This window comes from Lepidochelys kempii, chromosome 1, assembly GCF_965140285.1.
Source record: "Lepidochelys kempii isolate rLepKem1 chromosome 1, rLepKem1.hap1, whole genome shotgun sequence".
Classification (NCBI taxonomy): domain Eukaryota; kingdom Metazoa; phylum Chordata; order Testudines; family Cheloniidae; genus Lepidochelys; species Lepidochelys kempii.
Genome location: NC_136380.1, coordinates 7,065,037 through 7,125,984, shown reverse-complemented (window position 1 = coordinate 7,125,984; position 60,948 = coordinate 7,065,037). Strand labels below are relative to the sequence as shown.

The 60,948-nt window shown below is 46.0% G+C and overlaps 3 protein-coding genes across 3 annotated transcripts; all 3 read left to right on the top strand.

Annotated features, from left to right (window-relative positions):
• Positions 1-6,900: 6,900 nt before the first annotated feature.
• On the top strand, positions 6,901-7,836 carry LOC140896505 (olfactory receptor 51G2). Its single transcript, XM_073308463.1, has one exon. The coding sequence runs from the start codon at positions 6,901-6,903 to the stop codon at positions 7,834-7,836; it is 936 nt and encodes a 311-aa protein (XP_073164564.1).
• Positions 7,837-28,603: 20,767 nt separating this feature from the next.
• LOC140896448 (olfactory receptor 51G2-like) lies at positions 28,604-29,539 on the top strand. Its single transcript, XM_073308345.2, has one exon. The coding sequence runs from the start codon at positions 28,604-28,606 to the stop codon at positions 29,537-29,539; it is 936 nt and encodes a 311-aa protein (XP_073164446.2).
• A 13,400-nt stretch (positions 29,540-42,939) lies between these two features.
• LOC140896405 (olfactory receptor 51G2-like) lies at positions 42,940-43,878 on the top strand. Its single transcript, XM_073308208.2, has one exon. It carries the CDS (start codon positions 42,940-42,942, stop codon positions 43,876-43,878), a length of 939 nt encoding a protein of 312 aa, XP_073164309.2.
• Positions 43,879-60,948: the final 17,070 nt, after the last annotated feature.

Sequence of the window (60,948 nt, the reverse complement as noted above, 5' to 3'; positions counted from 1 at the left end):
TGTGCCCCTCCAGCTACCCCAGCCCTGTGCGTGGACTCTGTCAATGGACTCTCACACAACAGGGATGCAGATTTTGGGGACGAGGAAGATGATGAGGAGGTTGAAGCACAGCAAGCAGGCGGAGAAACCATTTTCCCCGACAGCCAGGAACTGTTTCTCACCCTGGATCTAGTACTCCGCCAACCCAGCGAAGGCGGGCTCCCGGACCTAGAAGGCAGAGAAGGGACCTCTGGTGAGTGTACATTTGTAAATATAATACATGGTTTAAAAGCAAGCAGGTTTAATGATTAATTTGCCCTGAAGACTTGAGATGCATTCGCGGCCAGTACAGCTACAGGAAAAGTCTGTTAACGGGCATGGGAATGAAGCGGAAATCCTCCAGGGACATCTCAGTGAAGTTCTCCTGGATGTACTCCCAAAGCCTTTGCAAAAGGTTTCTGGGGAGGGCAGCCTTATTCCATCCTCCATGGTAGGACACTTTACCATTGCAGGCCAGCAGTATGTAGTCTGGAATCATTGCATAACAAAGCATGGCAGCGAATGGTCCCAGTGTTTGTTGGCATTCAAGCAACATCCGTTCTTTATCTCTCTGTGTTATCCTCAGGAGAATGATATCGTTCATGGTCACCTGGTTGAAATAGGGGAATTTTATTAAGGGGCCATTCAGAGGTGGCCGTTCCTGTTGGGCTGTTTGCCTGTGGCTGAACAGAAATCATCCCTGCAATGCAGGGAGGGATGAAGCGATCATCCCAGAGAATTGTGTGTGTGTGGGGGCCGGAAGGGTGGGGGTTAGTTGGGTTTGTAATGCACATTAACCAGAAAACCGCAGCCCCTCCTTTTAAAGGGCCAGCCCAACAGGTGCTTGGTATGGGAAATCAGGGCAGTGCTGTTTGAAACCATTCCCACATGTTAGGAAGGCTAAAGAAGCCAAAAGACTGTGGCTTTCCATGGCTGCCTGCAAGCCGAATTTTGTTGTCCACCAGCCCTGTGTGTGATCTCTTACAGCAAACCGGCAGGCCCTCAATATAAGAGGCAAAATGTGACCTTGTAAAGAAAGCACACGTGCAATGTAATGTTAACAGCTTGGTTCACCATGAAAGAGTCAACCCATTGTTTTCCCAAATGTCTCTTTTTAAAGACTAATCCCGTTTTCTCCCTCCCACAGCTGAAAATGTTTCATTGCTCCACGTATCATCTTCATCCCAGAGGCTATCAAAGATTAGAAGCTGAAAAAAACTGCACTTGTGATGAAATGTTCTCTGAGCTCATGCAGGCCTCCCACGCTGGAAGAGCCCAGCACAACGCATTGAGGGAGACAATGTCAGAGTCCAGGAAAGCACAAATCAATGCGAGGACAGGAGGGATGAGCGAGAGGACAGGAGGGATGAGCGAGATGAGAGATGGCATCAGCGTGATGAGAGGAGACAGGATGCAATGCTGAGGCTACTGGAGGATCAAACTGCTATGCTCCGGCATATGGTTGAGGTGCAAGAAAGGCAGCAGGAGCACAGACCACCGCTGCAGCCCCTGTGTAACCAACTGCCCTGCTCCCCAAATTCCATAGCCTCCTCACCCAGACGCTCAAGAACGTGGTGGGGGGACACCCGGGCACACAACCACTCCACCCCAGAGGACTGCCCAAGTGAAGGAAAGCTGGCATTCAATAAGTTTTGAAGAGCAGTGTGGCCTTGTCCTTCCATCCTCCCCTAGCGACAGATTTGGCCTCCTGCCGTTTGCCATTGCCATGACGGGAGTTAAAGCTGGTGTACAGTAAGTCAAGCAGCTGAGGCTCCCTGTTGGCGAAGAGGCCCCCAAGGGAATGTGCCGGCAGGCTTAATAAAGGGAGCTGCCTCCCGATCTGAACAGATACTGCCTGCAGCCTGTGCAGCCTTGCCGATGACTCCTTGTCGTTTAGGGTGAAGACCTCTAGTGTCAGCGGCTCCTCTTCTAGCAGGAACTGGGTACGCTGGCAGGTTTTACTCTGTTTAAAATGCGAAGTGAAGGGGAAAGGCTGGAAGCTGTTTCCATTGGCAGGTGTTCTGTGCAGCGGCAGAGGACTCAGTGGGGCTGTCGGGGTCACTCAGTGATGGGGCTGGAGGACAGGCAATGCTAGGTAGCTTGGGAAGCCCTTCCCTAATCTGCGCATGCTGGGTGGTGGGTTGTCTAAGCTACACAGAAATCTGACATTCAAAGTGAGCTCGGACTGTTAAAATCCTGATGCTCCAAGTCCGGATTTTCCAAGGGGTCATGTTTCTAGAGGTGCCATGTGCTCTGGGCTATAACGGGGTTCAAAAAAGTACTCGATAAGTTCATGGAGGACAGGTCCATCAATGGCTATTAGCAGGTTGGGCAGGGATGGTGTCCCTGGTCTCTGTTTGCCAGAAGCTGGGAATGAGTGACAGAGGATGGATCACTTGGTGATTCCCTGTTCTGGTCATTCCCTCTGCGGCACCTGGCATTGGCCACTGTCAGAAGACGGGACACTGGGCTAGATGGACCTGTGGTCTGACCCAGTATGGCCGTTCTTGTTTTTATTTTCTTATGGGCCCAATCCTGCCGGTGGCTGAGCGAGATGAGACCCCATGGAATATCAGTGACTAGTTCACAAATCGCCTCAGGTATATTTGCTGCTGGAAATTTATTCAGCAAAAGCATTTTCAAAGGTTTTATTCTCTGGCTCGATTATGAACGCAGGAATTGAGAGCTGCGTTGTTCTATAGTAAGAGGTCTGATAGGGCATATTTCTTTTTCCTGACTGGCTCTGGGCTCCAACGTTTCTGCCCTGTAGATACCCCTCAGAGCTGCAGGGATACTGGCATCTCCACCCCCTCTCTGGCCTCTGAGTGCCAGACATCAGACCTTGTAGTTTTCCCTCTCCTGGGCTGGAATCCCACGATCCTCCCACTCTCAGGCTGGGCTCTGGGCTACCACACTCTGCGGGTCCACTGGGCTGGCCCTGCAGGTCTGAGTGTGTTCGGCACCTGTGGCTCTTCCCTCTAGGAGTCTATGATGAGTGCTGAGAGGAGTGACCAGCCAGCCTTCTTGCCCTCAAATACTGTTTGATCTGAAGAGAAGGAAGAAAGTGTAACATGGGAGAATAAGAGGTTTTTTTCAAACGACAGTCTGTACATGTCTCTGAGTCCAAGCCCTCCCACTCTGTTGGGGACCCAGGCAGGCTGAGAGCCTTTAGACTTCCCCAGCCGTGTCTGTGCCTGTCAGCTTGAAGAGCTTCTGAGCAACAGCTGTCCCACCTCTGGACAGACTCCCAGTGCTGGGAAAACAAGCTGTGTAACGTGGCTGGAGCCTGGAAATAGGCTCTTCCCAGCTTGTAGCTCCCATGTTGTCTCTCAACCTTCCTGAAGTGCTCACTGAGTGATGGCTTTTCTTGAGCTGTTGCTTCTCTTCCTGCTTCTTTTTTAGCAGCCTGCTGCTAAACTAAGATGAGCCAGACGAGTTTCTCCTAATATAGGTGGAGCACAAACATCCCAATACTTAACCCAATACAGCTCTACAGCAAACATCCCGAGAACTGGGTTTAACCCACACATTCATTATGGCAGCACAGTGCCGTTCCCAGTGCTCCACATTTTATGAATACAGGACACTTGTACTTAACCCAATAAAGCTCTACAGCAAACATCCCCAGAACTGGGTTTAACCCACACATTCATTATGGCAGCTCAGCTCCATAGATGTCACAGTGCCGTTCCCAGTACTCTGCATTTTATGAATACAGGACACAGGCAGCCAGTGAGCAATAGGCTACTTTTCTGTGGGAAATGAGGTTCCATTTCCCTGAATACTCATGCAATTGACTTTGAAATCCATGTCCGGCAAGCTCTCATCATGGCTGAATCACAGGTGCTGGGGTTACCTTGTACTAGTAAGTGAGAGCTCAAGGAATGAATATTTTCTATAGCAATCCCAATGCTTGTTCCCACTCCGGAGACAGGCTACAGACTGACAGAACAGAAGCTGAGGAGACCCAGTCAGCTATTAACCCAGGGACAGAGGAGAGACTAGACTTTTGTTTGCTGACAAGGGACTGAATGAGGGCTGAGATGCTGTCATCTTTTCAGGTTCTGAAGAAATCCAGATGACATAAACTAGGTTTCTAAGTCCCACTCTAACCTGAGAAAACATCTCTGAAAGCAGATCAGAGGGGAAAGAATGAGTTGGAATGAGTGTACTAAAGTACAGATATGCAAATGGCATGACAAAACTTTTCATCATAATACAAATATTACAAACCAAAGTTTCATAACATGCATGTCTAGCCAAAGTTAGCAGTAGAGTTGTTGGAATTGCAATAAGAAGGAGCACAGGTAACAGTTGTGGAAGAAATTATCTGATAAGGTTTTGTGATGCCCCTATTGCAGGATAATTGTATGTGCTAAGGATGGGAAAGGGTCATCTTAGTGGGTGGCCAAGAGACAGTATGGCATTTGGACTATGATTTACCCTCAACACTTGCTTAAACTGGAAAAATTACTTATCACTGCAATATGTATGATTTTGTCCTTACAAGGCATTGTTGGAAGGGTCTGTGGAAAAGTACCCATGCAGAAGTGTATTGTTTGAAAATGCCACCGAAAATCCTGGATAACTCTGTTAAAGTGTATGGAAAACAGAGCAGCTTCCCACCCTGTGTGGGGCTATGCTGACTCTCCTGCTGTGTGGGGCTATGCTGACTCTCTAAAATAAAAAAAAGTCTCAGGCAATTCTGATTCCTAAAACAAAGAGTGGTTAATTTTCAATGACACAGTTAATGGCCTTTTTTTAGAAACTATTTCAGAAGTACTCCACATCCTGGTTGCAATGGGTTTGTGCTATTAATTGTTTTGTTCAGTGAACCATTCTATGATACTATCTCCTGGTAACTCACAGGAAGCTGTTTCTAACACATACATTAAGGGTTCTGCATTCATTCACTCTGCAAGACTTGTGCAAGACTTTCCAAACAGCCCTAAGAGAACAGAACCACTGGCCTGTGTTTCTGCAAAAAGCAGAGCCGCGGTGCAGCAAAGGGGAGTGCAATAGAGGTTGTCTATAATTTACGCCCATCAGCTGTTACGCACTCATGGCTGAAGTAACTTGCACAGTCAGCTGGATATTAGTGCACAACTAGTGTTTGCATTATTCACCCATTTGTGAAGCCAACCCTTCCCCCCAGCTGAAGTAACTGTCAGTCTTATCTTGTAACTTGCCTGAAATCCACAGATCCTTGCACGGGGAGATGATGCAGTTCCTGTGAGGATGAAGAGAAGCTTGTTGGATGATTGTTTTCTCTGGTCAATGCTGACCAGGCAAAGCACTTCAATTTCTCTTGGAGGGATTCTTGAGAGTCAGGGTGTATCACCAAGAGCATTTGGTAAGGGAGAGTTAACACAGTTCGGTTCTGATCATATTTACACATTTATATGTGGAGTGCTGCAGTTGAAGTCACAGTTACTGAATTCAGAACCTGGCCCTGCGAATTGATCCCATGTGCTACAAAGAGGCAGTGGCAGAATTTTGACTCTGAGGAGTTCTCATAAACATACAGTTGAAGGTAGCCTAGAATTCCTCCTTACCTGTAAGGGGTTAAGAAGCTCAAATAACCTGGTTGGCACCTGAGCAAAAGGACCAATGGGGAAAGAGATATTTTCAAATTGGGGTTGGGGGCAGGGGGGTGGAAGAAGGCTTTGTTTGTCTCAGTATTGCAAAAAGAGTAAGTAAATAAGGCAAGGTGTGTTAGATTATCTTTTGTTTTTAGCTTGTGAATTTTCCCTTTGCTTAGAGGGAGATTTATCCCTGTTTTTCGTAATTTTAAAGTTTACCTAGAGGGGAATCCTCTGTGTTTTGAATCTGATTACCCTGTAAAGTTACCTTCCATCCTGATTTTATAGAGGTGTTTCTTTTACTTCTTTATAATAAAGTTCTGTTTTTGAAGAATCTGGTTTACCTATTTGGTTGGTAGATTATTCTCAAGGCTCCCCAGGAAAGGGGGTGACGGGACTTGGGGGGATATTTTAAGGAAACAGGAACTCCAAGTGGTCATTTTCCTGAATCTTTCTCTAACTCTCTTGGTGGTGGCAGGAGTACCCATCCAAGGACAAGGAAGGATTTGTGCCTTGGTGAAGTGTTTAACATAAGCTGGTAGAAATAAACTTCGGGGGTCCTTCATACGGGTCCCCACATCTGTACCCTATAGTTCACAGTAGGGAGGGAACCTTGAGAGAAGTGGAGAAAGTGAAAAAAATGTATATAATGAGGCAATGAAACACATTTACAAATAGCTTCAATGGAGGACAGATAATACAATGACTACTTTCACCATGCACTTGCTATGTGTTCATGCACGAGTCATGATACAATGGGCCACACTCAGAAGTGAAGGGCCAGAAAGGGTGTCTATGTGAAAGTTACAACTGTAAAATCACAGTTATCAAATAGGATGCGGAACTCCCAGCCACAAGATATCACTGGGGATGAGACTATAGCAGGATTCAAAGAGGGACTGGATGGTTATAGGGGTAACTGGAAAGAGCTGTAGACCCTCCTGATTTACACCACAAAATATGTCTAACTAGTGGTTGTCAAGGGGAAACTTTCCCTGGGCGCTGGTTATCTCATTGCTCCCTATTGCAGGGTTTCTTCCACCTGCCTCTGAAGCTTCTGGAACTGGCTACTGGATAGTGCACTAGATGGACTGCAGGTCTGATCCAATCTGCCAGTGCCTTTCATCCTATTAATGGTGTAAATCCAAGAGTGTGTTTTTGCTGATCTTTCTTGAGCTCCTGGGAGTCTCTAGACTTGCACTCAGAGCAGAAAGATGTCTAGTTAAATATCAGCTAGTCTCCTGTTCGTTTTTCTTTCAGGAAGGAACACTGAAAACTCCTTGAACCTGCCCAGTCCATTATGTCAGCTGTCAATGAAACCAAATTCCAATTTACAATTTTCCTTCTCACCGGGATACCTGGAAAGGAAGATGTCTATCTCTGGATCTCTGTCCCTTTCTGCTTAATATATGTTCTTTCAATAGTAGGAAATTCAGTCATTCTGTTCATTATAAAAACAGATCCAAGCCTCCATGAGCCCATGTACATTTTCCTTTCCATGTTGTCCATCACGGACCTTGGCTTATCAATATCTACCATACCGACGATACTGGGCATGTTCTTGTTCAACTCTAGGGAGATCAGCCTTGATGCCTGTTTTGCCCAGCTGTTCTTCATCCACTTGCTTCAATGTATGGAATCCTCCTTCCTCTTGTTGATGGCCTTTGACCGCTTCATTGCAATCTGTAACCCACTGAGATATGCCTCCATCTTAACTCCATGGAGGTTATCCAAAATGGGACTGCTGTGTGTGCTAAGAGGGGTGGTCTTAGTATTACCATTCCCTTTTCTGCTGAAACGGTTCCAATACTGTCGAACTAATATTCTCTCCCATTCCTACTGTGTACATCAGGAGGTCATGAACCTGGCTTGTTCGGATATCACAGTCAACAATGTCTATGGCTTGTCTACTCTAGTCTTAACCATTGGGTTGGACTCGTTGCTCATCTTCCTCTCTTATGTGATGATCTTCAAAACAGTGCTGAATGTCGTGTCCCATGCAGAGTGTCTCAGGGTCTTGAACACCTGCGTTTCCCACCTCTGTGCCGTCCTGCTCTTCTACCTACCAGAGATCGGCTTGTCTGTGATACACAGATTTGGGAATAGCTCTTCTCACTTGCTTCAGTTTGTCCTGGGCTACTTCTATCTGCTGGTCCCACCCCTAATGAACCCCATTGTGTACAGTGTGAAAAGCAAACAACTTCGTGCAAGGATAATCAGGATGTTCATCAACTGAAGGGTGAGTTCCTCACGCTGCTCCCATACTAGTGTGGAAGTATAACATTGTATAAGTATAACGTTGTATAAGGGGACATGCTGGATACATTGTATATGAGAGGGTATGCCAAAACGTATTACAAAGTATCTGAGGGAGTACACGTAGGGACAGTTAGCTTTTGAATGGAGAAGCAATTAAGATAGAGCCAGCACATCTAAGAAGCAGGCATCAGAATGGAAGGTGTGAAGGGCAATTAGTTAAGTTAACTGGAAGCTGTTAAAGGAGATTGTTAAGGGTGGCAGGTAATTGAAGATACGTGACTGGTCTCAGGGATCTCGGAGGGTGGTGACTAAAATCTTTTTCTTCTTTTTTCTGTAATTTCTTTGTAACTTGTTCTCCAGCAAGCTGTATAAATTAAGAGACACAAGGCCCACTTGGGGGGCTCACTTCTAAATATATTAGCAGAGCAGCTTTGCTAATAAAACAGAGTGGTCTGATAAATTGTGAGTCTGAGTCAAACTTTGACACTAGTGACCTGGGAGTCAAAAAACACAGGCCACAGCCATCTATTCCATCCTGGAACCTTAAATCTGAGACAAATGGACACAAATCTGACATCAGGAAGCATAACATTCCAAAACCAGTGAAACATTTCAGGGTGGGAATTTTGCAACAGAAAAGCTTGAAAAACAGACTCCAACAAGAAACTGCTGAGCTTGAATTAATGTGCAAACTAGATACCATGAAATTGAATTTGAATAGAAACTGGGAGTGGCTGGGTCATTACACACATTGAATCAATTTCCTTAACTTAAGTATCCTCACACCTTCTTATCAACTGTTGAAATGGGCCATCTTGATTATCACTGACACTGTTCATTGGGAGCCAGGGGAGCAATGGGATGTTGGCGCAAAAAGAGCCGTATCGGTGGCTACCCCAAACTCAGAATTCCTGTTGATACAGTCAGTAAAGAGAAGGGATGTGGATGTTGTTTCCCGTTACACCTGGCCTGTCTCTGTCCTTTCTCTGCCTAAACATCCAGGGGCCATGACAAAAGCTGCAGAGCTCTTCTCTTGTTGCAGTCCTGGCCCTTCCTGAACGCTCTGGTTGCTGCATGATTCATGGGGCTGCACCAACTGTGGACAGGGATTACTACTTGGGCAGAGACACCCATCCTTCCCCGACGCCTTCAGCCAGATTCTTGTGTCTGAGTGGTGTCAGAGACCTGATTAACACAGGAGCCCCAGGAGAAGCCATTCATGCATCCCCTCCCCTACTGATGTCTCTGCACACTGCACACCCGCTGAGCCCTCTTCCCACAGAGGCAGAGCAGAACTATTTGTGTGAGTGAGGATCTGACACACACGAGTCCTGCCAAGAGACTCAGGCCCAGATTCCCTCCCCTTCCCCCGATTTGTGCTGCCCCAGCTGATTGGAAAGTGGTGGAAATGCACCTCAACTCCCCAAGAGAGGCACGGCTAGCTCCTATCGCAGCCTAGCTCATGCCGTTTAGGGTGACCACCTAGTCAAAAGGTAAAAGCAAGACACATGAAGGAGTCCTGCCACCCTGTGACCCTGCCCCTACCCTTCTTCTCCTCCCTGAGGTTCCACCCACTCCTCCTCCTCTTCCTCTAAGGTCTTTGCTCCATCTCTCCCCCCAGAAGGCTTCATGCTCTGCTCCTCCTCTTCTCCTTGAGGGCCTGCCTCCTGGTCTTCCTGAAAGCGAGAGCTAAGCTGTGTTCAGAGCCTCCCAGGGATCCTGGCCCACTGTGGGGAACCACGGATCCGCTATCTGCCCTTGGCATTGGGGGGCAAGAGGAGGAGCAGGAGCAGGGGCCCAAAAACAGCCCCCATCCCATGACCCTGTCTCCCCACAGGTAGCAAAATGGAGTTTAGTGTCATGTGGTCTGATCACATTCCTTTGCATTCCCTGCTGAGTCATAGCTTCCATTATCCATAGGCTGTCTGGAGAAGTCTCAGGAAGGCTTTTCTCAGGTAGGGGATAAGCTTTTCCTGGGGTCTGTTATTTCCCCAATGCACCAACAACCAGAATAGGCCCTTCATAACCAGCTGTCTAGACTGTAAGTATTTTGCCGAGTGTGTGTCAGCCTGGTGTAGCTACACAGATAAATAGTCAATATTCATAACTTCAGATGCAAAAATAAAAAATGCGTAGACGTGGGATCATCATATTCTGCCAATCAGAACTTTTCCATAGACACCTCACAGGACCTATTTTGTACAGGATGCGTTATAACTATGTCATAATCACATCACAATGATGACGATGGGGAAAGTGTCACAGAAGCCTCCTCAGCTGCCCTGGAAGCTTCATGGCACATGTAAAAAGGTCAAGTTCTTCAAGAAGAGACAACGTGGTAGCAGATGGGGCGGGGGAGGGTACTGGGTTGCAGTCACAGGGGCGAGGGAGGCTCAGTCTTGTCCAGGAGTGGGGGCTCTTGGAAGCAATTACCACCCAGAGGAGGTCAGCCCAGCCCTCAGGCTGCTTTAAACTCCACTGAGGCAGGGGGAGAATAGGCCAGCGAATCAAACCTCTCTAACTGGCTCCGTGCCATCCCTGCTCTCTGCAGCCCAGGGGGAGCTCTGCTGGCGCAGCAGACAATCCAGCCGGGCCTGTCACCATTCAGGAGTCTGGAAGGCTGGTCCTGTGGTCTGGGCATGGCTCTGCAACGCAATGCAAGAGAACGGGGTTTGATCCCCTTACTGTGGGCAAGCTGTTGGCTGTCTGAGCCTCTGCTCAGGTGTATACTAGCCCTGCCCTGTCTCACAGCGGTGGCAGGAGGATAAATACATTTAAGGTGCTCAGGTACTCTGAGACCCAAAGATCAGGGTACTGTCAGGGTTTCACAGAGCAACACCTCAGACATTTGTGTATAAAAGGCCTCTTACCACAGCCTCCTGTGACAGCTGGCTTCTGGGAAGCCCCGTAACTCCAGACCCTTGGTGTCTGTGGCAGATGTGGGGATGCTTGTGGCTGACAGTGAAGGGTAGGTATTGGATCTCTGAGGGGAGCGATGGAGTGTCACAGGGATGCTGGGAGTTCCAGCACAGTCACGGGAACAGTGTTTGCAAGCCATTGAGGCTGAATCGGTCTAACAGCCAAGCAATGGAGCAAGTGCCACAGGGGCCTCATCTTAGATATTTTGCTGAGAGAAAACAGTCTCAGGGCAAAGGTCAGCTCACCTCTTGGCCCTGAAACATGGACATGGCTGAGCACTATGGTGCCTGGGCCCAAGGTCACACAGGTTGCACCAAGGGTTGCTTTCACAAGAATGGAGTAAACAGATGGGAAGATGCTCTCAGAGACACAGGGAAAGTAGGATGTGTCCCAAGAGCTCCTTGGTTTCCCTAAGAATGTAAATGGGCCAGTTCTGTTCCTCTGTCTCCAGAGCAAAATCTGTCTAACTCAGCTTGTAGTGAGATGCGAGATAGATGAGTGTAGACGTGTGAGAGCTGCCTGCTATTTTATAACCATTTTCTCCAATGCTTTGTGCTGTTTGCTAATCAACCTACTAGTTTTAAGGAGGGTGGGGGTGACTCTATAGCTCTGGTCACAAGCATCCCAAATGGAAGAGACTGAGGTGTCCAATCAGATCTGCTTGGTGATAAGCATTTCGCAGAGATGGGGTATTGTTCCAAGCTCAAAAAGTGGGACAATTATAAGACTCCCCTCAAGACAAGAAAGGACCTGGTTTAGAGGGTACAGAGATGATATATCCTGGCTTTATTGTGGCAGTCCAGATTTTTCTTGGCCAGCATCTATATTTGTTGAGTACCTGTCAGCATTCAGAGGAGCAGCTTGTTCAAGTTGCAGTCAAGGTACGATCCACTCAAGACAATGATTCATAGCCCTGGTCTACACTATGAATTTAGGTCGGATTTAGCAATATTAAATCAATTTAGCCCTGCACCTGTCCACACTACAAAGCCATTTTTTCCAAATTTAAGGGCTCTTAAAGCCGGTTTCTGTACTCCTCCCCGACGAGTGGATTAGCACTGGAATCGACCTTGCTGGGTCACATTTGGGGTAGTGTGGATGCAATTTGACAGCATTGGCTTCCGGGATCTATCCCAGAGTGCTCCATTGTGACCAATCTGGACAGCACTCTCAACTCAGATGCACTGGCCAAGTAGACAGGAAAAGCCCCGCAAACTTTTAAATTTCATTTCCTGTTTGGCCAGTGTGGCGAGTTGATCAGCACAGGTGACCATGCAGAGCTCATCAGCACAGGTGACCATGGAGTCCCAGAATCGCAAAAGAGCTCCAGAATGGACCGAACGGGAGGTACTGGATCTGATCGCTGTATGGGGAGATGAATCCGTGCTATCAGAACTCCATTCTAAAAGACAAAATATTTGAAAAATTCTCCAAGGGCATGAAGGACCGCGGCCAGAACAGGGACCCGCAGCACTGCCTCATGAAACTTAAGGAGCTCAGGCAAGCCTACCAAAGAACCAGAAAGGCAAAGGGCTGCTCCGGGTCATAGCCCCAGACATGTTGTTTCTATGATGAGCTGCATGCCATTCTAGGGAGTGCCCCTCCAGCTACCCCAGCCCCGTGCGTGGTCTCTGTCAATGGACTCTCACACAGCAGGGATGCGGATTTCAGAGACAAGGAAGATGATGAGGAGGAGGAGGTTGAAGCACAGCAAGCAAGCGGAGAAACCATTTTCCCCGACAGCCAGGAACTGTTTCTCATCCTGGATCTAGTACCCCCCCCATCCCACCAAAGGCGGGCTCCCGGACCTAGAAGGCAGAGAAGGGACCTCTGGTGAGTGTACCTTTGTAAATATAATACATGGTTTAAAAACAAGCATGTTTAATGATTAATTTGGGGGGAGGGATAGCTCAGTGGTTTGAGCATTGGCCTGCTAAACCCAGGGTTGTGAGTTCAATCCTTGAGGGGGCCATTTGGGATCTGGGGCAAAAATTGGGGATTGGTCCTGCTTTGAGCAGCGGGTTGGACTAGATGACCTCCTGAGGTCCCTTCCAACCCTGATATTCTATGATTCTACGATAATTTGCCCTGAAGACTTGAGATGCATTCGCGGCCAGTACAGCTACAGGAAAAGTCTGTTAACGTGCATGGGGATGGAGCGGAAATCCTCCAGGGACATCTCAGTGAAGCTCTCCTGGATGTACTCCCAAATCTTTTGCAAAAGGTTTCTGGGGAGGGTAGCCTTATTCCGTCCTCCATAGCAGGACACTTTACCACGGCAGGCCAGCAGTACGTAGTGTGGAATCATTGCATAACAAAGCATGGCAGCGTATGGTCCCAATTTTTGTTGGCATTCAAGCAACATCCGTTCTTTATCTCTCTGTGTTATCCTCAGGAGAGTGATATCATTCATGGTCACCTGGCTGAAATAAGGGAATTTTATTAAGGGGCCATTCAGAGGTGGCCGTTCCTGCTGGGCTGTTTGCCTGTGGCTGAACAGAAATCATCCCTGCAATTCGGGCAGAGATGAAGTGATCATCCCAGAGCATTGTGTTTGTGTGTGTGGGGGGTGGGGGGCTAGTTGGGTTTGTGCTGCACATTAACCAGAAAACTGCAGCCCCTCCTTTTAAAGGGCCAGCCCAATGGGTGCTTGGTATGGGAAATGAGGGCACTGGAGTTTGAAACCATTCCCACATGTTAGGAAGGCTAAAGAACCCAAAAGACTGTGTCTTACCATTGTGCCTCCAAGCCAAATTCTGTTGTCCACCAGCCCTCTGTGTGTAATCTCTCAAACCAAACTGGCAGGCCCTCGATATAACAGGCAAAATGCAACCTTGTAAAGAAATTACACCTGCTATGTAATGTTAACAACTCGGTTAACCATGAAAGAGTCAACCCATTGTTCTCTAAAATGTCTCTTTTTAAAGACTAATCTCCCTTTTCTCCCTCCTGCAGCTGAAAATGTTTCATTGCTCCACGAATCATCTGCATCCCAGAGGCTATCAAAGATGAGAAGCTGAAAAAAAACAAACCGCACTCGTGATGAAATGTTCTCTGAGCTCATGCAGTCCTCCCACGCTGAAAGAGCCCAGCACAATGCGTTGAGTGAGACAATGTCAGAGTCCAGGAAAGCACAAAATCAATGTGAGGACAGGAGGGATGAGCGAGAGGAGAGATGGCATCAGTGTGATGAGAGGAGGCAGGATGCAATGCTGAGGCTACTGGAGGATCAAACTGCTATGCTCTGGCATATGGTTGGGGTGCAAAAAAGGCAGCAGGAGCACAGAAAACCACTGCAGCCCCTGTGTAACCAACCACCTTCCTCCCCAAGTTCCATAGCCTCCTCACCCAGACGCCCAAGAACGTGGTGGGGGGACCACCGGGCACCCAATCACTCCACCCCAGAGGACTGCCCAAGCAACAGAAAGCTGGCATTCAATAAGTTTTGAAGTGCAATGTGGCTTTGTCCTTCTGTCCTCCCCTCCTCCACCACCCCACTCGGTGCTTCCCTCCTCCCCCATCCCTCCTGGGTTACCTTGGCAGTTATCCCCCCATTTGTGTGACAAATTCGTAAAGAATGCATGAATTTGAAACAACAATATTTCCAAATAGCCCTTAACCTGTTCTTTCACCACCAAGAGCTGCTCACCTCCTCCCCAGACTGTGTTGCCCAGTGCAGCTGGATGGGAGCTGACCTTGTCTCTGAAGACTGAGGCAAAAAGAAGCATTGAGTACTTTTTTCACATCATCTGTCACTAGGTTGCTTCCTCCATTCACTAAGGGTCCCACACTTTCCCTGACCTTATTCTTGTTCCTAACATACCTGTAGAAACCCTTCTTGTTACCCTTCACATCCCTTGCTAGCTGCAACTCCAAATGTGCTTTGGCCTTCCTGATTACACCCCTGCATGTTCGAAGAATATTTTTTTACTCCTCCCTAGTCATCTGTTCAAATTTCCACTTCTTGTAAACTTCCTTTTTGTGCTTAAGCTTACTGAAGTTTTCTCTGTTAAGCCTGCCGTAATTGCTATTCTTTCTGCACATCGGGATGGTTTGTTCCTGCACCCTCAGTAAGGCTTCTTTAAAATACAGCCAGCTCTCCGGGACTCCTTTCCCCCTTAGCCTGCCCATTAGTTCCCGTAAAGAGTCAGAGTCTGCTTTTCTGAAGTCCGAAGTTGCAGGTTTTGCTACACTCCTTGCTTCCTTTTGTCAGGATCCCAAACTCAACCTTCTCATGGTCATTGCTGCCCAGGTTGCCACCCACTTCTACTTCCCCTACCAATTCTTCTTTTTTTGTGAGCAGCTGGTCAAGAGGAGCATGGCCCCTAGTTTGTTCCTCTACCACTTGCACCAGGAAGTTGTCCCCAGCACTCTCCAAAAGCTTCCTGGATTGTCTGTGTACTACTGTATTGCTCTCCCGGCAGATGTCAGGGTGTCAAGGTTCCTTCCCCACTCTGAACTCTAGGGTACAGATGTGGGGACCTGCATGAAAATCTCCTAAGCTTACTTTTACCAGCTTAGGTTAAAACTTCCCCAAGGTACAAACTTCCACTGCCACCACCACACTTTATATGGTTCCTGAGTAAACGTAATTGGGAGACGTCTTTCCCCTCAAAATCCTCTCAACCCTTGCACCCCACTTCCTGCTGAAGGTTTGCTAAAAATCCTCACCAATTTGCATAGGTGACCACAGACCCAAACCCTTGGATCTTAGAACAATGAAAAAGCATTCAGTTTCCTTACAAGAAGACTTTTCATAGAAGTAAAAAAGAATCACCTCTGTAAAATCAGGATAGTAAATACCTTACAGGGTACTTAGAATAAAAACATAGAGAATTCCTCTAGGCAAAACCTTAAGTAACAAAAAAGACACACAGACAGAAATATTCATTCTATTCAGCACAGCTATTTTCTCAGCCATTTAAAGAAACCATAATCTAACACATACCTAGCTAGATTACTTACTAAGCTCTAAGACTCCATTCCTGTTCTGTCCCCGGCAAAAGCCTCACCCAGACAGACCCAGACCCTTTGTTTTTCTCCCTACTCCCAGCTTTTGAAAGTATCTTGTCTCCTCATTGGTCATTTTGGTCAGGTGCCAGCGAGGTTACCTTTAGCTTCTTAACCCTTTACAGGTGAGAGGATTTTTCCTGTGGCCAGGAGGGATTTTAAAGGGGTTTACCCTTCCACCCCTTTCACCCCTCTCCAAATCTCAGCTAGGGTGAGACGCTGGCTGGGATTTCATCCTGCAGCTCTAGGAAAAAACAGAGTTAATAAGACACATGCACCTCTAAATATACTACCAAGTACATAAAGACTAACAATATTTTCCACATCTCGAGGATGACTTTAACCAGTTGATTCTGGGAAACTTCCAAGGGACAGTGCATCAGCCACTTTGTTAGAAGCTCCTGAGATGTGTTGGATGTAGAAATCAAAATCTTGGAGAGCTAAACTCCACTGAATTAGTTTTGTTTTTTTTATTTCCCATGGTGTTATGAAGCCACTGTAGCGCAGCATGGTCGGTTTGCAGGTGGAAACGCCATCCCCAAACATATGGGGGTAGCTTTTCCAGGGTGTAGACAATAGTGTAACATTCTTTTTCACTGACTGACCAGTTGCTTGCCCTCTCAGAGAGTTTTTTGCTGAGAAACACGACAGGGTGGAATTCCTGATCAGGTCCTTTCTGCATTAAAACTGCTCCCACACCACGCTCGGACGCATCTGTGGTTACTAGGAACGGGTTTGTCAAAGTTGGGGCCCTTAGTAGAGGGTCAGACATGAGTGTGCCTTTAAGATGGTTAAAGGCCTTCTGACACTCTTCTGTCCACTGAACGGCATTTGGCTGTTTCTTTTTGGTTAGATCTGTCAGTGCGGCGGCGATTTGGCTGTATTGCGGTATTAATCATGTGTAATAACCGGCCAAGCCTAAGAAGGATTGAACCTGTTTCTTTGACTTTGGGACAGGCCACTTTTGGATAGCATCCACTTTGGCCTGTAGGGGGCTGATAGTTCCTTGACCCACCTGGTGTCCAAGGTAAGTCACTCTGTTTAGGCCTATTTGACACTTCTTAGCCTTAACAGTTAGTCCTGCCTCCCTTATGCGCTCAAGGACTTTTTTTAGATGTTCCAGGTGGTCTGCCCAGGAATCCGAAAAGATGGCCACCTCGTCAAGGTAGGTGACTGCATATTCTCCTAATCCCGCTAGGAGACCATCTACAAGTCTTTGGAAGGTGGCGGGTGCATTTCGCAGCCTGAAAGGGAGGAAATTAAATTCATACAGCCTGAGATGTGTGGTGAAGGCTGAACTTTCCTTGGCAGATTCATCTAGCGGTACCTGCCAGTACCCCTTGGTTAAGTCCAAGGTAGAGATGAACTGGGCCCGTCCCAGTTACTCTAATAGTTCACCTGTGCATGGATTGGATACTCGTCTGGGTGAGTTACAGCATTTAGCTTACGGTAGTCCACGCAAAAACGTATTTCCCTATCTGGTTTGGGAACTAGAACCACTGGAGATGCCCATGCACTTCCAGAGGGGCGGATTACACCCATCTGTAACATATCCTAGATCTCCCATTCTATAACAGTTTCAGCTTGAGGAGACACCCGGTAAGGTTGGACCCTAATTGGGTGAGCATTACCTGTGTCAATGGAGAGGTATGGTCATTCAGTCAGTCCTGGTGTGGTTGAGAAAGTCAGCATGTAGCTAGTGCACAGCTCCTTGATCTGCTGTTGCTGCATACGCCCAAGGGTCATGGAGAGGTTCACCTCTTCCACACCACCAGCACTTTTCCCTTCATAGTAGACACCTTGAGGCCACTCAGCGTCGTCTCCTCCCTGGGCTGTAAACTGACAAACCTTTAATTCTCTCTAATAAAAGGGCTTTAGAGAATTAATATGGTCCACCTTAGGCTTTCGGTTGGAGGTGGGGAATGCTTTGAGATAATTAACAGCTGCCAGGCTCTCCTGGACCGTGAATGGCCCTTCCCATGATGCTTCCATTTTATGGGCCTGGAGCGCCTTTAAGACCATGACCTGGTCCCCTACTTTGAAGGAACAATCTCTGGCATTTTTATCATAGCATTCCTCTTTTTGAGCATCCTGTGAGTTTTCTTTAGCAAGGGCTAAAGAGGTTCGGAGGGTGTTTTGTAGGTTGGTTACAAAGTCCAGAAGGTTAGTTCCTGGAGAAGGTGTAAATCCCTCCCATTGCTGCTTCACCAACTGTAATGGCCCCTTAACCTCACGGCCATATACAAGTTCAAATGGGGAAAACCCTGAACTGGGGTACAGCTCTGTAGCCAAAGAGCAACTGCTGCAACACTAGGCCCCAATCATTGGAGTGCTCATTTAGGAATTTATGTATCATGGCCCCCAAATCTCAATTAAACTTCTCCACCATGTCATTTATTTGATGGTGGTAAGGAGTGGCAACCAAGTGATTTACCCCATGAGCTTCCCAAAGCTTTTCCATAGTTCCTGCCAGGAAATTAGTCCCTGCATCTGTGAGGATGTCGGAGGGCCAACCTACCCTGGCAAAAATGACTGCTAGTGCCTGGCACTTTTAGCCCTGGTGTTGCTTAGAGCTACTGCTTTCGGCCATCGGGTGGCAAAATCCATGAAAGTCAGTATGGACTGCTTTCCTCTGGGGCTCTTTTTCGGAAAAGGACCCAGAATATCCACAGCTACTGGCTGAAATGGAACTTCAATGATGGGGAGTGGGTGGAGAAGGGCTTTGACCTGGTCTTGGGGTTTTCCCACACTTTGGCATACTTCATAAGACTGGACATAGGTAGAAACATCCTTGCCCATTCCCTCCCAGTGGAATGACCCCCCAAACGGTCTTTGGTTATGTTCACCCCAGCATGGCCACTAGGATGATCGTGGGCTAAGCTCAAGAGCTTGGCCCGGTATTTAGTTGGAACTATGAACTGTCTCTGAGAATGCCAGTCTTCCTGGTGTCCACCAGAAAGAGTTTTCTTGCATAAAAGTCCTTTTTCTACAACAAACCTGGATCTATTAGAAGAGCTGAGAGATGGTGGATTGCTCCATGCCACCATCCAAGCTCTCTGGAGGCTTTCATCTGCTCCCTGTTCAGTCTGGAACTGTTCCCTTGATGCTGGAGACATCAGTTCCTCATTAGATTGTGGACTTATGCTTGGTCCCTCTGGAAGCGATGTAGGCAGTAGGGCTGTTTCCGTTGACTGTGAACCGCTCTCCACTGGGATGCTCTGTTGGGGTTCAGGCTCCGGCTGAGCCTCTTTTGTAGGGTTATGGGCTGCTGCCGGTTCAGGTTTGGTGGGGTCCTCTGGTGTTGAGGTTGCAAGTACTGGATTCAGGGCTGGCAATGGGTCTGGTGCTGGTTGTTCTGCTGGTTGTGGGACTGGTTCCGTCCGGGTCTCTGGGACTGAATCCACTACTGCTGTTGCAGACATTGGCCTGGAGTCCGGGTCCATCTCCTCTGACCGGGTCCTGATAGAAGTTTCCGGAACAGAGCTAGGCCTCCCGGCTTGTTCAGCCTGACTGCGGGTGACCATTCCCACCCTCTTGGCCCGCTTCACATGATTGGCCAAGTCTTCCCCCAACAGCATGGGAATGGGATAATCATCATAGACTGCAAAAGTCCACGTTCCTGACCAGCCCTGGTACTGGACAGGCAACTTGGCTGTAGGCAAATTGAAAGAGCTGGACTTGAAGGGTTGAATCGTCACTTGGATCTCTCGTTGATTAAATTGGGGTCCACTAAGGAAGCATGGATAGCTGACACTTATGTTCCGGTGTCCCTCCACATGAGACACCCACACTCACAGTTTCCCTCCGCTCCAAGGGTATCTGGGAGGTATCTGGGCCTGCGGATATCTGGTGTGATTCTGGTGCAATGAACTGTAATCTTTTGGGGATGTAGCTGGGGCCTTGGGTGGCCTCCGGGAATAGGGTGTGGTCTGGGGTTGTCGCTTCTGGACTCCGCTCCAGCTGCGACCAGTTTTCTTCTTCTCTGCCACCTCTACCCATCTGGCTCCAATCTCTTCTGCCTTGATTACAGTTTTGGGCTTCCCATCTAGGATGTATCTTTCTATTTCCTCAGGAACACCCTCTAAGAATTGTTCCATTTGCATTAGGAAGGGCAAATTTAATGGAGATTCAACACTGGCTCCTGATATCCAGGCATCCCAATGTTTCCCAATGTGGTAGGCATGTCGGGTAAATGAGACATCTGGTTTCTACCTTAGGGCTCTGAATCTCTGACGAGAATGCTCGGGTGTTATCCCCATTCTGACTCTCACCTTGGATTTAAACAGTTCATAGTTGTTCATGTGTTCTTTAGGCATTTCAGCTGCCACCTCAGCTAAGGGTCCACTGAGCTGCGGCCTCAGCTCTACCATGTATTGGTCAGTCGAGATGCTGTACCCAAGGCAGGCCCTTTCCAAGTTTTCTAAGAAGGCCTCAGTATCCTCGCCTGCCTTGTAGGTGGGGAAATTTCTGGGATGGGAAGTGGTACCTGGAGAAGGACTGCTAGGGTTTGTTGGTATATTCTGCTGAGTCTTTATCTTCTCCATCTCCTCCACATGCTTCCTCTCTTTTTCCTTCTCCTCCACTTCTTTGGCCCTTGCCTCCATCTCTTTGGCCCTTGCCTCCATCTCCCTCCTGTAGGCAGGCTCCTGTATCTCCTTCTCCAGCCACACGAGTTCTATCTGTCTTTCATGTTCCTTTTGTTTTTCATCAGCCTGGAATCTGGCTAATTCCAGCTTTTGTTGAGCCATGCAGTCTGTCATCCTAACCTCTCTGTTTTTAACTAACTTTACACCCAAGGTTTAGAAATAAAACAAACAAAACTTGACTTGTAAAATTTTGCTGTGCTGCAATAGCATACCTATTCTCGGATTGTGATTGTCAGCCTAAAGAAAATTCCAGAAAAAAACCCACAAAAGACACAAAAACTAACACTTTTTTCTTCAGACAAATAGGTAGAAATCCCCTCTAGTTGCTCTTAGGTCTGTGAAGACTTGTGAATTTCCCTGCAGGAGGGTAACAACTTTGCCTTTAGGAAGAGAAACTGCAGCTCCCAAATACAATTCCCTTTTGTCTCTGCTCTGCCCCCATAGCAAAGCAAAGCAAAAAAAAAAAAAAAAAAAACTTCCAACTATTGCCAGTTGAAGACCTGCTTTCTAGCAGCACAAAGGATTTTAAAAAATTCCATTTAATATCTGTTTTTTCTGGTTCAGAAAATCTCAAATTGATCTCAAAATGATTGCAAGTTAATCCCACCGCTCTGCCACCACATCAAGGATCCTTCCCCACTCTGAGCTCTAGGGTACAGATGTGGGGACCTGCATGAAAGCCTCCTAAGCTTACTTTTATCAGCTTAGGTTAAAACTTCCCCAATGTACAAACTATTTTACCCTTGGACTTCCACTGCCACCACCAAACTTTATCTGTGTTCCTGAGAAAATGTAGTTTGGACATGTCTTTTCCACCAAAAATCCTCTCAAACCTTGCACCCCACTTCCTGGGGAAGGTTTGGTAAAAATCCTCACCAATTTGCATAGGTGACCACAGACCCAAACCCTTGGATCTTAGAACAATGAAAAAAATCAGTTTCCTTACAAGAAAACTTTTAATAGAAGTGAAAAAGAATCATCTCTGTAAAATCAGGATGGTAAATACCTTACAGGGTAATTAGAATCAAAACATAGAGAATTCCTCTAGGCAAAACCTTAAGTTACAAAAAAGACACACAGACAGGAATATTCATTCTATTCAGCACAGCTATTTTCTCAGCCATTTAAAGAAATTACAATCTAACACATACCTAGCTAGATTACTTACTAAAAGTTCTAAGACTCCATTCCTGTTCTGTCCCCGGCAAAAGCCTCACCCAGACAGACCCAGACCCTTTGTTTTTCTCCCTCCTCCCAGCTTTTGAAAGTGTGTTGTATCCTCATTGCTCATTTTGGTCAGGTGCCAGCAAGGTTACCTTTAGCTTCTTAACCCTTTACAGGTGAGAGGATTTTTCCTGTGGCCAGGAGGGATTTTAAAGGGGTTTACCCTTCCCTTTATATTTATGACACAGGGGGATTGAACTCTCCCATGAGAACAAGGGCCTGTGATCTGGAAACTTCTGTTAGTTTTCTGAAGAAAGCCTCGTCTACCTCATCCTCCTGGTCTGGTGGTCTATAGCAGACTCCCACCACAACATCACCATTGTTGCTCTCACCTCTAAACTTACCCCAAAGACTCTCAACAGGCTTTTCCCCAGTTCAGAGCAACTGGAGCTCTGAGCAATAGTACTGCTCTCTTACATACAGTGCAACTCCTCCACCTTTTCTCCCCTGCCTGTCCTTCCAGAACAGTTTATACCCATCCATGACAGTGCTCCAGTCATGTGAGCTACCCCACCAAGTCTCTGTTATTCCAGTTACAGCATAGTTCCTTGACCTTGCCAGGACTTCTAATTCTTCCTGCTTGTTTCCTAGGCTTCTTGAATTTCTATACAGGCACCTAAGATAACTAACCGATTCCACTACTTTCACAGTAGGAATCAGGAGGCCACTCCTGTTGCACCCTACTCATTGCGTTTCCTCCCAGTATCCCACTTCCCCTCATACCACAGGGCTTAGGTCACCGTCCCCCAGCGAACCTAGTTTAAAGCCCTCCTCACTAGGTTAGCAAGCCTGCCTGTGAAGATGCTCTTCCCTCTCTTGGTTAGGTGGATCCCATCTCTTCATAGCAACTCTTCTTCCTGGAACAACATCCTGTGGTCGAAGAATCCAAAGTCACGTAGCCGGCAGTGACCCACTCAAGGTCATTCTTGGCAGTACATCGACACCCACGTGGAGAAGTACGAAGGGTTAGCCGTTCCAGGGCTTGATCAATCTCAGTAGATGCTCTCTCACATCCTGAATTCTAGCCTCAGGCGAACAGCACAGTTCTTGAGTCTCCCGGTCTGGACTGCAGATGGAGGACTCTGTCCCCCTTAGAAGGTGTCCCGAAAACCCACCACTCATCTCCTCCTCGTGGAACCCCCATCCCTACGACAATGTATCCCATGCCTTCTGGTTGATGGGGTTTCCTTCTGATCCCTTCCTTCAGATGGCTCTTCCAAATTATTCTCCGCCATAGGACATGTGCAGAGAGCCTGAAAATGTTTTTTTACCTCTATCTACACTGGGGTGGATGGGTTCTCCTCTTTCTTCTTCTAGAGGTAACATACTGACTGTTTTCTTACCCATTCTGCACTGCCCTCTCCGATTCTCCAGCAGGGAGCTGGAGACTGTCCTAGAGAAGATGTGGAGGCACAGAGATTGTGGGAGGAGGACCTAGCTACCAGTGCATCACTGAGATCTGTGTCTCACTTTGGGTATCCCTGGATCCTGGGTCTCCCTTTACAATCCTCAGGGAGATGGAAAGAGACTTCCCGTCCCGGAACAATCTGAAGGAAATTTCCATGTAAGGAGCCTTGTGGAAACTCCCTTCACTTCCCTGGCCTGTACCCTGAGTTTGTAATGTAGGACAGGGGGCTGCTGAGGAGAAATAAGGCCCTATATATTATTATTATTATTATTATTATTATTATTATTATTATTGTTTTATATTATGTTATTTCAGCAAGATCACAGCTGAGACAGCATAATCCTTACCACTTGGCTGCACCCAACGTAGCCATGTGACTAATCGGAATCATATAAACAGTGATGACATTCCTAGATACCAGGAATAGAGCCTGCAGCAGGGCTGGTGCTGCAGTCCAGTTGTGTAGCATCCCCTGTGATTTGGCCTTCTGCCGTTTGCCATTGGCCATGACGGGAGTTAAAGCTGGTGTACAGTAAGTCAAGCAGCTGAGGCTCCCTGTTGGCCAAGTGGCCCCCAGGGGAAGGTGCCGGCAGGCTTCATAAAGGGAGCTGCCTCCCGATGTGAACAGATACTGCCTGCAGCCTGTGCAGCCTTGCCAATGACTCCTTGTTGTTTAGGGTGAAGACCTCTAGTGTCAGCGGCTCCTCCTCTAGCAGGAACTGGGTACGTTGGCAGGTTTCACTGTCTTTAAAATACAAAGCGAATGGGAGAGGCTGGAAGCTGTTTCCATTGGCAGGTGTTCTGTGCAGCAGCAGAGGACTCAGCTGGGCTGTTAGGGGTCACTCAGTGACGGGGCTGGAGGGCAGGCAGCGCTAGGTAGCTTGGCAACTCCTCCCCCACATCTGCCCATGCTGGGTGATGGTTTGTTCAAGCTACACAGAAATCTGACATTCAAAGTGAGCTCGGACTGTTAAAATCCTGATGCTCCAAGTCCGGATTTTTCAAGGGGTCATGTTTCTAGAGGTGCCATGTGCTCTGGGCTATAAAGGGATTCAAAAAAGAACTCGGTAAGTTCATGGAGGACAGGTCCATCAATGGCTATTAGCAGGTTGGGCAGGGATGGTGTCCCTAGTCTCTGTTTGCCAGAATCTGGGAATGAGTGACAGAGGATGGATCACTTGGTGATTCCCTGTTCTGGTCATTCGCTCTGGGGCACCTGGCATTGGCCACTGTCAGAAGACGGGACACTGGGCTAGATGGACCTTTGGTCTGACCCAGTATGGCTGTTCCTATTTTTATGTTCTTATGGGCCCAATCCTGCCAGTGTTTGAGCGAGATGAGACCCCATGGAATATCAGTGACTAGTTTACAAATCGCCTCAGGTATATTTGCTGCTGAAAATTTATTCAGCAAATGCATTTTCAAAGGCTTTATTCTCTGACTCGATTGTGAACGCAGGAATTGAGAGCTGCGTTGCTCTATAGTAAGAGTCTAATATGGCATATTTCTTTTTCCTGACTGGCTGAGGGCTCCAACGTTTCTGCCCTGTAGATACCCCTCAGAGCTGCAGGGATACTGGCATCTCCACCCCCTCTCTGGCCTCTGAGTGCCAGACATCAGACCTTGTAGTTTTCCCTCTCCTGGGCTGGAATCCCGTGATCCTCCCACTCTCAGGCTGGGCTCTGGGCTACCACACACTGCGGGTCCACTGGGCTGGCCCTGCAGGTCTGAGTGTGTTCGGCACCTTTGGCTCTTCCCTCTGGGAGTCTGTGACCAGTGGTGAGAGGAGTGACCAGCCAGCCTTCTTGACCCAAAAGACTGTTTGATCTGAAGAGAAGGAAGAAAGTGTAACATGGGAGAATAAGAGGTTTTTTTCAAACGACAGTCTGTACATGTCTCTGAGTCCAAGCTCTCCCACTCTGTTGGGGACCCAGGCAGGCCGAGGGCCTTGAGACTTCCCCAGCCGTGTCTGTGCCTGTCAGCCTGAAGAGCTTCTGAGCAACAGCTGTCCCACCTCTGGACAGACTCCCAGTGCTGGCAAAACACACTGTGTAACGTGGCTGGAGCCTGGAAATAGGCTCTTCCCAGCTTGTAGCTCCCATGTTGTCTCTCAACCTTCCTGAAGTGCTCACTGAGCGATGGCTTTTCTTGAGCTGTTGCTTCTCTTCCTGCTTCTTTTTTAGCAGCCTGCTGCTAAACTAAGATGAGCCAGACGAGTTTCTCCTAATATAGGTGGAGCACAAACATCCCAATACTTAACCCAATACAGCTCTACAGCAAACATCCCCAGAACGGGGTTTAACCCACACATTCATTATGGCAGCTCAGCTCCATAGATGTCACAGTGCCGTTCCCAGTGCTCCACATTTTATGAATACAGGACACAGGCAGCCAGAGAGCAATAGGCTACTTTCCTGTGGGAAATGAGGTTCCATTTCCATGAATACTCATGCACTTGACTTTGAAATCCACGTCCAGCAAGCTCTCACCATGGCTGAATCACAGGTGCTGGGGTTACCTCCTGCTAGTGAGTGAGAGCTCAAGGAATGAATATTTTCTTTAGCAATCCCAATGCTTGTTCCCACTCCGGAGACAGGCTACAGACTGACAGAATAGAAACTGAGGAGACCCAGTCAGCTATTAACCCAGGGACAGAGGAGCGACTAGACTTTTGTTTGCTGACAAGGGACTGAATGAGGGCCGAGATGCTGTCATCTTTTCAGGTTCTGAAGAAATCCAGATGACATAAAGTAGGTTTTAAGTCCCACTCTAACCTGAGAAAACATCTCTGAAAGCAAACCAGAGGGGAAAGAATGGATTGGCAGGAGTGGACTAAAGTACAGATATGTAAATGGAATGCCAAAACTTTTCATCATAATACAAATATTACAAACCGAAGTTTCATAACATGCATGTCTAGCCAAAGCTGGCAGTAGAGCTGTTGGAATCGCAATAGGAAGGAGCACTGGTAACAGTTGTGGAAGAAATTATCTGATAAGGTTTTGTGATGCCCCTATTGCAGGATAATTGTATGTGTTAAGAAGGATGGGAAAGGGTCATCTTAGTGGGTGTCCAACAGACAATATGGCAGCAAAAGAATATCTGAAGGCCCCTGATTATCCAGATAGTTCCACTTAAACTTCCCCTAACTGCAATAAGTCTGTTATAACCCATGGCCTACTGTTAACCGCACTTGGACTATGATTTACCCTCAAAACTTGCTTAAACGGGAAAAACAGAGTGGTTAATTTTCCATGACACAGTTAATGGCCTTTGTTTTAGAAACTATTTCAGAAGTACTCCACATCCTGGTTGCAATTGGTTTGTGATATTAATTGTTTTGTTCAATGAACCATTGTATGATACTGTCTCCTGGTAACTCACAAGAAGCTGTGTCTAACACATACATTCAGGGGCCTGCATTTATTCTCTCTGCAAGACTTGTGCAAGGCTTTCCAAACAGCCCTGAGAGTACAGAACCGTTGGCCTGTGTTTCTGCAAAGAGCAAAGCCGATGTGCAGCAAAGGGGAGTGCAATAGAGGTTGTCTATAATTTACGCCCATCAGCTGTTACGCACTCATGGCTGAAGTAACTTGCACACTCAGCTGGATATTAGTGCACAACTAGTGTTTGCATTATTCACCCATTTGTGAAGCCAACCCTTCCCCCCAGCTGAAGTAACTGTCAGTCTTATCTTGTAACTTGCCTGAAATCCACAGATCCTTGCACGGGGAGATGATGCAGTTCCTGTGAGGATGAAGAGAAACTTGTTGGATGATTGAATTCTCTAGAATCAGACAATGCTGACCAGGCAAAGCACTTCAATTTCTCTTGGAGGGATTCTTGAGAGTCAGGGTGTATCACCAAGAGCATTTGGTAAGGGAGAGTTAACACAGTTCGGTTCTGATCATATTTACACATTTATATCTGGAGTGATGCAGTTGAAGTCACAGTTACTGAATTCAGAACCTGTCCCTGCGAATTGATCCCATCTGTTACAAAGAGGCAGTGGCAGAATTTCGACTCTGAGGAGTTGTCATAAACATACTGCTGAGGGTAACCTAGAATTCCTCCTTACCTGTAAGGGGTTAAGAAGCTCAAATAACCTGGTTGGCACCTGAGCAAAAGGACCAAAAAGGAAAGAAGATATTTTCAAATCGGGGTGGGGCGGGGGGTAAGAAATCTTTGTTTGTGCTCTGTGTTGTGTGTTCTCTAAGGAAGCGGAGAAGCATCAGGTCAGAAAACTCCTTCTCCTAAAATCATCTTAAAATGAGTCTCAATATTGCAAAAAAGAGTAAGTAAATAAGGCAAGGTGTGTTAGATTATCTTTTGTTTTTAGCTTGTGAATTTTCCCTTTGCTTAGAGAGAGATTTATCCCTGTTTTTTTGTAACTTTGAAGTTTTGCCTAGAGGGGAATCCTCTGTGTTTTGAATCAGATTACCCTGTAAAGTTACCTTCCATCCTGATTTTACAGAGGTGCTTCTTTTACTTCTTTGTTTCTTTATAATAAAGTTCTGTTTTTGAAGAATCTGGTTTCCCTATTTGGTTAGTAGATTATTCTCAAGGCTCCCGAGGAAAGGGGGTGACGGGACTTGGGGGGATATTTTAAGGAAACAGGAACTCCAAGTGGTCGTTTTCCTGAATCTTTCTCTAACTCACTTGGTGGTGGCAAGAGTACCCATCCAAGGACAAGGAAGGATTTGTGCCTTGGTGAAGTGTTTAACATAAGCTGGTAGAAATAAGCTTCGGGGGTGCTTCATGAGAGTCCCCACATCTGTACCCTAGAGTTCAGAGTAGGCGAGGGAACCTTGACAGGAGTGAAGTAAGTGAAAAAGAATGTATATAATGAGGCAATGAAACACATTTACAAATTGCTTCAATGGAGGACAGATAATACAACGACTACTTTCACAATGCACTTGCCATGTGTTTATGCACGTGCAATGACACAATGGGCCACACTCAGAAGTGAAGGGCCAGAAAGGGTGTCTGTGTGAAAGTTACAACTGTAAAATCACAGTTATCAAATAGGCTGCGGAACTCCCAGCCACAAGATATCACTGGGGATCAGAGCATAGCAGGATTCAAAGAGGGACTAGATGCTTCTAGGGGTAACTGTAAAAAAAATTCATTAGTGAGCAATTTAAAAAAAAAGGCCTGGAAGTGCTCTAGACCCTCCTGATTTACACCACAACATATGTCTAACTAATGGGTGCCAGGAAGAAACTTTCCCTGGGCACTGGTTATCTCATAGCTCCCTATTGCAGGGTTTCTTCCACCTGCCCCTGAAACTTCTGGAACTGGCCACTGGATAGTGCACTAGATGGACTGCAGGTCTGATCCAGTCTGCCAGTGCCTATCTTCCTATTAATGGTGTAAATCCAAGAGTATGTTTTTGCTGATCTTTCTTGAACTTCTGGGAGTCTCTAGACTTGCACTCAGAGCAGAAAGATGTCTAGTTACATTTCAGCTAGTCTCCTGTTCTTTTTCCTTTCAGGAAGGAACGCTGAAAGCTCCTTGAACCTGCCCAGTCCATTATGTCAGCTGTCAATGATACCAAATTCCAATTTACAATTTTCCTTCTCACTGGGATACCTGGAAAGGAAGACGTCTATCTCTGGATATCTATCCCCTTCTGCTTAATGTATGTTATTTCAATAGTAGGAAATTCAGTCATTCTGTTCATTATAAAAACAGATCCAAGCCTTCATGAGCCCATGTACATTTTCCTTTCCATGTTGGCCGTCACAGACCTTGGCTTATCAATATCCACCATACCGACGATACTGGGCATATTCTTGTTCAACTCTAGGGAGATCAGCCTTGATGCCTGTTTTGCCCAGCTGTTCTTCATCCACTTGCTTCAATGTATGGAATCCTCCTTCCTCTTGTTGATGGCGCTTGACCGCTTCATTGCAATCTGTAACCCACTGAGATATGCCTCCATCTTAACTCCATGCAGGTTATCCAAAATGGGACTGTTGTGTGTGCTAAGAGGGGTGGTAGTAGTTCTACCGTTCCCTTGTCTGCTGAAACGGTTCCAATACTGTCGAACTAATATTCTCTCCCATTCCTACTGCACACATCAGGAGGTCATGAACCTGGCTTGTTCGGATATCACAGTGAATAATATCTATGGCTTGTCTACTCTAGTCTTAACCTTTGGGTTGGACTTGTTGCTCATCTTCCTCTCTTATGTGATGATCTTCAAAACAGTGCTGAATGTCGTGTGCCATGCAGAGTGTCTCAGGGCCTTGAACACCTGCGTTTCCCACCTCTGTGCCGTCCTGCTCTTCTACCTACCAGAGATCAGCTTGTCTGTGATACACAGATTTGGGAATAGCTCCTCTATGTTGCTTCAGTTTGTCCTGGGCTACTTCTATTTGCTGGTCCCACCCCTAATGAACCCCATTGTGTACAGTGTGAAAAGCAAACAACTTCGTGCAAGGATAATCAGGGTGTTCATCAACTGAAGGGTCAGTTTCTCACTCTGCTCCCATACTAGTGACCTGGGAGTCAAAAAACACAGGCCACAGCCATCTATTCCATCCTGGACCCTTACATCTGAGACAAGTAGACACAAATCTGACATCAGGAATCATAACATTCAACGACTGGAAGGAGAACACTTCAACCTCTCTGGCCACTCAGTAAAAGATTTAAGGGTGTCAATTTTGCAACAGAAAAGCTTGAAAAACAGACTCCGACGAGAAACTGCTGACCTTGAATTAATGTGCAAACTAGATACCATGAACTTGACTTTGAATAGAGACTGGAAGTGGCTGGGTCATTACACGTATTGAATTAATTTCCTTAACTTAAGTATCCTCACACCTTCTTCTCAACTGTCGAAATAGGCCATCTTGATTATCACTCCAAAAGTTTTTTTCTCCTGCTGATAATAGCTCATCTTAACTAATTAGCCTCTCACAGTTTGTATGGTGATTTCCAACTTATCTGTATGTATATATCTACATATATCTTACTATACGTTCCATTCTATGCATCCGATGAAGTGAGCTGTAGCCCACGAAAGCTTATGCTCTCATAAATTTGTTAGTCTCTAAGATGCCACAAGTACTCCTGTTCTTTTTATCTGAGAAGACAGGAGCTACTGATCTCCACTTTGTAGAGAGAGGTCCAGATGGGGTCTAAGGCCAGAGCAAGGGGAGAAGGATTGGTGAGGGAGGAGATGGGCCATGACAAAAGCTGCAGGGCTGTTCTGTTGTCGCAGTCCTGGACCCTATCTCAGCGCTCTGGGTGCTGCGTGATTCATGGGGCTGCACCAGCTGTGGACAGGGGTTACTACTTGGGCAGAGACACCCACCCTTCCCCGATGCCTTCAGCCAGATTCTTGTGTCTGAGTGGTGTCAGAGACCTGATTAACACAGGAGCCCCAGGAGAACCCATTCAGGCATCCCCTCCTCCACTGGAATGCGTTGCCTAGGGAGGTGGTGGAATCTCCTTCCTTAGTAGTTTTTAAAGTCAGGCTTGACAAAGCCCTGGCTGGGATGATTTAATTGGGGATTGGTCCTGCTTTGAGCAGGGGGTTGGACTAGATGACCTCCTGAGGTCCCTTCCAACCCTGATATTCTATGATTCTATGATTCTATACTGATGGCTATGCACACTGCACACCCGCTGAGCTCCCTTCCCACAGAGGCAGAGCAGAACTATTTGTGTGAGTGAGGGTCTGACACACACGAGTCCTGCCAAGAGACTCAGGCCCAGATTCCCTCCCCTTTCCCCCAATTTGTGCTCCCCCATCTGCTTGGAAAGTGGTGGAAATGCACCTCAACTCCCCCAGAGAGGCACGGCTAGCTCCTATCGCAGCCTAGCTCATGCCGTTTAGGATGACCACCTAGTCAAAAGGTAAAAGCAATACACATGAAGGAGTCCTGCCTCCCTGTGACCCTGCCCCTACCCTTCTTCTCCCCCCTGAGGCTCCACCCACTCCTCCTCCTCTTCCCCTAAGGCCTTTGCTCCATCTTTCCCCGCACAAAGCTTCATGCTCTGCTCCTCCTCTTCTCCTTGAGGGCCCGCCTCCTCGTCTTCCTGAAAGTTAGAGCTAGGCTGTGTTAAGAGCCACCCAGGGATCCTGGCCCACCCTGGGGAACCATGGACCCCCTATCTGTCCTTGGCATTGGGGGGCAAGAGGAAGAGCAGGAGCAGGGGCCCGAGAACAGCCCCCATCCCATGACCCTGTCTCCCCACAGGTAGCAAAATGGAGTTTAGTGTCATGTGGTCTGATCACATGCCTTTGCATTCCCTGCTGAGTCATAGCTTCCATTATCCATAGGCTTTCTGGAGAAGTCTCAGGAAGGCTTTTCTCAGGTAGGGGATAAGCTTTTCCTGGGGTCTGTTATTTCCCCAATGCACCAACAACCAGAATAGGCCCTTCATAACCAGCTGTCTAGACTGTAAGTATTTTGCCGAGTGTGTGTCAGCCTGGTGTAGCTACACAGATAAATAGTCAATATTCATAACTTCAGATGCAAAAATAAAAAATGCGTAGACGTGGGATCATCATATTCTGCCAATCAGAACTTTTCCATAGACACCTCACAGGACACGTTTTGTACACGATGCGTTATAACTATGTCATAATCACATCACAATGATGACGATGGGGGAAGTGTCAGAGAAGCCTCCTCAGCTGCCCTGGAACCTTCATGGCACATGTAAAAAGCTCAAGTTCCTCAAGAAGAGACAACGTGGTAGCAGACGGGGCGGGGGAGGGTACTGGGTGGCAGTCACAGGGGTGAGGGAGGCTCAGTCTTGTCCAGGAGCGGGGGCTCTTGGAAGCCATTACCACCCAGAGGAGGTCAGCCCAGCCCTCATGCTGCTCTAAACTCCACTGAGGCAGGGGGAGAACAGGCCAGCGAATCAAACCTCTCTAACTGGCTCCGTGCCATCCCTGCTCTCTGCCGCCCAGGGGGGAGCTCTGCTGGTGCAGCAGACAATCCAGCAGGTCCTGTCGCTGCTCAGAGGGCTGGAAAGCTTTTCCTGTAGTCTGGGCATGGCTCTGTGACTCAGGAGAGCTGGGTTTGATTCCCTGCCATCTGTGACCATGGGTAAGATATAGGCAGTCTCTGCACCTTTGCTCAGGTGTGTAATAGCGTTGCCCTGCCTCACAGCAGTGGTGCGAGGATAAATACATTCAAGATGCTCATATTCTCTGAGACCCTAAGATCAGGTCTGTGTCAGGGTTCCACAGAGCAACACCTCTGACATTAGTCTATCAAAGGCCTCTTACCACAGCCTCCTGTGACAGCTCTCTTCTGGGAAGCCCCATGAGTCCACCCCTTGGTGTCTGTGGCAGATGTGGGGATGCTCACGGGTGACAGTGAGGGGTAAGTAGTGGATTTTTGTGGGGAGTGTTGCAGCATCACGGGGACCGGTGTTTGTGAGCGATTGAGGCTGAATTGGTCTAACTGCCGAGCAATGGCCATAGGGGGTTCATCTTAGATGGTCTGTCTCGAAGAAAGGAGTCTGAGGGCAAAGGTTACTATGGTGACTGGGCCCAGGCTCACACAGGTTTCAGTAAAGGCTATGTGATGGATTCGGTCACAGAGATCCCCTTGGGACTGTCACCTGATGTGCTGAAATTACCTCTGAGCCAGTTTTTCCTGTCAGCTTGGGACTCCAGAACCCTGTCTTGTTGAGCCACACATGGGGTCTGGGACACACTCCCAAAGCTACGGGTTTTAGCTGAAAACTGGTCAGCAGGTTCCCTGTCTCCAGTACCCAGACACCCAGTTTCCAATGGGATCCAAACCGCCAAATAAATCTGATGTACTCCGTATATTGCTTATACAGGGTAAATTCATAAATTGTCTGCCCCCTATAACACTGATAGAGAGATAAGCACAGCTGTTTATTCCCCCAGGTATTAATCACTTACTCTGGGTTTATTAATGAACAAATGTGATTTTATTAAGCATAAAAAGTAGGATTTAAGTGGTTTCAAGTTATAACAAACAGAACAAAGACAGGTTTCAGAGTAGCAGCCATGCTAGTCTGTATTCACAAAAAGAAAAGGAGTACATTTGGCTCCTTAGAGACTAAATTTGTTAGTCTCTAAGGTGCCACAAGTACTCCTTTTCTTTAGACAGAACAAAGTAAGTCACAAACAAAATGAAACAAAACACGGAAGTCTAAGCCTTACAGGTAATATCTCACCATCAAAGATGTTCCAATAAGCTTACTTCAAGGACTGTACTCATTTCTAGTCTGGGCCAAACCCTTTCCTCTGGTACTGTCTTTGTTAGATCCAGCAGACATCTCAGGTGAAAAGCAGGAGTTTTCTCATGACTGGCAGCCCCCCCCCACATTCCTGCTCCACCCTCTTTTCATAGAATCATAGAATCATAGAATATCAGGGTTGGAAGGGACCCCAGAAGGTCATCTAGTCCAACCCCCTGCTCAAAGCAGGACCAATTCCCAGTTAAATCATCCCAGCCAGGGCTTTGTCAAGCCTGACCTTAAAAACCTCTAAGGAAGAAGATTCTACCACCTCCCTAGGTAACACATTCCAGTGTTTCACCACCCTCTTAGTGAAAAAGTTTTTCCTAATATCCAACCTAAACCTTCCCCACTGCAACTTGAGACCATTACTCCTCGTTCTGTCATCTGCTACCATTGAGAACAGTCTAGAGCCATCCTCTTTGGAACCCCCTTTCAGGTAGTTGAAAGCAGCTATCAAATCCCCCCTCATTCTTCTCTTCTGCAGGCTAAACAATCCCAGCTCCCTCAGCCTCTCCTCATAACTCATGTGTTCCAGTCCCCTAATCATTTTTGTTGCCCTTTATAGGTTTTATAACCTTGTCACAAGCCGGGAATCCCCCATCTCTCTGGGTACCCACCGCTCATACTAAATGGAAAAGTAGCAGATCCAAGATGGATTTCACCACCTTGCGACACAGCCACATCTCCAAGACCTCCAGTCTCCACCCCCACTTGGGCTGACCCCCACGCACACAGGAAGGCCTTCAGGCAAAGAAACCATCCACCATCAACTGTCCCAACCAATGGGACCCATCAAGCTCCCAATGCCCCATTGACAGCCCCTGCCCGGCACGACCACAAGAGTGACACAAGTCCACATCCCATCTCCCCAGCTCCAGACACAGAAACAACACATGCAAACAAATAGGATGAAAATACCCAGCAGACCACAAGCTTTCCAATAACATCACACAAGAGACCTCTCGTATTAAGCACATTCCAGCCACATCACACTCACACTCACAAGCATACCTCCCCAAGGACATGGAGTGCAACGTCACAAGCTGCTTCCACAAGAAAGGGGAAAACAGATGGGAAGATGCTCTCAGAGACACATGAAAACTAGGCTGTGTCCCAAGAGCTCCTTGGCTTCCCGAAAGAATGTAAGTCGGGCCGTTCTGTTTCTCTATCTCCAGAGCAAAGCCTGTCTAACTTAGATTGTTGTGATACATGAGATAAATGAGTGTAGATGTGTGACAGCTTCCTGTTATTTTAAAACCATTTTCTCTGATGTTTTCTGCTGTTTCCTAATAAACCTATTAGTTTTAAAGAAGCTGGAGGTGACTGTTTAGCTCTGGTCACAAACCCTGAATGGAAAAGACTCAGGTTTCCATTCAGACCTTCTTGGTGATAAGCATTTAGCATAGTTGGGATTGTGTTCCCATCTCAAAGAGTGGGAGAATTGTGAGACTCGCCCAAGTAAAGTGACCACTTTAGATAAGCTATTACCAGCAGGAGAATGGGTTTGTGTGTGGGGGTGGGGGGGTGAGAAAACCTGGATTTGTGCTGGAAATGGCCCAACTTGATTATCATACACATAGTAAGGAGAAAAGGAGTACTTGTGGCACCTTAGAGACTAACCTATTTATTTGAGCATGAGCTGTAGCTCATGAAAGCTCATGCTCAAATAAATTGGTTAGTCTCTAAGGTGCCACAAGTACTCCTTTTCTTTTTGCGAAGACAGACTAACACGGATGTTACTCTGAAACCTTCCTGTGAATGTTTCCGCCAGCCTATGAGCAATGGCTATCATGGCTCAATAGGCATGCAAGGGCATGGGACCAGATCTCATGGCATTGATCTCCATATTGGTACCTGTATTTTCCCACAAACTGGGCTGGGAACTTGGCTTAAAATAAAGGGTTTCCACCCATATGGAAAAACTATATAAGGTGGGAATTGATACTCTCTTTTGGCCTCACTCCCCGCACAAGTAAACTCCTAGAAAAACTGAGGAAGAAAGACTGAATTAGGGGAAGTGCTGGTCCCAGGGAAAAGGGATTTCTAACCTGTGTATGGAAACCTGGTGCACTACATGGATCATCAGAAGGGATGAGAAATTGCTATTTCAAAACCTATCTATCTAGTGTGTTACCCTTAGTTTTCAGCTTTGTTTATTTGCTAGGTAATATGCTTTCATCTGTTTGCTATCACTTATAATAATGTAAAATCTATCTTTGTGTAGTTAATAAACTTATTTTAGGTTTTATCATAACCAGGGTATTTTGATTGAAGCATCTGGGAAAATCTCAGCTCTGTAAACAAAGGCAGTTACATACCTTTCCCACATTCAGTGGAAAGCTACCTATATTAATAATTTTTTACAGATCCCTGTGCAGTGCAAGAGGGTATAATTCTGGGTTTATACTTCAGCAAGGGTGCAAGGCTGGGGAGCTGGGAAATTGTTTGTTGTCTCCTGTTTGTCCTTGAGTGGCTTAGGTAAAGCACTCAGTAGCTCAGTTGGGTGTGTGGCAACACCTGCTCTCATGTTGGGTGACAACACTGCCTGGAGAGGCTGGCTGTGTCACCAGCAGAGCAGTGTGAGAGAGACCAGCCCAGCTGAATGGATAGGGTTCCATCATCTCCCAGCCTGCACCCCAGGGGAGACAAACTGTCACAGAGGTTTCAGAACAAACTGATACATTAAACAGTAATAAGTCACCAGGACCAGATGATGTTCATCCAAGAATTCTGAAGGAACTCAAATATCAAATTGTTGTGATACCAGTTAGTATGTAACCTAGCACTTAAATCAGCCTTTGTTCCAGATGACTGGCAAATAGCTAATGTGATACTGATTTTTAAAAAAGCCTCCACAGGCGATCCAGGATATTACAGGCCAGTGATCCTAAATTCAGCAGCATGCAAATTAGTTAAACCTATATTAAAAATCAAAATTAACAGACACCTATATGAACATGATTTGTTGTGGAATTGTCAGCATGGCTTTTGTAAAGGCAAATCATGCCTTGCCTATCTATTTGAATTCTCTGAGCAGATCATCAAAAGTGGGCAAATGTGATAAGGAGGATATAGTGTACTTGGACTTACAGGAAGCCTTTGACAAGGTCACTCACCAAAGACTCTTAAGAAAGGTAAGCAGTCATAGGATAATGAGGAAGGCTGTCTCACAGATCAGTAGCTAGTTGAAAGATAGGAAACAAAGGGCAGGAATAAATCATCAGAGATAGGTAAATAGTGGTTCCCCATAGGAATCTGTACTGGGACCAGTGCTATTTCACATAGTCATAAATGATCTGGAAAAAGGGATAAGCAGTGAGGTGGAAAAATTTGCAGACAAGACAAAATTATTTAATATACTGAAGTCCAAAGAGAAGGAGTACTTGTGGCACCTTAGAGACTAACCAATTTATTTGAGCATGAGCTTTCGTGAGCTACGGCTCACTTCGTCAGATGCATACTGTGGAAACTACAGAAGACATTATATACACAGAGACCATGAAACAATATATCCACCCACCCCACTCTCCTGCTGGTAATAGCTTATATAGTATATATATACCCTGTCCAGGAAGTAAGAGGGAATAGTCAAGGAAAGGGTACGACTTCCCTGGCTCATTTGTGGCCACCAACCACTGGTTGTAATTTTTGCACAGGAAAGTTGTTGCTTATTATTATGCACCATGCAGGTTCCAGTGTGGCTGGGGAGGCAGTTTGTGTTACTCAGCTTCCTGGGTTCATCAGTAATCCCCTGGGACTCCATGGAGATTACTGATGAACCCAGGAAGCTGAGTAACACATACCGCTGTGACAGGTTGTCAATCCTTGGGTGCAGTCTGGGAGCTGTTGGAATCACTGTGCCCCTCCAACTCTGTACCCCTCCAACCCTTCAACTGGGCTGGCCAATTGTACACTGCTTTGCTGGTGACACAGCCAATCTCTGCAAGCCCTGTTATCAACCACAACAGCAAGTGTTGCCATAAACCCAACTGAGCTACCTGAGTGCTTTACCTAAGCCACTTAAACACAGGAAGGAGACAAGAGCCAATATCCCAGATCCCATGCCTTGTTCCCTTGCTGACATATAAACCCAGAATTATACCACCTTGCACTGCACAGGGGTCTTTACAATGTAAGCTCATTAATCGCTTTGCCCTTGATGTGGGAAGGATATGATACCACCTTTGTACACAGAGCTGAGATTTTCCTCAGATACTTTTCCCAAAACATGCTGGGAAAGATAAAGCATAAAACCAGTTTACTAAATACTGCCACAGGCCACAGGTTAACAGAAACCTAGAGAAGGTCCTAGAGTAGCTGTGGAGGCTCAGAGATTGTGTGTGTGTGTGTGGGGGGGCTAGCCACCAGTGGATCACTGAGATCTGTACATAATTTTGAGGATCTATCTAATCTCCCTTCCCTGTCCTGCACACTGGGTTTGTAATGCAGGAAAAAGTGCTGACAGGAAGAAATCTGGTCCTATATTATTATTACTATTATATTTAAGTAAGATCACAGCTGTGACGGCATCATCGTTACCACTCAGCTGCCCCCGAGGTAGCCGTGTGTCTAATCAGAACCATATGAACAGTGACGAAAAGCCCAGATTCCACTAATAGTTCCTACAGCAGGGCATCACAACACATCCCCTGTGATTTGGCCTCTGGCAGTTAGTGCCATTGGCTGTGGCAGGGGTTAAAGCCAAGCAGCTGAGGTTCCCTGATGGCCAAGTGGCCCCAAAGGAAATGTGAAAACACACTTCATAAAGACAGTTGCCTCTCTATCTGAATAGATACTAGCTGCTGCCTGAGCAACATCTCTGATGACTCCTTGTCCTTTAGGGTGAAGACCTCTGGTGTCAGTGGCTCCTCTTCTAGCGGGAATTGGGTACGTTGGCAGGTTTCACTATCTTTAAAATGTGAAGTGAAGGGGAAAGGCTGGAAGCTGTTCACATTTGCAGATGGTCTGTGCAGTGGCAGAGGACACAGCTGAGCTGTCGGGGTCACTCAGTGACTGGGCTGAAGGGCAGGCAGCGCTAGGTAGCTTTGGAACCCCTCCTCTACACCTGCTCATTGTTCATGGTGGGCTGCTCAAGCTACACAGAAAGCTAGACATTCAAAGCAAGCTCAGAGTGTAAAAACCCCGATGCTCCAAGTCAGGATTTCTCAAGAGGTCCCATTTCTAGACCCCGTGTGCTCTGGGTCAAATCCTGCCAGGGGATGAGGGAGAGGAGACCCCACAGAATATCAGTGACTAGTTCCCAAATTGCCTCAGGTTTATTTGCTCCTGAAAATTTAATTAGCAAATGCATTTTCAGAGGTTTTATTCTCTGGCTCAATTGTGAGCGCAGGAATACAGAGCTGCCTTTCTTCTGTGGTAACAGGCCCAATAGGGCATATTTCTGCTTCCTTAGCGGCTGAGGGCTCCAGCACTTCTATCCTGTAGATACCCGTCAAAGTTAGAGGCTACCCATATCTCTGACTCCTCTTTGGTCTCTGAGTGCCACATGTCAGGCCTCGTAGTCTTCCCTTACATGGGGTGGAATCCCACGATCCACCCACCCTCAGCCTGCGCCCTGGGCTACAGCTCACTACGGGCCGACTGTGGATGCTGAGCAGGCCCGGGTGGGTTTGGCACCTGTGATTCTTCCCTCTGGGACTGTGGGAGTACTGATGAAACTAATTACCAGCTGGCCTTCTTGAAACAAAATACTGTTTAATATGAACAGAAGGAATAAAGTGGAACATGGGCAAATCGGAGGATTTTCAAACAACAGGCTTCACCTGTTTCTGACCCCAAGCCTTCCCGCTCTGACAGGGACCCAGGGAGGCCTTGCACTTTCAGACTTCCCAAGCCGTGTTTGTGCCTGTCAGTCAGAAGAGCTTCTGAGCAACAGCTGCCCCACCTCTGGACAGACTCCCAGCACTGGCAAAACAAGCTGTGTAATGTGGCTGGAGGCTGGAAATAGGCTCTTTGTGGCTTGTATCTCCAGTGTAGTCTCTCAGTCTCCCTGGGGTGGTGACTGAGTAATGCTTTTCTTGAACTATTCCTTCCCTTCCTCCTTGTTTTCCTGTGGCCTGCTATTAAACTAAGATGAGCCACACTAGTTTCACCTTATACAGCCATAACATAAACATCTCAATCGTTAACCCAATACAGCTCTACAGCAAACATCCCAAGAACTGGGTTTAACATACACATTCGTTATTGCAGCTCAGCTCCGTGTCTGTCACAATGCTGTTCCCAGGTGCTATGCATTTTATGAATACAGGACATAGACAGTCAGAGAGAAAGACAGAGAGAGAGAGAGAGAGAGAGAGAGAGACTACCTTCATGTGTGATAAGAAGTTCCATTTCCATGAATACTCATGCATTTGCCTTTCAAATCCACTTCCTACAAACCCTCATCATGCCTGAATTACAGATGCTGGGGTTACTATGTACTAGAGAGTGAGAGCTCAGGGAATGAATATTTTCTATACTGATCCAAAGGCCTGTTACCACTCCAGATACAGGCTACAGACTGACAGAACAGAACCTGAGAAGACCCAGTCAGCTATGAACCCAGGGACAGAGGAGCTACTAGACTTTTGTTTGCTGACAAGCGACTGAATGAGGGCTGATGAAACACATCACATTTTAAGTCCCACTGTAACCTTAGAAATCATCTCTGAAAGCAGATCAGAGGGGAAAGAACAGGTTCGCATGTGTGTACAAAAGTACAGATGTGTAAATGTTATGTCAAAACAGTTCATTATTATATAAATTTTGAAACCAAACTTTCATGACAGCATGTATATTGAAAGCCAGAAGCAGAGTTGTTGGAATCTCTCCAGGAAGGAGCCGTGGTAACTTTACTGCTTAATGGGTATTGCTTTAGAAAGCATTTTAGAAATACTCCACATAATGTTTGCAATGGGTTTGTGATGTTAACTGTTTGTTCAGTGAACAGTTGTATGATACAGTCTCCTGGTAACTGACCAGAAGATGTCTGTGACACTTACATTCAGAGTCTTGAAGACAATCCCTCTGTAATACCTGTGCAAGTCTTTCCAAAATATCCTGAGAGAACAGAACTGCTGGTCTATGTTTCAGCAAAGAGTAGAGCTGAGGTGCAGGAAAGGGGAGTGTAATAGTGCTTGTGTGCATGGCTGAAGTAACTTGCACACTCATAAGAACGTGAGAACGGCCGGACCAGGTCAGACCAAAGGTCCACCCAGCCCAGTATCCTGTCTACCAACAGTGGCCAATGCCAGGTGCCCAAGAGGGAGTGAACCGAACAGGTAATGATCAAGTGATCTCTCTCCTGCCATCCATGTCCACTCTCTGACAAACAGAGGCTAGGGACACCACTCCTTACCCATATTGGCTAATCGCCATTAATGGACTTAACCTCCATGAATGGATCCAGTTCTCTTTAAGACCTTGTTATAGTCCTAAACTCACAACCTCCTCAGGCAAGGAGTTCCACAGGTTAACTGTGTGCTGTGTGAAGAAGAACTTCCTTTTATTTGTTTTAAACCTGCTACCCATTAATTTCATTTGATGGCCTCTAGTTCTTATATTATGGGAACAAGTAAATAACTTTTCCTTATTCACTTTCTCCACACCACTCATGATTTTACAGACCTCTATCATATCCCCCCTTAATCTCCTCTTTTCCAAGCTGAAAATGGATATTAGTGCAAACCTAGTGAACCTACTGTTTGCACTATTTCCTTCTTTCTGACACCAACCCCTCCTCCACCCAGCTAAGTAACTGTCTGTGTTAGCTTTTAATTTGCCAAATATCTTCAGACTTTTGAATGAGAATAGGCTGCAGGTCCGGTGAAGATGAAAAGAAGCCTGTAGGATGATTGAACTCTCTGGATTCAGTCAATACTTGCCAGGAAAAGCACTTCAGCTTCTCTTAGAGGGTTTCTTGGAGGTCAGAGTGTATCACTGGGAGCATTTGGTAAGGGAAAGTTAATAGAGCCTGGTTCTAATCAAATTGATACATGTAAAACTGGAATGATGCAGTTGATGTCAATGTTGTTGAATTCAGAATCTGGCCCTAAGAATTTATCCCATGTACTGTAAAGAGGCAGTGGCAGAATTTGAACTCTCAGGAGTGGAGAAAAGGCAGACATTTATATTAGGCAAAGACATATAATATATTATATTAGGCAAAGACAGGCATTTATAAATAGCTTCAGTACAGGGCAGATAAATACAATAAGGATTTTCACCATGTACCTCCCATGTGTTTTCACACACCATGATACAATGGGACTGTCAAGGTTCCTTCCCCACTCTGAACTCTAGGGTACAGATGTGGGGACCTGCATGAAAACCTCCTAAGCTTACTTTTACCAGCTTAGGTTAAAACTTCCCCGAGGTACAAACTATTTTACCCTTTGCCCTTGGACTTCCACTGCCACCGCCAAACGTTCATCTGGGTTTATTTTTATTAGAAAAGTGTTGTTTGGAAATGTCTTCCCAACACTTGCACCCCACTTCCTGGGAAAGGGTTGGTAAAAACCCTCACCAATTTGCATAGGTGACCACAGACCCAAATCCTTGGATCTTAAGAACAATGAAAAAAGCATTCAGGTCTTACAAGAAGAATTTTAATAGAAGTAAAAAGAATCATCTCTGTAAAATCAGGATGGTAGATACCTTACAGGGTAATTAGATTCAAAACATAGAGAGTCCCTCTAGGTAAAACCTTAAGTTACAAAAAGACACACAGACAGGAATATCCATTCTATTCAGCACAACTTAATTTCTCAGCCATTAAAAAAAACATAATCTAACACATATCTAGCTATATTACTTACTAAGTTCTAAGACTCCATTCCTGTTCTGTCCCTAGCAAAACAGACAGACACAGACCCTTTGTTTTTCTCCCTCCTCCCAGCTTTTGAAGGTATCTTGTCTCCTCAATGGTCATTTTGGTCAGGTGCCAGCAAGGTTATCCTAGCTTCTTAACCCTTTACAGGTGAAAGAATTTTTCCTCCGGCCAGGAGGGATATTAAAGGTGTTTACCCTTCCCTTTATATTTATGACAGGGACACACTCAGAAGTGGAGGGCCAGAAAGGGTGTCTGGAAAGGTCACAAATGTAAAATCACACAGAACTCAAGCAGACTGAGGAATTCCCAGCCACAAAATATCAATGGGGCCAAGAGCTTAGCTGGATTCGAAGAAGGACTGGATGTTTATATGGTAACCAGAAAATCCAAATACAGTAGTGAGAATTGTTTTTAAAAAGTCTGGGAAGGATCCTAAACTTTCCTGATTTACACCAAAAAATATGTCTAACTAGTGGGGTCAGTGGAAACTTTCCCTGGGAGCAGGTTATCTCAGAGCTGCCTATTGCAGGGCTCTTTCCACCTTATTATGAAGAATCTAGACCTAGCAACTAAATAGCGAGCTAAATGGACTACAAGTCTGATCCAGTCTGGCAGTGCCTATCTTCCAATTGGTGGTGTAAATCCAAGACTATATTTTGCTGATCATCCTACAGCTTGTGAGAGTCTCTAGACAGGCACTGAGAGCAGAAAGATGTCTTGTTAAATATAATCTAGTCTCCATTTTTTCCTTCCAGGAAGGAAAGTTCAAAACTCCTCAGACCTACCCAGTACATGATGACAGCTGTCAATGACACCAAATTCAAATTTGCAGTGTTCCTTCTCACCGGGATACCTGGGCAGGAAGACGTCTATCTCTGGATATCTGTCCCCTTCTGCTTAATGTATGTTATTTCGATAGTAGGAAATGCAGTCATTCTGTTCATTATAAAAACAGATCCAAGCCTCCATGAGCCCATGTACATTTTCCTTTCCATGTTGACTGCCACAGACCTTGGCTTATCAATAGCCACCATCCCAACAATACTGGGCATATTCTGGTTTAACTCTAGGGAGATCAGCCTCAATGCCTGTTTTGCCCAGCTGTTCTTCATCCACTCACTTCAATGCATTGAATCTTCCATGCTCTTGTTGATGGCCTTTGACCGCTTCATCGCGATCTGTAACCCACTGAGATATGCTTCCATCTTAACTCTGCCGAGAATTGCCAAAATGGGACTAGTGTTTGTGTTAAGGGGGGTGGCCCTAATATTCCCACTCCCTTTTCTCGTGAAACGGTTCCGATACTGTCGAGCCAATGTCCTCTCCCATTCCTACTGCCTGCACCAAGATGTCATGAAGATGGCTTGTGCAGATATCACAGTCAACAACATCTATGGCTTGTCTGTTGCACTCTTAACAATGGGGTTGGACTCGCTGCTCATCCTCCTCTCTTATGTGATGATCCTCAAAACAGTACTGAGCATCACATCCTCCATGGAGTGCCTCATGGCCCTGAACACCTGCGTCTCTCACCTCTGTGCGGTCCTGATCTTCTACATACCAGAGATAGGGCTGGCTCTGATACACAGATTCGGGAATAGCTCTTCTCACTTTCTTCAGATTCTTTTGGGCTATGTCTACATGATGATCCCACCCCTGATAAATCCAATTGTGTACAGCGTGAAAAACAAACATCTTCGTGCAAGGATAATCAGGGCATTTGTGAAGTGAAGGGTCAGTTCATCAAATGTCTGCAGCAGTGGTGACAATGGCCAAGACAATTTATTCCATCCTGGATCCTCTTCCCCCTCTGCACCTTCCTGCACCCCATCACTTCCCACAGGACTTAGCCCCCTGCTCCTCCACTTTACCCAAGGCTCTGCTTCCTCTTCAGGCTAGAAGCCAGGTGATGTTAACAGCTGCCCAGGGAGTCAGAGTCACTTTGAGGATCCCCAGACCCTCTACATTTTATCTCCTAGGATGTACAACCCAGGGAAGTTGGAGAGTCTGGGGCTCCCCGCAGCAGCCTGGGCTCCTGGGGCAGCTGCTATCATGGCCTGACTCTGGCCTGGCTGTGGGGTGGAGCCTTGGGAGAAGTGATGAACAGGGGGCAGGGCCTAGTGGGAAGTGATAAGGCAGTAGGTGGGACCTCATGGGAAAAGGAGCAGTAGGGGATGCGGATCGGATGAAGACCCGAGCAAGCAGGGAGGTGGGGGTCTCCAGAGTAAAGGAGGAGGGTGGTGCTGGAGGGTAGGAAAGCCTGTGTTTTGGAGAAGACTGAGTTAATGTGACCCCAAAAAGGGGCTCTTGTATTAAGTATACCACAATGAGAGTAAGTCATTGCAAGAACCTTAGAGGCAGGGAAGGGAGCCTGCAGGGCTACCTCAGGTCCAAATGGGGGCAATCTGGAGTGGCCACTATCTGCAGGGTCTTGGGCAGAGTGGGATGTGCTCTTGGAAGCCGTTACCATCAGGCAGAGGTCAGCCCAGCCCCGAGGCTGCTCTAAACTCTGCTGAGATAGGGGGAGTACAGGCCAGACAATCAAACCACTCCTGGCCATCCCTGCTCTCTGCCGCACAAAGGGGATTCTTCTGGAACAGCAGAGAATCCAGCCAGACCTGTCAGCACTCAGATGTCTGGAAGGCTGGTGCTGATGTCTGGGCATGGCTCTATGCCTCAGGTCAGCTGGGTTTGATTCTCTTGCCATGTCTGACCGAGGGCAAGCCCTTGGCTGTCTCTGAGACTTTGTCCAGGTGCTTAGTAGCCCTGCCTTACCTCACAGCATTGGCGGGACGATAAATGCATTCCAGATGCTCAGAGACTCTGAGACCCTAAGATCAGGGTGGTGTCAGGGTTCCACAGAGCAACACATCTGACATTTGTCTATAAAGGTTGTCTTACCACAGTGTCCTGTGACAGCTGGCTTCTGGGAAGCCCCGTGACTCCAGACCCTTGGTGCCTGAGGCAGATGTCGGGGTGCTTGGGCTGACAGTGAGGGGTAGGTAGTTGGTTTCTGAGGAGAGTGTTGAAATGTCACTGGGTCACCAGGAGTTTCAGCACAGTCACCAGAGTGCTGTTTGCCAGCCATTCACACAGAATGGGTCTAACTGCCAAACAACAGAGCAACAGCCACGGGGGCTTCATCTCAGAAGGTCTGGCTGGGAGAAAGCATTCTTCAGGCAAAAGTCACACACCTTGTCCCTGTAACACAGACACGGCTGAACACTACAGTCACTCCGCCCAGACCCACACAGGTTTCAGCAAAGGCTGCTTCCACAAGAAAGTGGCAAACAGAGGGGAAACATCCAAAGGCCATGACAAAAGCTGCAGGGCTGTTCTTCAGTCGCAGTCCAGGCCCTTCCTGAGCGCTCTGGGAGCTGCGTAATCAATGGGGCTGCACCAGCTGTGGACAGGGGCTATTCAAGGAGCACAGTCATCCACCATTTCCCTGTACTCTTAGCCAGTTGCTGGTGACTGAGTTGTTTCAGAGAAATGATTAACATGGGGAACCCAGGAAAAGCCATTAGGCAACACCCCCTCTCTCCATTGACAGCTTTGCCCACAGCACACCTGCTGAGCTCACTCCCCACCAAGGCAGGGCAGTGTGTAATTGGAATCTGAACCACAGAAATCCTGGGAAGAGACTCAGGTCCAGATTTCCTTCTCCTCCCCTTAGTTTGTGCTGCCCCCGCTGCTTATAAAGGGGGGACACGGTCCTCAGCCCCTTCACAGAGGCACAGCTAACTCCTATCTCAGCCCAGTCCGTTCAATGTAGGGTGACCACCTTTTCAAAAGGCAAAAGCTGGACACATGCAGAAGCCACTTCCCCTCTGTGATCCTGCCCCATCCCTTTTTCTTCCCCCTTGAGACCCTATACTCTGCTTCGCCTCTTCCCCTAAGGCCTCTCCCTCTGCCCATCTCTTCCCTCAAGAATACTGTGATGGGTTCGGTCACAGAGATCCCCTTGGGACTGTCACCTGATGTGCTGAAATTACTTCTGAACCAGTTTTCTCTGCCAGCTTGGGACCTCCAGAACCCTGTCGTGTTGAGCCAGACACTCTAACCTGCTGCAACCCAGACCCAGGGTCTGGGCCATGCTCCCAAAGCTGCAGGTTTTAGCTGAAAACTGATCAGCAGGTTACCTGTCTCAGGCACCCTGACACCCAGTTCCCAATGGGATCCCAACCCCCAAATAAATCTGTTTTACTCTGCATAGAGCTTATACAGGGTAAATTCATAATTTATCCGCCTCCTGTAACACTGATAGAAAGATGTGCACAGCTGTTTGCTCCCCCAGGTATTAATTACTTACTCTGGGTTTATTAATAAACGAAAGTAATTTTATTAAGAGTAAAAAGTAGTATTTTTATTTTATACACCACAAAATATGTTTAACTAGTGGGTTTCAAGTAATAACAGACAGAACAAAGTAAGTCACAAAAGCAAAATAAAACAAATTTGCAAGTCTAAGCCTAATATATTAAGAAACTGATTACAGGTAACAGGTTTCAGAGTGGTAGCCATGTTAGTCTGTATCGGCAAAAACAACAAGTCCTTATGGCACCTTAGAGACTAACAAATTTATTTGAGCATAAGCTTTCGTGGGCTAGAACCCACTTCATCAGATGCATGGAGTGGGAAATACAGGAGCAGGTATAAATACCTGAAAAGATGGTAGCTGCCTTACCATGTGTGAGGTCAGTCTAACAAGACAATTCAATTAACAGTAGGATACCAAGGGAGGAAAAATAACTTTTGCAGTGGTAATGAGAGTGGCCGATTTCAAATGTCAACTGTGCTCCTAGCTTCACATGCTGCCCCTACCCTAAGAGTTGGCTATGCTACTCCCATAGGCCAGAAACATCTGCCAATGGGAGCTGTGGGGCTGTGGTGGGTCTGGAGGCAGCACATGGACTGGAGCTAGGAGTTGAGGAAGGGACATGTCACCACTTCTGCAGAGCCCTCCCCAAGGTAAGCACCGCCCAGAGCCTTATTGCCTGCTTTAGGAGGTTAATATTAATTTGGATAGTATGGGTTATAGGCTTGCCAATTAATCTGATCAGAAGACAATAAGGTTCTTGGCCCAGAATCAGGCTACACAGAATATGCACAGGAGCCTTGGGGGTATGACAGGACACTCACACTGAGATAAATACAGTTTAAACTTTTATTGATATATAAGGAATAATAATAAAATAGTAATCAAATGGTAAAATAAATCAGGATTACAATACAATATTATTATTCTAAGAATATTGTGACAAAGTTCCCCGTCTTCCTTGGTGGGTCCTGCACTTATTGGCAGATCTGCTCACCTCAGAGGTTCATGGCAGCCCTCAGTTTATCCACCTTTGTGGCTCAAATCTGCAGTTCACTCAGTTAGCCTCATCACTGGCCAGCACGGGGAAAAGAAAGAAGAACAATCCCCGCAGTCTCTGCTGATCCACCTAGTGAATCAGGGAATAGGCCAGAGACCTTCTCCTCTGGAGGAACCCACAGTCCAGGTCAACTCCTCCGGTATTAAGTAGGGAGTTGGGGGAATGGAGGGATGGGGGGAACCCGGGCCCGTCCTCTACTCCGGGTTCCAGTCGAGGGCCCTGTGGATTGCAGCTGTCTACAGTGGCTCCTGAAACAGCTGCATGACAGCTACAACTCCCTGGCTACTTCCCCATGGCCTCCTCCCAACACCTTCTTTATTCTCACCACAGGACCTTCCTCCAGATGTCTGATAATGCTTGTACTCCTCAGTCTTCCAGTAGTATACCTTCTCACTTGCAGCTTCTTGCGCCTCTTGATCCCAGCTCCTTGCATGCACACCACAAACTGAAGTGAGCTTCTTTTTAAACCCAGGTGCCCTGATTAGCCTGCCTGTCTTAATTGATTCTAGCAGCTTCTTGATTGGCTGCAGGTGTTCTAATCAGCCTGTCTGTCTTACTTGTTTCCAGAAAGTTCCTGATTGTTCTGGAATCTTCCCTGTTACCTTACCCAGGGAAAAGGGACCTACTTAACCTGGGGCTAATATATCTGCCTTCTATCACTTTCTTGTAGCCATCTGGCCTGACCCTGTCACAATATATATATGGTACTGTATTCTATATAGCATTGATTAATACACTCACACCCTTCCTTGATAAACTGGTAGTAAGAGACAAAGGACCAGCCTCACCTCTGGCATGCCAAAAGAGTCCAGTCCAGGTTCCTCAATTCTTGAGTTGGAGGTGCAGAACTTAGCTTTGATAGCTCTTAGCTTTCTTCTAACTTAGTTTACTTAACTGACTGACTTAAAACTTAGAATTAAAACTAACAGACTATTAGACAGAAGAAAGAAACTTGCTTAGAAACAAGCTCACCCTCCTTTCCTAAACAATCCCCTAGCACCTCTTTTTATATGCTTAGGTGCTTGGGCCCCCCTTCTATGGCCAAACTTATCTTCCTCACCCACAAAAATATTAGGATACACCTACTCCATAGGCTGGTTTATTTGTATTTTTGATGACATATACATACATATTAATGACATAAGATCATTCTCACATATGTTATTTTTGTTTTCCCAGTTATTTTGCTTCTTTCCTTGTGGTGTTCTTGTTAAGTGTGAGGGTCCGGATGTGGAAACCCCCTACGCCATTGCTATCTATCTAGGTGAAAGGTCCCAGACGTATTTAAGCCAACTTCACTATCTGGGTGAAAGGTCCCAGACGTAGATATGGTAACCTTGCCTTAGCTCAACATACAGGATATGGCCTGTAGGTTTCTTGCATTACAGCCAAATGACTTTAATATAAACCCATTATAATAACACAAGTAATCAAATCCATAAGGAAATAGGAAATCTATAAGAACGGCCATACTGGGTCAGACCAAAGGTCCATCTAGCCCAGTATCCTGTCTTCTGATAGTGGCCAGTGCCAGGTGCCCCAGAGGGAATGAACAGAACAGGTAATCATCAAGTGGTCCATCCCCTGTCGCTCATTCCCAGCTTTTGGCAAACAGAGGCTAGGGACATCATCCCTGCCCATCCTGGCTAATAGCCATTGATGGACCTATCCTCCATGAATTTAACTAGTTCTTTTTTGAATCCTGTTATGGTCTTGGCCTTCACAACATCATCTGGCAAGGAGTTCTGCAGGTTGACTGTGCGTTGTGTGAAGAAATAATTCCTTTTTTTTAAACCTGAGAAAGAATATATATATACAGGCAAGCAAGCAGGTTAGCCCTATAGGCTACAGCTCCTACCTGCTCCATCACCCAAACTCCTGCTGCTTCTGGGGGATGGGCAGAGGGCACGGTGGTCTGAGACTGCCCCAGCAGCAGCTGGTGTGGCTGGTCTAGGGGATGCCTGAGCTGCTCAGGTGGCACCAGGGCCAGCCACACTGGCTGCTGCAGAAGTCACAGAAAGTCATGGAATTCATGACTTCTGTGACTTCCCTGTCAAATATGGAGCCTTAGTGATGAGGCCTGTCACTAGCACAGTGCCCTTTGTTGAAGGAGATCACTTGATGTAGTGCCTTCCTAGTCATTCCTTCTGAAGCATCTGCAAAAAATATCAGAAGGACAGATCAGGTTGTGCTGCTGGGGGAATCGGAAGGGTTGAATCAAATGAAGTAATAATCTTAAATGAACCAAACTGTACCATAGAATCTGTATGGATAGTAATTCTATGCTTGAATAATAAGAATATAGCAGTAGGAAATATACCATAAACTGCCTGTCCAGGATGGTGATAGTGACTGTGAAATGCTCAGAGAGATTAGAGAAGCAATAAAAATTTAAAAAACCTCAATAATAATGGGAGATTTCAACTATCACCACATTGACTGTGTACATGTCACCTCAGGACATAATGCAGTGATCAAGTTTCTTGACACCTTAAAGGACTGGTTCTTGGAGCAGCTAGTCCTGGAAACCACATGAAGAGACGCAGTTCTTGATTTCATCCTCAGTGGGGCATAGGATCTGGTCCAAGATGTAAATATAGCTGGACCACTTGGTAATAGTGACCATAATATAGTTAAATTTAACATCCCTGTGGCAGGGAAAACACCACAGCTGCCCAACACTGTAGCATTTCATTTCAGAAAGGGGGACTACACAAAAATGAGGAAGTTAGTTAAACAGAAATTAAAAGGCACTGTGCCAAAAGTGAAATTCTTCCAAGCTGCATGGAATATTTTTAAAGACACCATAATAGAAGCTCAACGTAAATGTATACCCCAAGTTAAAAAATAGTAAGAGAACAAAAAATGTTTCCACCGTGGCTAAACAACAAAGTAAAAGATGCAGTGAGAGACAAAAAGGCATCCTTTAAAAAGTGGAACTTAAATCGTATTGAGGAAAACAGAAAGGAGCATAAAACTTGGCAAGGGAAGTATAAAAATATAATTAGGAAGGCCAAAAAAGAATTTGAAGAACAATTAGCCCAAGACTCAAAAAGTAATAGCAAAACATTCTTTAAGTAAATCTGAAGCAGGAAGCCTGCTAACCAACGGGGCCACTGGATGATCAAGTTGCTAAAGGAGCACTCAAGGATGAGAAGGCCAATGAGGGGAAACTAAATGAATTCTTTGCATTGGTCTTCACAGCCGAGGATGTGAGGGGGTTCCCAAATCTGAGCCATTCTTTTTAGGTGACAATTGTGAGGAAATCTCCCACATTCAAGTGTCAACATATTCATAAGTGATGTGGAGAAAGGGGTAAACAGTGAGGTGTCAATATTTGCAGATGACACAAAACTACTCAAGATAGTGAAGTCCAAAGCAGACTGTGAAGAGTTACAAAGGGATCTCACAAAACTGGGTGACTGGGCAACAAAATGGCAGAAAAATTCAATGCTGAGAAATGCAAAGTAAGATGTATTGGAAAACATAATCCCAGCTGTACATATAAAATGATGGGGTCTAAATTAGCTGTTACCACACAAGAGAGAGACCTTGGAGTCATTGTGGATAGTTCCCTGAAAACACCCACTGAATGTGCATCAGTGGTCAAAAAAGCTAACAGAATGTTGGGAATCATTAAGAAAGGGATAGATAATAAACCAGAAAATATCCTATATATAAATCCATGGTACACCCACATCTTGAATACTGTGCACAGATGTGGTCACCCCATCTCAAAAAAGATATATTGGAATTAGAAAAGGTTCTGAATAGGGCAACAAAAATTATTAGGAGTATGGAATAGTTTCCGCATGAAGACAGATTAATAAGATTGGGGCTTTTTAACTTGCAAAAGAAACGACTAAGGGGGGGCAGGATAGAGGTGTATAAAATCATGACTGGTGTGGAGAAAGAGAATAAGGATACAATTAACTTAGGCTTGAATAAAGACTGGGAGTGGATGGGTCATTACACAAAGTAAAACTATTTCCCCATGTTTATTCCCCACCCCGCACCCCCCACTGTTCCTCAGACATTCTTGTCCACTGCTGGAAATGGCCCATCTTGATTATCATTACAAAAGGTCTCCCCCCCCCCAAGCTCTCCTGCTAGTAATAGCTCACCTTAAGTGATCACTCTGGTTACAGTGTGTATGGTAACAGCCATTGTTTCATGTTCTCTGTGTATATAAATCTCCCCACTGTATTTTCCACTGAATGCATCCAATGAAGTGAGCTGTAGCTCACAAAAGCTCATGCTCAAATAAAGTTGTTAGTCTCTAAGGTGCCACAAGTACTCCTTTTCTTTTTGTGAATAAGGAAGTGTTATTTACTTCTTCTCATAACACAAGAACTAGGGGTCACCAAATGAAATTAATAGGCAGCAGGTTTAAAACAAACAAAAGGAAGTATTTCTTCACACAACGCACAGTCAACCTGTGGAACTCTTTGCCACAGGATGTTGTGAAGGCCAAGACTATAAGAAGGTTCCAAAAAGAACTAGATAAATTCATGGAGGATAGGTCCATCAATGGCTATTAGTCAAGATGGGCAGGGATGGTGTCCCTAGAGCTCTGACTGCCAGAAGCTTGGAATGGGTGACAGGGGATGATTACCTGTTTTGTTCATTCCCTCTGTGGCACCTGGCATTGGCCACTTTTGGAAGACAGAATACTGGGCTAGACAGACCTTTGGCCTGACCCAGTTTGGCAGATCTTATGTTCTTATGTTCTGAATGTAAGTGTTAGAAAGAGCTTCTGGTCAGTTTCTCAGAGACAGTATTATACTACTGTTTTCTAAACAAAGAGTTAATTGCACAAACCCATTGCAAACAGTATGTGGAATACTTCTCAAATATTTTCTAAAGCAAAAGTCATCACATTTACACATCTGTACTTTAGCACACACATGTCAACCCATTCTTTCCCCTCCAATCTTCTCTCAGAGATGATTTCTCATGTCAGAGTGGGACTTAAAATGTAGCGTCTGTCACCTGGATTTCATCACAACCTGAAAAGATCGCAGTGTTTCAGTCCTCAGTCAATCACTTGTCAGCAAACAAAAGTCTAGTAGCTCCCCGGTCCCTGGATTCATAGCTAACTGGGTCTCCTCAGGTTCTGTTCTGTCAGTCTGTAGCCTGTATCCGGAGTGGTAACAGGAACTGGGATCAGTATATGAAATATTCATTCCATGGGCTCTTACTCTCTAATACAGAGGTTTTTAACCTTTTTTGATTTGCAGAGCCCTAATAAATTTTGAATGGAGGCAGACATAGTCTGGAGACCCCCAGTGGCCCACAGACAGCAGGTTGAAAACCACTGGTCTAGTACATAATAACCACAACACCAGTCACAAATAGGGTTTGCAAGAAGTACATTTCAAAGTTAGATGCATATGGAACTTCATTTCCCTCATGAAAATAGTCTTTTGTTCTCTGTCTCTGTCCTTTATTCATGAAATCCATAGCACCCAAGAATGGGACTGGGACAGGCATGGAGCTGAGCTGCCATAAAGAATATGTGAATTAAACCCAGTTCTTGGGATGTTTTCTGTACAACTTAAAATAAATATAAAGGGAAGGGTAATCACATTTAAAATCCCTCCTGGCCAGAGGAAAAATCCTTTCACCTGTAAAGGTTTAAGAAGCTAAAGATAATCTCGCTGGCACCTGACCAAAATGACCAATGAGGAGACAAGATACTTTGAAAAGCTGGGAGGAGGGAGAAAAATAAAGGGTCTGTGTCTGTCTGTGTGATGCTTCTGCCAGGGACAGAACAGGAATGGAGTCTAGGAACTCAGTAAGTAATCTAGCTAGGTATGTGTTAGATTATGATTTCTTTAAATGGCTGAGAAAATAGCTGTGCTGAATAGAATGAGTGTGTCTTTTTTGTAACTTAAGATTTTGCCTAGAGGGATTCTCTATGTTTTGAATCTAATTACCCTGTAAGGTATTTACCATCCTGATTTTACAGAGGTGATTCTTTTTTACTTCTATGAAAAATCTTCTTGTAAGGAAACTGAATGCTTTTTCATTGTTCTAAGATCCAAGGGTTTGGGTCTGTGGTCACCTGTGCAACTTGGTGAGGGTTTTTACCAAAACTTCCCCAGGAAGTGGGGTGCAAGGGTTGGGAGGATTTTTGGGGAAAAGACGTTTCCAAACTCCATTTTCTCAGGAACCCAGATAAAGTTTGGTGGTGGCAGTGGAAGTCCAAGGGCAAAGGGTAAAATAGTTTGTACCTTGGGGAAGTTTTAACCTAATCTGGTAAGAGTAAGCTTAGGAAGTTTTCATGCAGGTCCCCACATCAGTACCCTAGAGTTCAGAGTGGGGAAGGAACCTTGACACAGCTATATTGGGTTAACTATTGGGGTGCTTATTTGCTGGATATATTGGGTTAAACCAGTACGGCTCATCTTAGTTTAATAGCAGGCTGCTGGAAAACAAGCAGGAAGAGAAGGAACAACTCTAGAAAAGCCATATCGCAGTAAGTACGTCAGGAAGGATGAGACACAACACTGGAGCTACAAGCTGGGAAGAGCCTATTTCCGGGCTCCAGCCACGTTACACAGCTTGTTTTGCCAGGGCTGGAAGTCTGTCCAGAGGTGGGGAAGCTGTTGCTAAGGAGCTCTTCAGACAACACTGGGGCAGTATGAAAGCCATCGGCCTGCTTGGGTCCCAGTCAGAAAGGGAGGTTTTGGGGTCAGAGACATGTTCAGACAGTTGTTTGAAAACTAGGGCTGTTGATTCATCGCAGTTAATTCATGCAATGAAACAAAAAAATTAATCTCCATTAATCACAGTTTTAGTCACACTCTTAAACAATAATAGAATATCAACTGAAATTTGTAAAATATTTAGGATGTTTTTCTACATTTTCAATTACAACCCAGAATACAAAGTGTACAGTGCTTACTTTACATTATTATATTTATTACAAATATTCACACTGTAAAAAATACAAACAAAATAAATAATATTTTTCAATTTACCTCCTACAAGTACTGTAGAGCAATCTCTTTTCTCATGGATGTGCACCTTACAAATGTAGAATATATTTGTTACAGAACTTCACTCAAAAACAAAACAGTGTAAAACTTTTGAGCCTACAAGTCCACTCAGTCCTACGTCTTGTTCAGCCAATCAACTAAGAGAAAGAAATTTGTTTACATTTATAGGAAATAATGCTCCCGCTTCTTATTTACAATGTTACCTGAAAGTGAGAACATGTGTTTGCATGGCACTACTCTATCTGGCATTGCAAGATATTTACTTGCCAGGTATGCTAAATATGTGTATGCTTTGGCACCATTCCAGAGGACATGCTTCCATGCTGATGAGGCTTTTTTAAAAAAAACAATGCGCTAATTACATTTGTGACTGAACTCTTTGGGGAAAAATTGTATGTCTCCTACTCTGTTTAACCTGCATTCTGCCATATATTTTGTGTTATGGCAATCTGAGATGATGACCCTGCACATTTGTTCATTTTAAGAACACTTTCACTGAAGATTTGACAAAACACAAAGAAGGTACCAATGTGAGATTTCTAAAGATAACTACAGCACTCAACCTGAGGTCTAAGAATCTGAAGTGCCTTCCAAACTGTGGGAGAGATGAGGTGTGGAGCATGCTTTCAGGAGTCTTAAAAGAGCAACTCTCCAATGCGGAAACTACAGAACCTGAACCACCAAAAAAGAAAATCAACCTTCTGCTGCTGGCATGTGATTCACATGATGCAAATAAATGTGTCAGTCCACACTGCTTTGGATCATTACTGAGCAGAACCCATCATCAGCATGGACTCATGTCCTCTGGAATGGTGGTTGAAGCATGAAGGGACGTACGAATCTTTAGTGCATATGGCATGAAAATATCTTGTGATGCTGGCTACAAAAGTGACACGTGAACACCTGTTCTCACTTTCAGGAGACGTAAACGTGAAGCAGGCAGCATTATCTTCTGCAAATGTAAACAAACTTGTTTGAGGTATTGGCTGAACAATAAGTAGGGCTGAGTGGACTTGTAAGACTCTAAAGTTTTATATGGTTTTATTTCTGAGTGCAGTTATTTTTTCTACATAATTCTATATTAGGTGAATTGTAAAATTAAGTGAACTGAAAACTACTATTTCTTTTGTTTCTTTTTTACAGTGCCCATATCCACAAGCAAAAATAAATATAAAGTGAGCACTGTACACTTTGTATTCTGTGTTGTTACTGAAATCAATATATTTGAAAAAGTAGAAAATATCCAAATATATTTAAATGAATGGTATTATATATATATATATTTAACAGTGTGATTAATTGCAATTTTTTTTTAAATCATGTAATTAATCGGGATAAATTTTTAAAATGCTTGGCAGCCCTATCTAAACCCCTATTTATTCTCCCATGTTACACTTTATTCCTACTCTTCAGATTTAACAGTATTTTGGGTCAAAAAGGCTGGCTGGTCACTCGTCCCACCACTAGTCACAGGCTCCAAAGGGAAGAACAACAGGTGCCAAACCCACTCAGACCTGCTCGGCAAGCACCGTCGATCGGCAGTGTGCTGTAGCCCAGGGCCCAGTCTGATGATGGGAAGATCGTGGGATTCCACCCCATGAGAGGGAAGGCTACAAGGTGGTCATCTGGCACTCAGAGACCAGGGAGCGGGCAGAGATGTTAGTTGCCCTGTTACTCTGAGTGGTCTTTACGGGGCAGAGTTTCTAGAACCCTCAGCCAGTCAGGAAACAGAAATATGCCTTATTCAACCTGTTGTCACACAGCAACACAGTTCTGAATTCCCGCATTCACAATCAACCCAGAGAATAAAACCTTTTCAAATGAAAATACATTAGCTGATTAAATTTCTAGGAAGAAATAAACCTGAGGCAATTTGGCAATGAGTCACTGATATTTCGTGGGGGTTTCCTCTAGCCCAGTCCCTGGCAGGATCAGGCCCAGAGCACATGGCACCTCTAGAAATAGGACCCATTGAAAAATCCTGACACGGGGCATCGGGGTTTTAACACTTGGATCTCACTTTCAATGTGAGATTTCTGTGTACATTGAGTAGCCCACCTACGGAATCATAGAATATCAGGATTGGAAGGGACCTCAGGAGGTCATCTAGTCCAACCTCCTGCTCAAGCAGGACCAATCCCCAACTAAATCATACCAGCTAGGGCTTTGTCAAGACTGACTTTAAAAATTTCTAAGGAAGGAGATTCCGCCACCTCCCTAGGTAACGCATTCCAGTGTTTCACCACCCTCCTAGTGAAAAAGTTTTTCCTAATATCCAACCTAATCCTCCCCCACTGCAACTTGAGACCATTACGCCTCATTCTGTCATCTGCCACCACTGAGAACAGTCTAGATCCATTCTCTTTGGAACCCCCTTTCAGGTAATTGGAAGCTGCTATCAAATCCACCCTCATTCTTCTCTTCTGCAGACTAAACAATCCCAGTTCCCTCAGCCTCTCCTCATAAATTATGTGTTCCAGTCCCCTAATCATTTTTGTTGCCCTCCGTTGGACGTTTTCCAATTTTTCCACATCCTTCTTGTAGTGTGTGGCCCAAAACTGGACACAGTACTCCAGATGAGGCCTCACCAAACTTGAATAGAGGGGAATGATGACGTCCCTCGATCTGCTGGCAATGCCTCTACTTATACATCCCAATATGCCATTGGCCTTCTTGGTAATAAGGGCACACTGTTGACTCATATCCAGCTTCTCATCCACTGTAACCCCTAGCTCCTTTTCTGCAAAACTGTTGCCTAGCCATTTGGTCCCTAGTCTGTAGCGGTGCATGGGATTTTTCCATCCTAAGTGCAGGACTCTGCACTTGTCCTTGTTGAACCTCACCAGATTTCTTTTGGCCCAATCCTCTAATTTGTCTAGGTCCCTCTGTATCCTATCCCTACCTTCCAGCATATCTACCACTCCTCCGAGTTTAGTGTCATCTTCAAACTTGCGAGGGTGCAATCCACACCATCCTCCAGATCATTAATGAAGATATTGAACAAAAACAGCCTGAGGGACCGACCCTTGGGGCACTCCACTTGATACCTGCTGCCAGCTAGACATGGAGCCATTGATCACTACCCGTTGAGCCCGACAATCTAGCCAGCTTTCTATCCACCTTATAGTCCATTCATCCAGCTCATATTTCTTTAACTTACTGGCAAGAATACTGTGGGAGACCATGTCAAAAGCTTTGCTAAAATCAAGGAACAACACATCCACTGCTTTCCCTTCATCCACAGAGCCAGTTATCTCATCATAGAAGGCAATTAGATTAGTCAGGCATGACTTGCCCTTGGTGAATCCATGCTGACTGTTCCTGATCACTTTCCTCTCCTCTAAGTGCTTCAGAATTGATTCCGTGAGGACCTGCTCCATGATTTTTCCAGGGACTGAGGAGCGTGGGCAGATGTAGGGGAGGGATTCCCAAGCTACCTAGCACTGCCTGTCCTCCAGCCCCATCGCTGAGTCACCCTGACAACCCCGCTGAGTCCTCTGCCACAGCACAGAACATGTGCAAATGGAAACAAAGTCCAGCCTTTACCCTTCACTTCGCATTTTAAAGATAGTGAAACCTGCCAACGTACCCAATTCCTGCTAGAAGGGGAGTAGCTGATTTTAGGAGCTTATTCCTTCAATCGTTTACTTCCCTGGTTCTTCTCGCATGAACAGAAAGCTGCAATACCCGAAGTCCAAAGGTGCAAACAATTCAATGTTTATTGGGGTGAACTTCCAACAAGCATGGTTCCAGTTTCCTTCCTTAGTGTCCCCCTTCCCAGCTCTGACACCACAGAGCCTTACATCTATGTCCCTGTTGCCATTCCCCCCTTAGCAAAACATGATTCCAATTTCCTTACCCCCATTCCCTGTTCCCATCTCCCCCTTTAGCAAAACATGGTTCTAATTTCCCCACCCCCACCCCCATTCCCTGTTCCCATCCCCCCCTAGTTCCTGATTGACTGCAGACTATATAGTAAAACTTGAGTTCTGCTTAGCTATACCTTAACCAATCATTTTCCTGAAATGTAACTAACCAATCATAACATATTTCAGAGTAACAGCCGTGTTAGTCTGTATTCGCAAAAAGAAAAGGAGGACTTGTGGCACCTTAGAGACTAACCAATTTATTTGAGCATGAGCTTTCGTGAGCTACAGCTCACTTCATCGGATGCATACCGTGGAAACTGTTTCCATGGTATGCATCCGATGAAGTGAGCTGTAGCTCACGAAAGCTCATGCTCAAATAAATTTGTTAGTCTCTAAGGTGCCACAAGTAATCATAACATATTGTAACATGATTATTTAACCAATTATATAGCATCACCTCAATTAGTTTACACCCAGCAAAAGTAATTATACAGCAGATAGAAACAGAACCAGAGAGAGATTATACAGACAAACAATAGGGAAATGGGGACTACAGTGGTAGAACAACAAAGAAATGAGGACAGGTTTCAGAGTAACAGCCGTGTTAGTCTGTATCCACAAGTACTTCTTTTCTTTTTAAAGAAATGAGGATTTCACATCCCAGCTACGGATAAGTGAGTTCTTGCCAGACAGGATGCTATCAAACTAAGTTTCCTTTTACATCTTCTAGGCTCTTCCCTTTCTCTGGAGGTGATAGGCATTATCAAGACAGGATTGTATCCTAACAGCCCAATAGCACCTGATTTCAATGTGACTAGGTTGGAATGCGAGGAGGTGACCGGTCGCTTCCCAGCTTATGGCTGCCTCTGTTGCTTAGCCAAAGGCCTTAGCCGAAGAACAGGGCCTCAGACTGTCACAGTAAGAGAAGGTCTTATACAGTCAGACAGTGATTTTGATTCTTTCTTTTGTACCTCTAGAACTAGCTAAGTGATAAGAATACACCTAAATTCTTAGAGTTTGGCCTTTACAGACAGGCCTGAATATCTATATCCTAACAGAGATCTTCACCCTAAAGGACAAGGAGTCGTTGGAGAGGTTGCACAGGCAGAATCTGTTCAGACAGGAAGGCAACTGTCTTTATAAAGCATGCTTCCATATTTCCTTGGGGGCCATTTGGCCATCAGGGAACCTCAGCTGCTTGGCTCAGGGTGCACCAACTTTAACCACTGTCACTACCAATGGCAAAAGGCAGGAGGCCAAACCACAGGGGATTTGTGGTGATCCTACCCAACTGAACTGCCGTGCCAGCCTTGCTGCAGGCTCTATTCCTGGACTCTGGGCTTGTCATCACTGTTCGTATGGTTCTGATTAGCTACCTCGGGGGTGACCAAGTAGTGATGATGATGCTGTCACACTTTGATCTTGCTGAAATAAAATAAAATAGAATCATAATAACAATATAAGACTAGATTTATCCCTGGCAACCCCCTTTCCTGCATTGCAAACCCAGGGGGCCGGCCAGGGAAGGGAGAGTCCACAAAGCTCCATACATGGAAATTTCCCACGGATTGTTCCAGTAGGGGGGTCCCTTCCCGTCTCCCTGAGGAATGAAAATGCGGACTCAGGATCCAGGGATCCCCAAAGTTTTGAACAGATACTAATGATCCACTTGGAGTTAGGCCCACCCACCCACAAACTCTGTCGCTCCCCAGCTGCTCTAGGACCCTCTCCAGCTCAGAGATGTGCTACCAGGGCCTGTCACAATAGCCCACAGAGCTAGGGAGAGTGGTTAGAGTAGCTGAAGGGGACAATACCCCAGCCACAGACTGGTCGGGAGGTTTCAACATTTCCATGCCCAGAGTGCAGCCATAGACTCCATCAGTGCAACCTTTTATTATGTTACAAGGGAGAGGCAGATGAAAAGATTCCAATTCTCTTGGGGATCCAGGCAGCTGCAGCTGGGCAGCATCATGGCAGCTGAGCTTTCAGAGAAAAATGATCCATTTTCTATTCACCCTAAAAAATCGACAAAAAGGAAACATTTCATTTTGTGGGGGAAAAAAAACCTGTTCTCAAGCCAAGCTCTAGCTCAGACCATGAGCCTCCGTCCCTCGTGCTACAGGACCACACCCCTAGGTGGCAGCACTCACCCCCAATCAGCCTCCCACACTGAGCAGCCCCTTAAGGTGGCAATATTTCCCAAAGAGAAAATGGAGACACTATCACTGGAATACTATAGGAGCCCCCTAAGGAGGCTGTCACCTGTGGCTGGAATGCTGCCTCCTCAGCTTTGCCCTGTGGGGGGCTGCCCTCTGCACTAGGCTCCCCCGAATGTTCCTTCGCTCCAACTTCCCCATTTTTTCACAGAAGTGGGCATTTGTCCCATTTGCTTTTGCCAACTGATCAAGTCAGCAAGAGCAAACAATAGAAATGCCTCCTTGTGAAAAAAATATTCAGGATGGCTGGGACAGGGCTTAAAAAAGGGACTGACCCGGCAAAAACGGGAAAGTGGTCACCCTACCATGGACACCTGCTAGGGTGGCTACCTGA

Excerpts from the sequence above, each read along its gene's own strand:
- LOC140896505 (XM_073308463.1), top strand. The coding sequence starts at position 6,901 with ATGTCAGCTGTCAATGAAACCAAATTCCAATTTACAATTTTCCTTCTC.
- LOC140896448 (XM_073308345.2), top strand. The coding sequence starts at position 28,604 with ATGTCAGCTGTCAATGATACCAAATTCCAATTTACAATTTTCCTTCTC.
- LOC140896405 (XM_073308208.2), top strand. The coding sequence starts at position 42,940 with ATGATGACAGCTGTCAATGACACCAAATTCAAATTTGCAGTGTTCCTT.